At 50.2% G+C, this 72,089-nt stretch overlaps 4 protein-coding genes across 6 annotated transcripts; 1 reads left to right on the top strand and 3 right to left on the bottom strand.

The window, feature by feature from the left end:
• Nucleotides 1-23,301: 23,301 nt before the first annotated feature.
• On the bottom strand, nt 23,302-28,816 carry GNG8 (G protein subunit gamma 8). Of its 2 annotated transcripts, none has more exons than XM_075322390.1 (3): nt 28,538-28,816; nt 24,719-24,803; nt 23,302-23,502 (listed from the first exon to the last, which is right to left on the bottom strand). In XM_075322390.1, the coding sequence occupies exons 2-3, from the start codon at nt 24,800-24,802 to the stop codon at nt 23,374-23,376; spliced, it is 213 nt and encodes a 70-aa protein (XP_075178505.1). In that variant the 5' UTR covers nt 24,803; nt 28,538-28,816; the 3' UTR covers nt 23,302-23,373. The 2 variants fall into 2 exon arrangements, with proteins under 2 accessions (XP_075178505.1, XP_075178506.1); XM_075322391.1 differs by lacking the exon at nt 28,538-28,816 and adding an exon at nt 27,657-27,691.
• A 3,067-nt stretch (nt 28,817-31,883) lies between these two features.
• Nucleotides 31,884-45,211, bottom strand: DACT3 (dishevelled binding antagonist of beta catenin 3). 2 transcript variants are annotated; one of them, XM_075322388.1, is made up of 4 exons: nt 44,992-45,211; nt 38,427-38,502; nt 34,035-34,148; nt 31,884-33,950 (listed from the first exon to the last, which is right to left on the bottom strand). In XM_075322388.1, exons 1-4 carry the CDS (start codon nt 45,127-45,129, stop codon nt 33,085-33,087), a joined length of 1,194 nt encoding a protein of 397 aa, XP_075178503.1. In that variant the 5' UTR covers nt 45,130-45,211; the 3' UTR covers nt 31,884-33,084. The 2 variants fall into 2 exon arrangements, with proteins under 2 accessions (XP_075178503.1, XP_075178504.1); XM_075322389.1 differs by having other exon boundaries at nt 34,035-34,145; nt 44,992-45,210.
• Nucleotides 45,212-45,763: 552 nt separating this feature from the next.
• On the top strand, nt 45,764-49,192 carry FKRP (fukutin related protein). The gene is given in 4 exon segments (XM_075322387.1): nt 45,764-45,947; nt 47,631-48,327; nt 48,329-48,665; nt 48,668-49,192. Coding segments are annotated over 3 exon segments (1,446 nt in total). The 5' UTR covers nt 45,764-45,947; nt 47,631-47,661; the 3' UTR covers nt 49,111-49,192.
• Nucleotides 49,193-60,728: 11,536 nt separating this feature from the next.
• On the bottom strand, nt 60,729-68,509 carry SLC1A5 (solute carrier family 1 member 5). Its single transcript, XM_075323099.1, has 8 exons — nt 67,787-68,509; nt 63,971-64,013; nt 63,776-63,865; nt 63,531-63,697; nt 63,225-63,458; nt 62,502-62,696; nt 62,285-62,419; nt 60,729-61,527 (listed from the first exon to the last, which is right to left on the bottom strand). The coding sequence occupies exons 1-8, from the start codon at nt 68,440-68,442 to the stop codon at nt 61,311-61,313; spliced, it is 1,737 nt and encodes a 578-aa protein (XP_075179214.1). The 5' UTR covers nt 68,443-68,509; the 3' UTR covers nt 60,729-61,310.
• Between the last annotated feature and the right edge of the window lie 3,580 nt (nt 68,510-72,089).

The following is a 72,089-nucleotide window of genomic DNA, read 5'->3' as shown; positions in this document are numbered from 1 at the left end:
TTGTGAAAGTATTCGGCTCCCTTGAATTTTTCAACCTTTTCCCACATTTCAGGCTTCAAACATAAAGATAAAAATTTTAATGTTCTGGTGAAGAATCAACAACAAGTGACACAATTGTGAAGTGGAACGACATTTATTGCTTATGTTAAATTTTTGTAAAAAATAAATAACTGAAAATTGGGGCGTGCAATATTATTCATCCCCTTTACTTTCAGTGCAGCAAACTCACTCCAGAAGTTGATTGAGGATCTCTGAATGATGCAATGTTGTCCTAAATGACTGATGATGATAAATATAATCCCCTGTGTGTAATCAAGTCTCCGTATAAGGCCCCCTTCACACGTCCGTCACACATGTGCGAGTTTGGTCCGTCCAGTATATACCGGAGACACAGACAAACGTGCACCAATGTTATTTAATGTTTGAGGACACATGTGCGTTTTTCATTAAGGTCCGTGTGTCCGTGTGCGTGCTACGTTTGTGTCTCCGTTTTGCACGGAAGCATGTCCGTTTTCAGCACGCAACACGCACGCACGGACCCAATGAAAGTCAATGGGTCTCTGCGCACGCCCGAGTGACACGGACGCATCTGTGTTTGCTCCGTGTACGTTTTGTGCTTTTTTCATGTGATGTCAATCTTTTTTCTTTTCTGTTTCGTTCTCTCCCTCAGTCCGTCGGTCAGTCGGTCTCTATGTCTGTCGGTCGGTCTCTCTGTCTTATCTGTCCCTATCACAGTCTGTCGGTCAGTTCCCCCCCTCCCTCTCTCATACTTATCATTCCCCGATCTCCGGCGCGGCGCTGCACGGCTGTTCTCTAAACTCCGGCGGCTTTTCCTCTTTTGAAAAAGCCGGCCGCTCATTAATCAATCTCGTATTCCCTGCTTTCCACGCCCACCGGCAAATATGATTGGTTGCAGTGAGACACACCCACACGCTGAGTGACAGCTGTCTAACTGCATCCAATCACAGCCGCCGGTGGGCGTGTCACTATGGAGCAGAGAAATAAATAAATAATTAAAAAAAAACGGCGTGCGGTCCCCCCAATTTTAATACCAGCCAGATAAAGCCATACGGCTGAAGACTGGTATTCTCAGGATGGGGAGCCCCACGTTATGGGGAGCCCCCCAGCCTAACAATATCAGCCAGCAGACGCCCAGAATTGCCGCATACATTAGATGCGACAGTTCTGGGACTGTACCCGGCTCTTCCCGATTTGCCCTGGTGCGTTGGCAAATCGGGGTAATAAGGAGTTAATGGCAGCCCATACCTGCCACTAAATCCTAGATTAATCATGTCAGGCGTCTCCCCGAGAAACCTTCCATGATTAATCTGTAAGTTACAGTAAATAAATACACACACACCTGAAGCAATCCTTTATTTGCAATAAAAAACACTAACACATACCCTCATTCACCACTTTATTCAGCCCGATAAATCCCTCCATGTCCGGCGTAATCCACGGAGGTCCAGCGTCGCTTCCAGCTCTGCTACATGGAGGTGACAGGAGCGGCAGAATACACCGCCGCTCCTGTCAGCTCCACGCAGCAAATGAGGTGAGTAGCGTGATCAGCTGAGCTGTCACTGAGGTTACCCGCGGCCACCGCTGGATCCAGCGGTGGCCGTGAGTTACCTGACTGACAGCTCGGCAAACCGGGAAGAGCCGGGTAGAGTCCCAGAACTGTCGCATCTAATGTATGTGGCAATTCTGGGCGGCTGCTGGCTGATATTGTTAGGCTGGGGGGCTCCCCATAACGTGGAGCTCCCCATCCTGAGAATACCAGCCTGCAGCCGTATGGCTTTATCTGGCTGGTATTAAAATTGGGGGGACCGCACGCCAGTTTTTTTTAATTATTTATTTATTTCTCTGCTCCATAGTGACACGCCCACCGGCAGCTGTGATTGGTTGCAGTTACACAGCTGTCACTCAGCGTGTGGGCGTGTCTCACTGCAACCAATCATATTTGCCGGTGGGCTTGGAAAGCAGGGAATACGAGATTGATTAATGAGCAGCCGGCTTTTTCAAAAGAGGAAAAGCCGCCGGAGTTTAGAGAACAGCCGTGCAGCGCCGCGCCGGAGATCGAGGAACGGCAAGTATGAGAGAGGGGTACTCCATTCAGTCACTCTGGTGATTAGCGGTCACCGGTGAGTCCTTCACGGGTGACTGCTAATCAGGACGCGACACAGACAGAGCCGCGGTATGACAATGAAGTCGGGTGAAGTTCACCCCAGTTCATTCTCTACGCGCGACTCTGTCTGCTGTCAGCGGGTATGTATCTATGACATTGTACATCACAAACACGCATAAATTCACACGGACAACACATACACATGTCCGTTATTTCTCTCACGCATAAACGGACAATCAACATGCACACACAGCTAGCATACGGCATTCACACAGTTGGCACACGGACTCAAAAAAAGGACACAAAAACAGAAAACAGACCCGAAAAACGGACATAACATACGTGCGTGTTTTTTCCCGGACATGTGAAGGGGGCCTAAAGCACAGAGAGCATCATGAACACCAAGGAACACAACAGGCAGGTCCGTGATACTGTTGTGGAGAAGTTTAAAGCTGGATTTGGTTACAAAAAGATTTCCACAACTTTAAACATCGCAAGAAGCTCTGTGCAAGCGATCATATTGAAATGTAAGGAGAATCATACCCCTGCAAATCTACCAAGACCCGGCCTCCATCCAAACTATCATCTCACACAAGGAGAAGACTGATCAGAGATGCAGCCAAGAGGCCCATGATCACTCTGGATGATCTGCAGAGATCTACAGCTGAGGTGGGAGAGTCTGTCCATAGGACAACAATCAGTCGTACACTGCACAAATCTGGCCTTTATAGAAGAGTGGCAAGAAGAAAGCCATTTCTCAAAGATATCCATAAAAAGTGTTGTTTAAAGTTTGCCACAAGCCACCTGGAGACCCCAAACATGTGGACGAAGGGGCTCTGCTCAGAGGAAACCAAAATCAAACTATTTGTCCACAATGACAAACGATAAGTTTGGCATAAAAGCAACACAGCTCATCACCCTGAACACACCATCCCCACTGTCAAACATGGTGGTGGCAGCATCATGGTTTGGACCTGCTTTTCTTCAGCAGGGACAGGGAAGATGGTTAAAATTGATGGGAAGATGGATGGAGCCAAATACAGGACCATTCTTGAAGAAAACCTGTTGGAGTCTGCAAAAGACCTGAGACTGGGACGGAAATATGTCTTCCAACAAGACAATGATCCCAAACATAAAGCAAAATCTATAATGGAATGGTTCACAAATAAATGTATCCAGGTGTTAGAATGGCCAAGTCACAGTCCAGACCTGAACCCAATCGAGAATCTGTGGAAAAAGCTGAAAACTGCTGTTCACAAACACCTCCATCCAACCTCACTCAGCTCCAGCTGTTTACAAAGGAAGAATGGGCGAGAATTTCAGTCTCTCCATGTGCAAAACTGATAGACACATCCCCCAAGAGACTGCAGCTGTAATCGCAGCAAAAGGGGGCGCTACAAAGTATTCACTTAACGGAGATGAATAATATTGCACGCCCCAATTTTCAGTTATTTATTTTTTGCAAAAATGTAAAATAAACAATACATTTTGTTCAACTTCACAATTGTGTCACTTGTTGATTCTTCACCAAAACAATTTAAATTTTTATCTTTATGTTTGAGGCCTGAAATGTGGGACAAGGTTGAAAAATTCAAAGGGGCCGAATACTTTCGCAAGGCACTGTATATGTACAGCCGGTATAACCTGGGCATCTCCTGTATATAATTATATATATGTACAGCTGGTATAACCCGGGCATCTCCTGTATATAATTATATATGTACAGCTGGTATAACATAAGCATTTTGCTGTAGCTCTAGTGCTCCTTTCTGTATGAATCTGTAAGTCCCCACAAGTTGTTTACTTGCAGACTGAGCGTCCGGTTGGATACAGCGACAATACAGTTTCCTTTATAATTATTCACGGGGGGATGAATATTTTCCACACATAATAAGATCTCTTCCTCTTATTAGTGGCAGGGCTGATTTGTGCCTCTTCCCTTGAGCGACATCTGCAGTGATGACAAGATGGAAAAATCAATGGCCGTAGACTGATGATAAGACTCCGAGTGCTGCCCCCCAGACATGGCACCGGCGGCTGCAGAAGTAAGTGCCGCCTAATACGTGTCAACAGCCGCGGCGGGGACAGCGGGAGCCGGGATTACGGGAAGTGTCGGCTCCATTCCAAGTCCAAAAACAAAGAAACACATTTGGAAAAGTCCAATCTATGAAATGTTAAAAGTCATAAAAAGAAAAAAAAAAAAAAAGGAAACGCCAGAATTGCCATTTTTGTTGGTTATAGCACGTTGCCTTAAAACGTAACTGCACTGACCTGAACAATCACCCGGGGATCTTTACTGCACAATGAATGATGTGAAAACAAGACGGTATTTATTAGAGAAAGTATCTACAATTGTTTTCATACTGAAACAAACGTAAAAAAAAATAGTTGTCCCACGAAGAAAGGACATTTTAATTAATAGATCATAAGAGTCACATAGTCCTCCATACAGAATAATGGGCCCCACATAGTCCTCCATACAGAATAATGGGCCCCACATAGTCCTCCATACAGAATAATGGGCCCCACATAGCCCTCCATACAGAATAATGAGCCCCACATAGTCCTCCATACAGAATAATGGGCCCCACATATCCCTCCATACAGAATAATGGGCCCCACATAGCCCTCCATACAAAATAATGGGCCCCACATAACCCTCCATACAGAATAACGGGCCCCACATAACCCTCCATACAGAATAACGGGCCCCACATAACCCTCCATACAGAATAATGTGCCCCACATAGCCCTCCATACAGAATAATGTGCCCCACATAACCCTCCATACAGAATAACGGGCCCCACATAACCCTCCATACAGAATAATGTGCCCTATATAGCCCTCCATACAGAATAATGGACTCCACATAGCCCTCCATACAGGATAATGTGCTCCACATGATCCTCCATACAGAATAATGTGCTCCACATAGCTCTCCATACAGAATAATGTGCCCCACATAGCCCTCCATACAGAATAATGGGCCCCCATAGCCCTCCATACAAAATAATGGGCCCCACATAGTCCTCCATACAGAATAATGGGCCCCACATAGCCCTCCATACAGAATAATGGGCCCCACATAGCCCTCCATACAGAATAATGGGCCCCACATAGCCCTCCATACAGAATAATGGGCCCCACATAGCCCTCCATACAGAATAATGGGCCCCCATAGCCCTCCATACAGAATAATGGGCCCCACATAGTCATCCATACAGAATAATGTGCCCCACATAGCCCTCCATACAGAATAATGTGCCCCACATAGCCCTCCATACAGAATAATGTGCCCCACATAGTCCTCCATACAGAATAATGGGCCCCACATATCCCTCCATACAGAATAATGTGCCCCACATAGCCCTCCATACAGAATAATGTGCCCCACATAGTCCTCCATACAGAATAATGGGCCCCACATAGCCCTCCATACAGAATAATGGGACCCACATAGCCCTCCATACAGAATAATGGGCCCCACATAGCCCTCTATACAGAATAATGGCCCCACATAGCCCTCCATACAGAATAATGGGCCCCACATAGCCCTCCATACAGAATAATGGCCCCACATAGCCCTCCATAGAGAATAATGGCCCCACATAGCCCTCCATACAGAATAATGGGCCCCACATAGCCCTCCATACAGAATAATGGGCCCCCATAGCCCTCTATACAGAATAATGGCCCCACATAGCCCTCCATACAGAATAATGGGCCCCACATAGCCCTCCATACAGAATAATGGCCCCACATAGCCCTCCATACAGAATAATGGCCCCACATAGCCCTCCATACAGAATAATGGGCCCCACATAGCCCTCTATACAGAATAATGGCCCCACATAGCCCTCCATACAGAATAATGGCCCCACATAGCCCTCCATACAGAATAATGGGCCCCACATAGCCCTCCATACAGAATAATGGGCCCCCATAGCCCTCCATACAGAATAATGGGCCCCACATAGTCATCCATACAGAATAATGTGCCCCACATAGCCCTCCATACAGAATAATGTGCCCCACATAGCCCTCCATACAGAATAATGTGCCCCACATAGTCCTCCATTCAGAATAATGGGCCCCACATATCCCTCCATACAGAATAATGTGCCCCACATAGCCCTCCATACAGAATAATGTGCCCCACATAGTCCTCCATACAGAATAATGGGCCCCACATAGCCCTCCATACAGAATAATGGGACCCACATAGCCCTCCATACAGAATAATGGGCCCCACATAGCCCTCTATACAGAATAATGGCCCCACATAGCCCTCCATACAGAATAATGGGCCCCACATAGCCCTCCATACAGAATACTGTGCCCCACATAGCCCTCCATACAGAATAATGTGCCCCACATAGCCCTCCATACAGAATACTGTGCCCCACATAGCCCTCCATACAGAATAATGGGCCACACATAGTCCTCCATACAGAATAATGGGCCCCACATATCCCTCCATACAGAATAATGGGCCCCACATAGCCCTCCATACAGAATAATGGGCCACACATAGCTCTCCATACAGAATAATGGACCCCACATAGCCCTCCATACAGAATAATGGGCCACACATAGCCCTCCATACAGAATAATGGACCCCACATAGCCCTCCATACAGAATAATGGGCCCCACATAGCCCTCCATACAGAATAATGGGCCACACATAGCCCTCCATACAGAATAATGGGCCCCACATAGCCCTCCATACAGAATAATGGACCCCACATAGCCCTCCATACAGAATAATGGACCCCACATAGTCCTCCATACAGAATAATGGGCCACACATAGCCCTCCATACAGAATAATGGACCCCACATAGCCCTCCATACAGAATAATGGGCCCCCATAGCCCTCCATACAGAATAATGACCCACATAGCCCTCCATACAGAATAATGAGCTCCACATAGTCCTCCATACAGAATAATGTACCCCACATAGTCCTCCGTACAGAATAATGGGCCCCACATACTCCTCCGTACAGAATAATGGGCCCCACATAGCCCTCCATACAGAATAATGGACCCCACATAGCCCTCCATACAGAATAATGGGCCCCACATAACCCTCCATACAGAATAATGTGCTCCACATAGCCCTCCATACAGAATAATGTGCCCCACATAACCCTCCATACAGAATAATGTGCCCACATAGCCCTCCATACAGAATAATGGGACCCACATAGCCCTCCATACACAATAATGGGCCCCACATAGCCCTTCATACAGAATAATGGCCCCACATAGTCCTCCATACAGAATAATGGGCCCCACATAGTTCTCCATACAGAATAATGGACCCCACATAGCCCTTCATACACAATAATGGGCCCCACATAGCCCCTCTATACAGTATAATGGGCCCCACATAGCCCTCTATACAAATAATGGGCCCCACATAGCCCTCCATACAGAATAATGGGCCCCACATAGCCCCTCTATACAGTATAAAGGGCCCCACATAGCCCTCTATACAAATAATGGGCCCCACATAGCCCTCCATACAGAATAATGAGCCCCACATAGCCCTCCATACAGAATAATGGGCTCCACATAACCCTCCATACAGAATAATGTGCCCCACATAGCCCTCCATACAGAATAATGTGCCCCACATAGCCCTCCATACAGAATAATGGGCCCCACATAGCCCTCCATACAGAATAATGGGCCCCACATAGCCCCTCTATACAGTATAATGGGCCCCACATAGCCCTCTATAAAAATAATGGGCCCCACATAGCCCTCCATACAGAATAATGAGCCCCACATAGCCCTCCATACAGAATAATGGGCCCCACATAGCCCTATATACAGAATAATGGGCCCCACATAGCCCTCCATACAGAATAATGGGCCCCACATAGCCCTCCATACAGAATAATGGGCCCCACATAACCCTCCATACAGAATAATGGGCCCCACATAGCCCTCCATACAGAATAATGTGCCCCACATAGCCCTCCATAAAGAATAATGGGCCCCACATAACCCTCCATACAGAATAATGGGCCCCACATAGTCCTCCATACAGAATAATGGGCCCCACATAGCCCTCCATACAGAATAATGGGCCCCACATAGCCCTCCATACAGAATAATGGGCCCCACATAGCCCTCCATACAGAATAATGGGCCCCACATAGCCCTCCATACAGAATAATGTGCTCCACATAGCCCTCCATACAGAATAATGGGCCGCACATAGCCCTCCATACAGAATAATGGGCCCCACATAACCCTCCATACAGAATAATGGGCCGCACATAGCCCTCCATACAGGATAATGGGCCCCACATAGCCCTCCATACAGAATAATGGGTCCCACATAGCCCTCCATACAGAATAATGGGCCCCACCTAGCCCTCCATACAGAATAATGGGCCCCACCTAGCCCTCCATACAGAATAATGGGCCCCACATAGCCCTCCATACAGAATAATGGGCCCCACATAGCCCTCCATACAGAATAATGGGCACCACATAGCCCTCTATACAAATAATGGCCCCACATAGCCCTCCATACAGAATAATGGGCACCACATAGCCCTCCATACAGAATAATGGGCTCCACATAGCCCTCCATACAGAATAATGGGCCCCACATAGCCCTCCATACAGAATAATGGGCTCCACATAGCCCTCCATACAGAATAATGGGCCCCACATAGCCCTCCATACAGAATAATGTGCCCCACATAGCCCTCCATACAGAATAATGGGCCCCACATAGCCCTCCATACAGAATAATGGGCCCCACATAGCCCCTCTATACAGTATAATGGGCCCCACATAGCCCTCTATACAAATAATGGGCCCCACATAGCCCTCCATACAGAATAATGAGCCCCACATAGCCCTCCATACAGAATAATGGGCCCCACATAGCCCTATATACAGAATAATGGGCCCCACATAGCCCTCCATACAGAATAATGGGCCCCACATAGCCCTCCATACAGAATAATGGGCCCCACATAACCCTCCATACAGAATAATGGGCCCCACATAGCCCTCCATACAGAATAATGTGCCCCACATAGCCCTCCATAAAGAATAATGGGCCCCACATAACCCTCCATACAGAATAATGGGCCCCACATAGTCCTCCATACAGAATAATGGGCCCCACATAGCCCTCCATACAGAATAATGGGCCCCACATAGCCCTCCATACAGAATAATGGGCCCCACATAGCCCTCCATACAGAATAATGGGCCCCACATAGCCCTCCATACAGAATAATGGGCCCCACATAGCCCTCCATACAGAATAATGTGCTCCACATAGCCCTCCATACAGAATAATGGGCCGCACATAGCCCTCCATACAGAATAATGGGCCCCACATAACCCTCCATACAGAATAATGGGCCGCACATAGCCCTCCATACAGGATAATGGGCCCCACATAGCCCTCCATACAGAATAATGGGTCCCACATAGCCCTCCATACAGAATAATGGGCCCCACCTAGCCCTCCATACAGAATAATGGGCCCCACCTAGCCCTCCATACAGAATAATGGGCCCCACATAGCCCTCCATACAGAATAATGGGCCCCACATAGCCCTCCATACAGAATAATGGGCACCACATAGCCCTCTATACAAATAATGGCCCCACATAGCCCTCCATACAGAATAATGGGCACCACATAGCCCTCCATACAGAATAATGGGCTCCACATAGCCCTCCATACAGAATAATGGGCCCCACATAGCCCTCCATACAGAATAATGGGCTCCACATAGCCCTCCATACAGAATAATGGGCCACACATAGTCCTCCATACAGAATAATGGACCCCACATAGCCCCCCATACAGAATAATGGGCACCACATAGCCCTCTATACAAATAATGGCCCCACATAGCCCTCCATACAGAATAATGGGCACCACATAGCCCTCCATACAAATAATGGGCCCCACATAGCCCTCCATACAGAATAATGGGCACCACATAGCCCTCCATACAGAATAATGTGCTCCACATAGCCCTCCATACAGAATAATGGGCACCACATAGCCCTACATACAGAATAATGTGCTCCACATAGCCCTCCATACAGAATAATGGGCCCCACATAGTCCTCCATACAGAATAATGGGCCCCACATAGCCCTCCATACAGAATAATGGGCCCCACATAGTCCTCCATACAGAATAATGGACCCCACATAGTCCTCCATACAGAATAATGGACCCCACATAGTCCTCCATACAGAATAATGTGCACCACATAGCCCTCCATACAGAATAATGGACCCCACATAGTCCTCCATACAGAATAATGGGCCCCACATAGTCCTCCATACAGAATAATGGGCCCCACATAGCCCTCCATACAGAATAATGTGCCCCACATAGTCCTCCATACAGAATAATGGACTCCACATAGTCCTCCATACAGAATAATGGACCCCACATAGTCCTCCATACAGAATAATGTGCACCACATAGCCCTCCATACAGAATAATGGACCCCACATAGTCCTCCATACAGAATAATGGGCCCCACATAGCCCTCCATACAGAATAATGGGCCCCACATAGCCCTCCATACAGAATAATGGGCCCCACATAGTCCTCCATACAGAATAATGTGCCGCACATAGCCCTCCATACAGAATAATGGGCCCCACATAGTCCTCCATACAGAATAATGGCCCCACATAGCCCTCCATACAGAATAATGGGCCCCACATAGCCCTCCATACAGAATAATGTGCCCCACATAGTCCTCCATACAGAATAATGGGCCCCACATAGTCCTCCATACAGAATAATGTGCCCCACATAGTCCTCCATACAGAATAATGTGCCCCACATAGCCCTCCATACAGAATAATGGGCCCCACATAGTCCTCCATACAGAATAATGGGCCCCACATAGCCCTCCATACAGAATAATGGGCCCCACATAGTCCTCCATACAGAATAATGGGCCCCACATAGCCCTCCATACAGAATAATGGCCCCACATAGCCCTCCATACAGAATAATGGACCCCACATAGCCCTCCATACAGAATAATGGGCCCCACATAGCCCTCCATACAGAATAATGGACCCCACATAGCCCTCCATACAGAATAATGGGCCCCACATAGCCCTCCATACAGAATAATGTGCCCCACATAGCCCTCCATACAGAATAATGGGCCCCACATAGTCCTCCATACAGAATAATGGACCCCACATAGCCCTCCATACAGAATAATGGGCCCCACATAGCCCTCCATACAAATAATGGGCCCCACATAGCCCTCCATACAGAATAATGGGCACCACATAGCCCTCCATACAGAATAATGTGCTCCACATAGCCCTCCATACAGAATAATGGGACCCACATAGCCCTCCATACAGAATAATGGGCTCCACATAGCCCTCCATACAGAATAATGGGCCACACATAGTCCTCCATACATAATAATGGACCCCACATAGCCCTCCATACAGAATAATGGGCCCCACATAGCCCTCCATACAGAATAATGGGCACCACATAGCCCTCCATACAAATAATGGGCCCCACATAGCCCTCCATACAGAATAATGGGCACCACATAGCCCTCCACACAGAATAATGTGCTCCACATAGCCCTCCATACAGAATAATGGGCACCACATAGCCCTCCATACAGAATAATGTGCTCCACATAGCCCTCCATACAGAATAATGGGCCCCACATAGTCCTCCATACAGAATGTGCCCCACATAGCCCTCCATACAGAATAATGGGCCCCACATAGCCCTCCATACAGAATAATGGGCTCCACATAGCCCTCCATACAGAATACTGGGCCCCACATAGCCCTCCATACAGAATAATGTGCCCCACATAGTCCTCCATACAGAATAATGGACCCCACATAGTCCTCCATACAGAATAATGGACCCCACATAGTCCTCCATACAGAATAATGTGCCCCACATAGTCCTCCATACAGAATAATGGACCCCACATAGTCCTCCATACAGAATAATGGACCCCACATAGTCCTCCATACAGAATAATGTGCACCACATAGCCCTCCATACAGAATAATGGACCCCACATAGTCCTCCATACAGAATAATTGACCCCACATAGTCCTCCATACAGAATAATGGGCCCCACATAGCCCTCCATACAGAATAATGTGCCCCACATAGTCCTCCATACAGAATAATGGACCCCACATAGTCCTCCATACAGAATAATGGACCCCACATAGTCCTCCATACAGAATAATGTGCACCACATAGCCCTCCATACAGAATAATGGACCCCACATAGTCCTCCATACAGAATAATGGACCCCACATAGTCCTCCATACAGAATAATGTGCACCACATAGCCCTCCATACAAAATAATGGACCCCACATAGCCCTCCATACAGAATAATGGGCCCCACATAGCCCTCCATACAGAATAATGTGCACCACATAGCCCTCCATACAGAATAATGGACCCCACATAGTCCTCCATACAGAATAATGGGCCCCACATAGCCCTCCATACAGAATAATGTGCCCCACATAGTCCTCCATACAGAATAATGGACCCCACATAGTCCTCCATACAGAATAATGGACCCCACATAGCCCTCCATACAGAATAATGTGCACCACATAGCCCTCAATACAGAATAATGGACCCCACATAGTCCTCCATACAGAATAATGGGCCCCACATAGCCCTCCATACAGAATAATGGGCTCCACATAGCCCTCCATACAGAATAATGGGCCCCACATAGTCCTCCATACAGAATAATGTGCCCCACATAGCCCTCCATACAGAATAATGGGCCCCACATAGTCCTCCATACAGAATAATGGCCCCACATTGCCCTCCATACAGAATAATGGGCCCCACATAGCCCTCCATACAGAATAATGTGCCCCACATAGTCCTCCATACAGAATAATGGGCCCCACATAGTCCTCCATACAGAATAATGTGCCCCACATAGTCCTCCATACAGAATAATGTGCCCCATATATCCCTCCATACAGAATAATGGGCACCACATAGCCCTCTATACAGAATAATGGGCCCCACATAGTCCTCCATACAGAATAATGGGCCCCACATAGCCCTCCATACAGAATAATGGGCCCCACATAGTCCTCCATACAGAATAATGGGCCCCACATAGCCCTCCATACAGAATAATGGCCCCACATAGCCCTCCATACAGAATAATGGACCCCACATAGCCCTCCATACAGAATAATGGGCCCCACATAGCCCTCCATACAGAATAATGGACCCCACATAGCCCTCCATACAGAATAATGGGCCCCACATAGCCCTCCATACAGAATAATGGGCCCCACATAGTCCTATATACAGAATAATGGGCCCCACATAGTCCTCCATACAGAATAATGTGCCCCACATAGCCCTCCATACAGAATAATGGGCCCCACATAGTCCTCCATACAGAATAATGGGCCCCACATAGTCCTCCATACAGAATAATGGACCCCACATAGCCCTCCATACAGAATAATGGGCCCCACATAGCCCTCCATACAGAATAATGGACCCCACATAGCCCTCCATACAGAATAATGGACCCCACATAGCCTTCCATACAGAATAATGGGCCCCACATAGCCCTCCATACAGAATAATGAGCCCCACATAGCCCTCCATACAGAATAATGGCCCCACATAGCCCTCCATACAGAATAATGGGCCCCACATAGCCCTCCATACAAAATAATGGGCCCCACATAGCCCTCCATACAGAATAATGGGCCCCACATAGCCCTCCATACAGAATAATGAGCCCCACATAGCCCTCCATACAGAATAATGGACCCCACATAGCCCTCCATACAGAATAATGGGCCCCACATAGCCCTCCATACAGAATAATGGACCCCACATAGCCCTCCATACAGAATAATGGGCCCCACATAGCCCTCCATACAGAATAATGAGCCCCACATAGCCCTCCATACAGAATAATGGCCCCACATAGCCCTCCATACAGAATAATGGGCCCCACATAGCCCTCCATACAGAATAATGGGCCCCACATAGCCCTCCATACAGAATAATGGGCCCCACATAGCCCTCCATACAGAATAATGGGCCCCACATAGCCCTCCATACAGAATAATGGGCCCCACATAGTCCTCCATACAGAATAATGGGCCCCACATAGCCCTCCATACAGAATAATGGGCCCCACATAGCCCTCCATACAGAATAATGGGCCCCACATAGTCCTCCATACAGAATAATGGACCCCACATAGCCCTCCATACAGAATAATGGCCCCACATAGCCCTCCATACAGAATAATGGGCCCCACATAGCCCTCCATACAGAATAATGAGCCCCACATAGTCCTCCATACAGAATAATGGCCCCACATAGTCCTCCATACAGAATAATGGCCCCACATAGCCCTCCATACAGAATAATGGCCCCACATAGCCCTCCATACAGAATAATGAGCCCCACATAGTCCTTCATACAGAATAATGAGCCCCACATAGTCCTCCATACAGAATAATGGGCCCCCATAGCCCTCCATACAGAATAATGAGCCCCACATAGCCCTCCATACAGAATAATGGGCCCACATAGTCCTCCATACAGAATAATGGGCCCCACATAGCCCTCCATACAGAATAATGTGCCCCACATAGCCCTCCATACAGAATAATGGGCCCCACATAGTCCTCCATACAGAATAATGGGCCCCACATAGCCCTCCATACAGAATAATGGCCCCACATAGTCCTCCATACAGAATAATGGCCCCACATAGCCCTCCATACAGAATAATGGCCCCACATAGCCCTCCATACAGAATAATGAGCCCCACATAGTCCTCCATACAGAATAATGAGCCCCACATAACCCTCCATACAGAATAATGGGCTCCACATAGCCCTCCATACAGAATAATGAGCCCCACATAGTCCTCCATACAGAATAATGGGCACCACATAGCCCTCCATACAGAATAATGGGCCCCACATAGCCCTCCATATAGAATAATGGCCCCACATAGCCCTCCATACAGAATAATGGACCCCACATAGTCCTCCATATAGAATAATGGCCCCACATAGCCCTCCATACAGAATAATGGACCCCACATAGTCCTCCATATAGAATAATGAGCCCCACATAGTCCTCCATACAGAATAATGGGCACCACATAGCCCTCCATACAGAATAATGGGCCCCACATAGCCCTCCATATAGAATAATGGCCCCACATAGCCCTCCATACAGAATAATGGCCCCACATAGCCCTCCATACAGAATAATGGGCACCACATAGCCCTCCATACAGAATAATGGGCCCCACATAGCCCTCCATACAGAATAATGGGCCCCACATAGCCCTCCATACAGAATAATGGGCACCATATAGCCCTCCATACAGAATAATGGGCACCATATAGACCTCCATACAGAATGATGACCCCCCACATTAATAAAAAAACAAAAAAAAACCTGTCCTCATTCCTCTGCTGCTCCGTTCTCTGCAGCGAGTGCTCTGAATCTCTTCACTGCTCAGCGCAGCGGGTGCAAAATAGTATCATAGTTTTTAAGGTTGAAGGGAGACTCTAAGTCCATCTAGTTCAACCCGTAGCCTAACATGTTGATCCAGAGGAAGGCAAAAAAAAACCCAATGTGGCAAACAAGTTCCAATGGGGAAAAAATTTCCTTCCTTCGTCCACATCCGGCAATCAGACTAGTTCCCTGGATCAATACCCTGTCATAAAATCTAATATACATAACTGGTAATATTAAATTTTTCAAGAAAGGCGTCCAGGCTCTGCTTAAATGTTAGTAGTGAATCACTCATTACAACATCATGCGGCAGAGAGTTCCATAGTCTCACTGCTCGTACAGTAAAGAATCCTCGTCTGTGATTATGATTAAACCTTCTTTCCTCAAGACGTAGCGGATGCCCCCGTGTTCCAGTCGCAGGCCTAGGTGTAAAGAGATCTTTGGAAAGGTCTCTGTACTGTCCCCTCATATATTTATACATTGTGATTAGATCCCCCCTAAGCCTTCGTTTTTCCTGTCTTGGTATTGCAGCCCCCCCATTCCTCTAATAATCTTGGTGGTCTTCTCTGCACCCTCTCCAGTTCAGCTATGTCCTTCTTATATATCGGTGACCAGAATTGTACACAGTATATAAGTGCGGTCGCACTAGTGACTTGAACAGAGGTAGAACTATATTTTTTTCATGAACACTTATACCTCTTGTAATACATCCCATTATTTTATTAGCCCTGGCAGCAGTTGCCTGACACTGGCCACTAAAGTGAAGTTTACCATCCCCCCATACACCCAAGTCTTTTTCTGTGTCTGTTTTACCCAGTGTTCTACAATTAAGTACATAATCATAAATGTTATTTCCTCTACCCAAGTGCATGACCTTACATTTATCTACATTAAACTTTAATTGCCACTTCTCAGCCCAATCCTCCAATTTACATAAATCTCCCTGTAATATAAACTTATCCTCCTCTGTATTGATTACCCTGCAGAGTTTAGTATCATCTGCAAATATTGAAATTCTACTCCGCATGCCCCCAACAAGGTCATTTATAAATATGTTGAAAAGAAGCGGGCCCAATACTGACCCCTGTGGTACCCCACTATGAACTGAGACCCAGTCCGAGTACGTACCGTTAATAACCACCCTTTGTTTCCTATCACTGAGCCAGTTTTTAACCCAGTTACACATATTATCCCCTATCCCCATTATTCTCATTTTATGTACCAACCTTTTGTGTGGCACCGGATCAAAAGCTTTTGAAAAGTCCATATACACAACATCCACTGCATTTCCCTGGTCCAGGCTTGAACTTACCTCTTCATAGAAGCTGATCAAATTAGTTTGACAGGATCGATCCCTCATAAACCCATGTTGATCTCTGTCATAAGGTTATTTTTCTTGAGATACTCCAGTATAGCATCTCTCAAGAAACCCTCAAGGATTTTACCAACCGTAGAGGTTAAACTTACCGGCCTATAATTTCCCGGCTCAGTTTTTGTCCCCTTTTTGAATATTGGCATCACATTTGCATGCGCCAGTCCTGCGGTACCGACCCGGTTATTAAGGAATCTGAGAAGATTAAAAATAATGGTCTATCTATCACAGAACTCAATTCCTGTAGTACTCTGGGGTGTAGCCATCCGGGCCCGGAGATTTGTCAACCTTAGTGATTTCGAGGCGGCGGCGTACTTCCTGCTGGGTTAAGCAGGTAATATTCAAGGGTGAATTTATGGTACCACTGGTCATGTCATCTGCCATGGCATTTTCTTGTATAAAAACCGTAGAAAAAAAGTCATTCAGCAGGTTGGCTTTAGCCTCATCCCCTTCCACCATTTCACCAAGACTATTTTTAAGGGGGCCAACACTATCGCTTTTCAGTTTTTTACTGTTTATGTAGTTAAAGAATATTTTAGGATTATTTTTACTTTCTCTCGCAATGAGTCTCTCTGTCTCAAACTTAGCTAACTTAATTTGCTTTTTACATATTTTATTTAATTTTCTATAATTATATAATGCCTCATCACTACCTACCCTCTTTAATTCTTTTAAGGCTTTCTGTTTTTCTTTTATTGCTTCCCTTACAGCTCTATTTAGCCAAAGGGGTTTCCTCCTATTTTTAGCATGTTTGTTCCCATAGGGTATATTTTCTGCACAAGCCCTATTCAGGATGCTCATAAAAGTCTCCCATTTGCTTTGTGTACTTTTATTACTTAGTACATCATCCCAGTTTATTGCACTAAGATCATCTCTCAACCGTTTAAAATTTGCTTTCCTGAAGTTTAGTGTCCTTGTAGCCCCTCTACTATACATCTTACTAAAAAATACATGAAAACTTATTATTTTGTGATCACTATTCCCCAAGTAACCCCCAACTTGTATATTTGATATGCGGTCTGGCCTATTGGTTAGTTAGTGTCATCATCGCACCCGCTGCGCTGAGACCTTAGACGCAAAATGATGGGGAGGGAGCGAATAACTTTCATCATTGCTTACAAGTGTAAAAGTGCAATGCTGGGGGAAGGCAGATGTGCTGGTGTCACAGGCACATATAATCACCGTGTGGGCCAGAGTTTGAGATCATATGGTAAACTCCCATGTAGTAGTACACTATAGTTACCACACGGTGGAGCTATTGTGCTATGGAAGCATAAAATCCATAATATCCATCTACAGGCACAATGTAATCATTGAAGAGAATCGCCGACACATGGGGACACTAAGTGCCACATGTATTATATGGCAAAATGGCAAGGACCTGTTACATATAGCGAGGAAAGGGTTTATTATAAATAGCGAGGACATATTATATACAGGTAGGACTTATATACAGTGAAGACTTATTACATACAGCGAGGACTTATTATATATTGCGAGGACTTATATACAGCGAAGACTTATTATATACAGCGAGGACTTAAAGGAAAAAAAAGGATGGTATTGGGCCCATAAAAAAATTATAACAGGATAATTGTAGAAGACAAAGAAAAGACTGAGCTACTAAACAGGCACTTTTCATTCATGTTCACCAAGGAACTGACTATTCCAGGGATTATTCAACAAGGCAAAAATCCAAGTCCCCCTGATATAACGGTAATTTACACAAGAAGTATGCCTGCGTTTGAGTAAATTAAACATTGATAAATCCCACGGGCCAGATGGTATTTATCTATGGTTTATGAGGGAATTGAGTTCAGTAATTGACAGACCGCTGTATCTCATCTTCTTAGACTCACTTGTAACAGGGTTGGTGCCTCAGGATTGGAGAATGGCTGACATGGTACCGATATTTAAGAAAGATAAGAGGGTGGCTCCAGTCTGATAAGTCTGACATCAGTGGTGTGCAAGGTTTTTAAGCGCATTTTAAGAGATGACATGTAATATGTTAGAGAGAATAATATAATAATTGACAGTATGGATTTATGAAAGTGTCTTAAGTGTTGGGTTCTATGAGGAGGTAAGTGCAGATCTGGATATTGGGAATGCAGCTGATGGGATTTATCTGGACTTTGCCAAGGCATTTGATACTGTACCACATAACAGTCTTGGAATGAAACTCCAGAAGCCGCGACCAGGCGAAACTATAAGCAAAGGGGTAAGGAATGGCTAAAATATAGGAAACACAGACTAGGCATAAATGGGACTTTCTCTAATTGGGCTATAGTCAGCAGTGGTGACTGCAGGGATCTGTACTGGGAGCAGTGTGGACCGCAGGGGTCCGTACTGGGAGCAGTGTGGACCGCAGGGGTCTGTACTGGGAGCAGTGGGGACCGCAGGGGTCTGTACTGGGAGCAGTGGGGACCGCAGGGGTCTGTACTGGGAGCAGTGTGGACCGCAGGGGTCTGTACTGGGAGCAGTGTGGACCGCAGGGGTCCGTACTGGGAGCAGTGTGGACCGCAGGGGTCTGTACTGGGAGCAGTGTGGACCGCAGGGGTCTGTACTGGGAGCAGTGGGGACCGCAGGGGTCTGTACTGGGAGCAGTGTGGACCGCAGGGGTCTGTACTGGGAGCAGTGGGGACCGCAGGAGTCTGTACTGGGAGCAGTGGGGACCGCAGGGATCTGTACAGGGAGCAGTGGGGACCGCAGGGATCTGTACAGGGGACCGCAGGGATCTGTACAGGGAGCAGTGGGGACCGCAGGGATCTGTACTGGGAGCAGTGGGGACCGTAGAGATCTGTACTGGGAGCAGTGGGGACCGCAGGGATCTGTACTGGGAGCAGTGGGGACCGCAGGGATCTGTACTGGGAGCAGTGGGGACCGCAGGGATCTGTACAGGGAGCAGTGGGGACCGCAGGGATCTGTACTGGGAGCAGTGGGGACCGCAGGGATCTGTACTGGGAGCAGTGGGGACCGCAGGGATCTGTACTGGGAGCAGTGGGGACCACAGGGATCTGTACTGGGAGCAGTGGGGACCACAGGGATCTGTACTGGGAGCAGTGGTGACTGCAGGCATCTATACTTGGAGCAGTGGGGACCGCAGGGATCTGTACAGGGAGCAGTGGGGACCGCAGGGATCTGTACTGGGAGCAGTGGGGACCGCAGGGATCTGTACTTGGAGCAGTGTGGACCGCAGGGATCTGTACTGGGAGCAGTGGGGACCGCAGGGATCTGTACTTGGAGCAGTGTGGACCGCAGGGATCTGTGCTAGGACCGATTCTTTTTAATTTCTTTATTAAAGACCTTGTGGATGGGATTGAGAGTAAAGTGTCAATCTTTGCTGACAATACCAAACTATGTAGGATATTATAAATAGATCTTGATAGTACAATATTACAAACTGATCTGCATAAATTTTGATAAATGTAAGTAATCTACCTAAGACGGAGTAATCCTATTGCTGCATAAATGGAAGTAAACTCGGGACTACAGAACAGGAGAAGGACTTGGGTATTCTCATTACAAATAAGCTGAGCAGCAGCACTCAATGTCAGGCAGCAGCTGCTAAAGCAAACAAGATTCTAGGGTGTATAAAAAGAGAGATTAGATCCCGTGATCCCAACGTATTGTTACCCCTCTATAAATCACTTGTAAGGCCACATCTGGAATATGGGATCTAGTTTTGGGCTCCACATTTTAAAAAAGGACATTTAGAAGTTAGTCAATTCAAAGGCAGTAACTAGATTATTACAAGGAATGGAGGCCGCCCGTATGATGAGGAATGGAGGCCGCCCGTATGATGAAGACTGGAGGCCGCCCGTGTGATGAGTAATGGAGGCCGCCCGTATGATGAAGAATGGAGGCCGCCCGTATGATGAGAGGAGGAAAAAAGACGTCTCAGAGGAGATCTCATTCACATGTATAAATACATGTGTGGTCAATATAAAGGACGGGCACATGACTTATTCCTTCCAAAGACAATACTAAGGACCAGGGGGCACTCACTGCGAGGGGAAGAAAAGCGATTCCGGCAGCTAAATAGGAAAGGGTTCTTTACAGTTAGAGCAGTCAGACTGTGGAATGCCGAGCACAAGAGGTAGTAATGGCAGATACTATAACAGCTTTATATCAGAGCGGATGATTTCCTCACTACACAACATTGTTGGTTATAAATGACTTAGTGACCAAATGTAGAACTGGCGTGGGAAGGGGAACGAGATGGAGCGGGGGCTTTTTTCAACCTAAGTAACTATGTAACTATTACATACGGTGAAGAGAGGACTTATTATATACAGCAAGGACTAATTATATACAGTGAGGAGAGGAATTATATACAGTACAGCGAGGACTTTATATACAGTGAGGAGAGGGCTTATTATATACAGTACAGTGAGGACTTTATATACAGTGAGGAGAGGATTTATTATATACAGCGAGGGCGTACTATATCCAGCAGACCTCCCTGATGCTATTTCACCATTTACAGGTGCCAGCACACTGGATATGGGAGTCCTGACCACAAATCGCCACAAATCGCCTTTCTATCATGACATCATGCTATCCTGCTGACGCCTGAGGCTAAGTTCACATTTCCGATAAAATGTGTCAGTTGAAATCCGCTGCTATGGTAAACAACGGAATCCGTTTAGCGGATTCCGTTGTGTCCCATAGACTTGCATTAGTGGCGGATTGCGACTGATGACCCTGCGTTGCATCCACTGCGTCGCGGTCCGTCGTTTTTTGACTGACCACCGGGCGGGGAGCAACGCAGAATGTAACGTTTTTTGGGCCGTCGAAAACAACGCACCGCGCAGGAATCCGTCGCCATCCATCAGACTTGCAATGTATGTCTATGGTGCTGGATTCCGTCGTAATCCGTCTTACGACGGAATCCAGCGCTGGATTCCGTCATGCTCTACTGAGCATGCCCAGCATGTTTGGCACACCCACTGGGCTGGCCCAAACACAAACGGATCATGACTGATCCGTCAAAAAACGGATGCACAGCGGATGTAATGGACGCAACTGATCCGTTTTTTCACAGGATTCCTGTCCTGTGAAAGGAATCCTGTGAAAAACACATCAGTTGCATTAGTTGACATCTAAAAAAACAACTGATCCGTTGCTGATGGACCTGACGGATTGAAAACAACGGAAGTGTGAACTTAGCCTAACACATTATCTCTCAAGCCTCCTGATGATCCGTTGATGGAGAAACGCGTCGAGGGAATTTAGAGGCATCGCTGAGACGCTCATGTGACCTCCGCACGATAAGTGTTTTTTAACTACCTCATTTTTTCTCAATTGGCTGCTCAGAACTCCACTGCACAATATATATTAGCACTTTATTTGGTAGCATATGCACTTTAATGTACAAATGCACTTTATCTGTATGAAATGTGAATTGGGATTTTGCACATTATATTGCAGTAGCACTTTGCTTTGTGAGTCATATGCACTTTGCACTTTATCCAACAAGTGTAACTTTCTAATTACTGCGGCAGTTCTTTTGTCTATACCTCTCAATTTAGAGGACAGAGGTTAGCAACCAGAGGTTAGTCATCATTGGGGTATCAGAGCTTCTATCCATAAGATCTGACCCCTTGTTGGATTGGAGGAAAGTATGAGGTCCTGTTTAATTAAGTACTGTTGAGGACCCCTTCACACATATCCATTATTCAATATCTGTATGAATAGAGGGATACATGTGTGTCTCTTTTTATCCTGTCCACTACATAAAGCATACCCTGCCTATATGTCCTTAATTTTCATGACTTTTGTAAGGGCCTATTAGGGCTTCCACAGGGACCGCCGCCGTCGAGTGGGGGCACCACATTCGTATCAAGTATAGGGTGCCGACCTCCGCGGTAGGTAGAGGACAGGAGGGAGGTGCATCTTTTTAGGGTGAGAACTTTACCCTCCTCCCTTTCGTTTTTCTATTTTGTGATTTACACTGGGTTTTTGGATTTTTAGCGTAAATTAAATAAAATTTGACTTTTAAAGGGTTATATTATTTGATATGTAACACTTTCCCTTTGTCATTATTATTTTGAGTCCTGACCACAAATCCCAGCAGCCGCCCTCATAGACGGTCACACCCTATAGTGACTGCACCGTGCCCCGTCCACACTATACATGCTCTGCTGGGCACTGTAGTCCCTCTGTGGGAATGATGAGTGATTGACCCCTGGATCTGTAAATGATAGCAGACACTGACACAGCGGCGGGGGCTACAGCTTTATTGAGTTCAGGATTGTACACAAGATTATATATGTAGTATTGGGAATTCCTCCTGATCCTGACAACTCACAGCACAACGCAGGCAAGTCTCTTGTCACGGAAAGGATTCTCAGCAGACGGCAGCGGAGAGACCAGCGGATCCGACACAAAGTGAGACTGACAGAACGACAGCATGTCCGACACCACCACTGACACCTACAAGACAACAGCAGGTAGTAACACACCACAGTTATATTATACCAGTGATGTCATCATCACCAGGGGGCGGGGCTATATATAAGGGGTGTGGTCTCATGTCTGATCATGTTATTATATCAGTGATGACATCACCAGGGGGCGGGGCTGTATATAAGGGATGTGGTCTCATGTCTGATCACTTCATTATATCAGTGATGTCATCACCAGGGGGTGGGGCTGTATATGGGGTGTAATTTCATGTCTGATCACGTCATTATATCAGTGATATCACCAGGGGGTGGGGCTGTATATAAGGGGTGTGGTCTCATGTCTGATCACGTCATTATATCAGTGATATCACCAGGGGGCGGGGCTGTATATGGGGTATAATTTCATGTCTGATCACGTCATTATATCAGTGATATCACCAGGGGGCGGGGCTATATATGGGGTGTGATTTCATGTCTGATCACATGTTATTATATCATGTGAGCAAGGATGGTTGACCTTAGGGAGATCAACATCCACCACTGCGGAGACACCATCACGTGTTTCTCAACGCAGTGATTCTAGAGCAATGCCCCCTGGGTAATATTCAAAGCAAGAAGGCCTGCGGAGACACCATCACATGTCTCAACGCTGGCAGGAAACTAGCCAGGTCTTTCACCGGGAAGGAACAACCACGGGAAGAGCAGTCTCCAGTCAAGGAGACCACCTATGCCAAACATGGTATCCATCCACAGACAGCCGTTTCGGGGTTTCCTGCCAGCGTTGAGACATGTGATGGTGTCTCCGCAGGCCTTCTTGCTTTGAATATTACCCAGGGGGCATTGCTCTAGAATCACTGCGTTGAGAAACACGTGATGGTGTCTCCGCAGTGGTGGATGTTGATCTCCCTAAGGTCAACCATCCTTGCTCACATAGTCTTTTACTAGGCAATGCTCCCACTAGCCAGATTCCTACTCCACACTGATGAGGGGCAAATACCCCGAAACGGCTGTCTGTGGATGGATACCATGTTTGGCATAGGTGGTCTCCTTGACTGGAGACTGCTCTTCCCGTGGTTGTTCCTTCCCGGTGAAAGACCTGGCTAGTTTCCTGCCAGCGTTGAGACATGTGATGGTGTCTCCGCAGGCCTTCTTGCTTTGAATGTTATTATATCAGTGATGACATCACCAGGAGGCGGGACTCTGTTTTATGACAAATCTACAGGGTTAACACAAACACGCCTCACCTTCAGCCGGTCTATGTTCACCTCCATCTTTAGCTGCTCCACGTCTTTTCGGGCCTCAACAATTTTGGCTAAATTGTTCGACATTCTGTAATAAAGCAACAGCAGAATATGATTATAATATATAGAAATTGGAACCATTCCTTCAACAGCCTAAAATATGTGAACCTCAAAACTCTGGCTGTTTAATTGTGTTGATCTTGTATTGGTGTGTAGCCATGAAAACCCCAATCCACGAAAGTCTGGGTGGATAATATTGGTCCTAATATGCTGGAGGAGGGCTCTTGGGGCCAACACCATAGAGGATTGGTCTTAGGGCAGACACCCTGGAGAAGGGGTCCTAGGGCCAGTGCTCTGATGTATGGGTCCTTGGGCAGACGCCCTAGAGGAAGGGTACTGTGGCCGACACCCTGGAGGACGGTTCCTGGATCCAACAGTCTGGAGGAGTAATCTTGGGACCGACGCCTTGGAGGAACGGTCTTGGGGCCGACACCTTGGAGGAACGGTCTTGGGGCCGACACCTTGGAGGAACGGTCTTGGGGCCGACACCTTGGAGGAACGGTCTTGGGGCCGACACCTTGGAGGAACGGTCTTGGGGCCGATGCCTTGGAGGAATGGTCTTGGGACCAGATGATGGGAGCAGGTTATGTGTTGGGAGTGCAGTTAGGTCTGTGCAGTAAGTATGGGATATGGTAACAGCAGGTGTGTGTCGTGTACCTGCAGGCAGCGGAACACCCCAGGGAGCAGACAGGTAATCGCTGCAGCAATTACACAGGAGGGTAGAAGCCCAATCCCAAGGAAAACAGGGCATGCAAGCAAAGCAGAGATAGCAGACTAGTGAGTGCATCATGAGACAATATACAGTATATCACAAAAGTGAGTACACCCCTCACATTTTTTTTAAATATTTTATATTTTTGTATAGGACTACACTGTCATCAGCTTGTAAAAAAAATAAAAATTTGCTGTTCCCACTAAAAACTCACACAGCCATTAATGTCTCAACTGCTGGCAACAAAAGTGAGTTCACCCCAAAGTGAAAATGGCCAAATTGTGCCCTAGGTGTAAATATTTTGTGTGGTCACCATTATTTTGCAGCACGGCCTTATTACTCTTGGGCCTGGAGGTCACTAGACCAGCCGCTGGTGTCTCCATGACGACGTCACAGAGCTGGTGGATGTTACAGACCTTGCGCTCCTCCACCTTCCGTTTGAGGAGGCCCCACAGATGCTCCATAGGGTCTAGATCTAGATCTTGAGATGCTTGGCCGATCCAGTACCTTTACCCTCAGTTTCTGTAGCGAGGCAGTGGGGGTCTTGGAGGTGTTTGGGGTCGTTACCATGTTGGAATATGAAGGGAGGGGATCCTGCTCTGCTTCTTTATGTCACAGGACATGTTGGCATTCATGGTTCCCTCAATAAACTGTAGCACCCCACAGCCAGCAGCTCTCTTGCAGCCCCAAAGCATGACCTTCCCCCACCATGCCTGACTGTAGGCAGGACACACTTGTCTTTGTAATCCTTACCTGGAGCCGCCACACTCCCTGACACCAACTGAACTAAATAAGATTATCTTGGTCTCATCAGACCCCAGGACGGTTCCAGTAATCCATGTCCTTAGTCTGCTTGTCTTCAGGAAACTGCGGCTTTCTTGTGCATCATTCTTAGAAGAGGCTTCCTTCTGGGAAGACAGCCATGCAATGTGCTGCATTGTGCTGCGTATGGTCTGAGCATTGACAGACAGACCCCCCCACTTCTGTAACCTCTACAGTGTGCAGCATATGGTCTACGCAATGACAGGCAGACCCTCCACCGCTGTAGTGTGTGGGGTATGATCTGAGCACTGACAGGTGGACCCCCCCACCCCTGTAACCTCTGCAGCACTTGTACGTGTATTCTGATAAGACTACCTCTGGATATGATGCTGAGCACGTGCACTCAGCTCCTGTGGTCAGCCATGGGAAGGCCTGTTCTGAGTGGGACCTGTCTGGTTATACCTCTGTATGGTCTTGGCCACCGTGCTGCTGCTCAGTGTCAGGGTGGTGACCATCTTCTTATAGCCTCAGCCAACTTTATGTAGAGCAATAATTCTTTTATTCAGATCCTCAGAGAATTCTTTTCCATGAGGAGCCATGCTGAACTTCCACTGACTAGTATGAGAGATAACACCAAATGTAACACCCCTGCCCGCATTCACACCTGAGACCTCATACACTAATGAGTCACATGACACCGGGGAGGAAAAATTGTTAATTGGGTAAAATGTGGTCATTTTCACTTAGGGGTGTACTCACTTTTGTTGCCAGGCGTTTAGGCTATGTGCCCACGCTACAGGATTTACCGCGGATTTACCGCGGATTTTGCCGCGGATTTACCGCGGATTTGCCGAAAATCTGCAGCAGCAGCACTTCCAAGCCATTTCAATGGCATTTTGGAAATGCTGTGCCCATGCTGCGGATTTTTCCGCGGCGGATTTGCCGCGGATTTTGATCCGGAAAAATCTGCAGCATGTCAATTGTTTGGTGCAGATTTGGTGCGGATTTTTGGCTTTGAATGGGGAAAAAAAAAAAAAAAAAATCCGCATCAAAATCCGCGGCAAATCCGCGGGTGCGGATTTGCCGCGAAAGTCGCGGATTTTCAGGCAAAAAAATCCGCAGGGACATTCTAGCGTGGGCACATAGCCTTAGACATTAATGGCTGTGTGTGTTGAGTTATTTAGTGGACACCAAATTTACACTGTTATACAAGCTGCGCACTGGATCATAGTGTCAGATCTTCAGTGTTGTCCCATGAAAACATATGTTTACAAAAATATGAGGGGTGTACTTACTTTTGTGATATACTGTACATACTAGTGTGGATCTAAGTGTTGAGACCCCCAGTGATGAGAACGTTATCACATAGCTTATGGATATAGTGTAGCTACTAATGTTGATATATACCCTTAGGCTCAGGCTACACTGTGACTATTGCTGTGGGAGCCACGGCGTGACTGAAAATTGCTTGGCACCATTGCTCCGTCGTAACACTACATAAATGACGTCTGAGTTTTTTTGTGATTTGCTAGATGCGGTAACGAAGGTGTAATGTGGCTCGTGGGTGTCGTGGCTCTTATTCACTCCTATATCGCTGTGATGAAGCCTCAGGATAGAGCTATTGTCTTTCACGGGACGCCTCTCGCTGCCAAAATCACCGTGTAACCCCATTAAAGGGCGCAGCATATATTTGTGGTTTGTTTTCTTCTTCCTCCACGTGCCACAAATTACTTTTATTTTTTTCTACCCTGTATGACGTTTGCTGTTTATGGAAAGAGTTGTAGTTTTTAATGACACCATTCATTTTAACATATATTGTACTGAAAATCTGGGGGAAATAATATTTAAAGTGGGGTTAAGTGGCTTAAAAAAAAATCTACACTTTGAAAAAAAAAAAAAAAATTATATATTTTTTACGTCAAGTTTCAGTCTTTTTTTTTTTTTATTCTTTGAGCGGAGCTGGAGATTGTAATTGTACAATGTTGGTGGACATACATCGCTTTGTTCCCTCCTTTGTGAATGTAGGTGCAGCAACCAAAAAAAAGGAAAATCGCAGAGCTTTGAGCTTTATACCCGGGCTGATAACTGAGGACAATAGAGAAGCTGCATCTTTATCACTGCATTTCCATGGGAATATATCAGTACAATATCCAGAATGGTGAAGTTCCTCAACATTAAGGTTGTGGCCCCTAAATATTGATGGTGCAGCGCCCACAGCCTCACAGGTCTGATCTTTATCCCACCCCGGTATCCCCGCAGATGCAGCCCCCCACACCCCATATACCCACCTGTATCCCGTGCAGGGCGGCGGTGCAGGCTCCGGGCGTCTCCTCCAGGTACTGGCAGGTGGCCTGGACGCCTTCTACTCGATGACGGTCCCCGGAGACGGGGTGGAGACGGCAGAACAGATGTCACCTCATTGTTCCTCTGGGAGGAGAGGGGGGGGGGATGTACACCGCTCATTATATTTACAGATCGCCTCATAGGAACCTAAATCTTATAGAATCTCATTATTTTAATGTCAGAGGGACCGTATACGGGGGCAGAATTCATCCATCATCGCACAATGACGCCAATTTCACAATCATCAGTATCTGATATTTATTAGGCCGCAATTCTGGCACCTGTTACCCATAACAACCAATCACAGCGCAGCTTTCATTTGTAAGAATGCTTTTGGAAAATGAAAGCTGCACTCTGGTTGGTTGCTATGGGTAACTAGGACTGTGTTGATAAATGAGGCCTAGTTCTTCCCCTCTGTAGTATGAGGAGTGCGAGGAGATTCTTGTGGCAGTTACATTATGTAGCTCTGCTTTTGTAGTTTTCACAACCAAATTAAGTGATCTTTATCCCTATATGAACAATAGCAGATAAGTGTCCTTCATCCTCACAGGGGGCACTTCTAGATCTGTACAGGGCACAATAGAACTGCAAGAGGAGTGTCACCTGGAGGCATCGGTGGCTGTAGTAGAATCCACCATGGATAGTGTGTGTTACAAGACACTGTACGGATCAGGAGAGGGGGGAGGCGGCTGTGATTTTAGAATTTTATTTCCTTATTTCTGTTCTTCCATGTAGAATTCCCAAATGAAACAAGGATTCCTGGTACTGCTGCCACTCGCACCCCTCACCCTGGCACACCTGACACTTGCACCCCTCACCCTGGCACACCTGACACTTGCACCCCTCACCCTGGCGCTCCCGATACTCACACCCCTAACCCTGGCGCTACTACCACTCGCACCCCTCCCCCTGGCGCTTCTGCCACTCGCACCCCTCCCCCTGGCGCTTCTGCCACTCGCACCCCTCCCCCTGGCGCTCCCGACACTCGATCACTTAACCCTGGCGCGCCTAACACTCGATCACCTAACCCTGGCACTCCCGAAACTCGCTCCACTCACCCTGGTGCTCCCGGCACTCGCACGCCTCTACCTGATACTCTTGCCACTTGCACCCCTCACCCTGGCACTCCCGACACTCGCTCCCCCCACCCTGGCACTCCCGACACTCGCTCCCCTCACCCTGGCACTCCCGACACTCGCTCTCCCCACCCTGGCACTCCCGACACTCGCTCCCCTCACCCTGGCACTCCCGACACTCGCTCCCCTCACCCTGGCACTCCTGCCCAGCAGATTGGGGTCTGAGAGGATGGTGGCCATCATTTAGTTCAGTCCCTCATGGATCTTGCATGTTAATTCATCAATCTCAGCATCGCACCTCAGGTCAAACCCCAAAAAAGCAAAACCCGACAAACACTGCAATATAATCTTCCCCAAAACTGAAGAAAACTAGAAAAGGTGAACCCTCCATTCAACAACCTGATCCGGAACACGAAAGTCAAATCTAAACTCAAAATATGTCAAATTAACCCCTCTACCCTTCCTTCAAGGCAGTGATACCCCTGATGTATAGACGTTTCTTGGAGACTTCTCCCATTTAATCTCAGAGGATGAAGAATTAGTGAACGACCGAAGTATAATTTTAAAAGGATTGTTCAGTTCGCTGGGGTCCTGGGTTCGAATCCCACCAAGGACACCATCTGCAAGGAGTTTGTATGTTCTCCCCGTGTTTGCGTGGGTTTCCTCCGGGTTCTCCGGTTTCCTCCCACACTCCAAAGATAGGGAATTTAGATTGTGAGCCCCAATGGGGACAGTGTTCCTGATGTATGTAAAGTGCTTGGGAATATATCAGCGCTATATAAAAATATTTATTTATTTTAGCCAAATATGCATTTTCCCAAAAACACCGCCACCCTCTTGTGATGGTGCCTGGTATGGCCTCTCCATGAATATGGCCAACCTGCAATCCTACACCATCAGACAGGTGAGGTGCTGTGCATGGGATAATAGCTTTATTTACATGGCGCTGCCTTCTCCTCTCCCCTGTTACCTGCTTCACTCTGTAGATCCACATTCATCACTAATTTTGCACTTTTTTTTGTCCTACAGATAAAACGGTTGTAATAGTGGCTTTTTATTTGCACTTTTCCACGTTACCTTTTCTTGTTTTTATCAGGTACGGTATTTTGCTTTTCTTTGGTTGGGAGATGATTTTTGGATAATTTGTCATTTATGACTTTATAGAATGTTGTAAACCTTCTGCACGGTCGTAGTCCGGTGTCCGTGTGAAGCACAAAATCTCAATTTTTCCTGCAGTTGAGAACTAAACGTGCAACATAAATTGTGCAACTATCGTATTTAAAAATGCACAAACAAAAGGTTTGAGATTTTGCAAAACGCAAACATTGTACAAGGGCGAGAAGCAGAAAAGGACTTAAGGGTGCTTTACACGCTGCGACATCACTAGCAATATAACACGCCAGATCGCACATGTGACCGGCGCTACAAAAAAAAAAAAAAATGACCTATGTGCGATCTCGGCAAATCTGATCTGCGATCTGGCGTGTCACAGCGCTAGCGAGATCGCAGCGTGTAAAGCACCCTTTAGACTCCAGTTTTGGTCACTTTGTACTTTTTGGTCACAGATGATTTTGACGCCATTGTCCAGTGACGTCCCGGACTCTTCAGATCTATGGCTTCATGTATAACGTTGGGTGTATTATATGTCTGCTCCGCGGGGCAGTGACCACACTGTACAGGGGGTACCGGGCGGGTGTAATCCTGGATGTGGCACGGTGTGGGGGTTGCACAGGCAGCCGTCTCCAGCCGGTGGATTGCAGCCCCCACCTCCCCGTGTACAGCGCGGCTCTGCATGAATCACGTTCAGTGTTATATTTGGACTGGAGGTTTTTGTTCAGTTTCCATGACGACTCGGGGATGAGACAGACGGCACTTTGTGTGTGAGCGGCAGATGTGGACGCGGATCCTGCAGTGATGGGGACTGCAATGTGTACAAAACGGAACCGCGTTCGACGACCGCCATGACGGCTGGTCCGAGCAATAGCCGCAGCGGCTGTGGGACACCGACCATTGTCTCCGGTCACAAAATACAAGCGAGACGAAACAATGTAACCAATGGGGCAGCAGAACGCCCTGATGTGGGCGAGGCCGATCATGCTCAGCCTGAGCCTCCTGCTACATGAATATAACACCTGCACACACTGTACAAATGTGCTGTACCCCAGGACGTGCCCCCCTTACAACAACCAAGGAATGAGCGAGAGATGACACAAAGTGACAAGAAACACTTTATTTACAGGGTCCGATAGAAAACAATGGCGGATATTTACAGCTGGTAGCGGCGGCGCCTCCTGTACAGGCTCAGGGTCATATATACAATCAATACTCGATCCACGGCGCCTTCTATACACATCTGTACACGGGGGCCTGGTCATATACACATTACTGTACAGAACACGGGGGCAGGGGCACTCATGGGGGCTGTAGTGCAGTCTGACACAGGGACCTCCAGGAGAGATCCCACAGGCAGAGAGAGGGTTAAATAGTCATGCAACCTCACAGACAAATGCATCATGGGAGATGTCCCCTGCGGATCAGAAGTCACCATAGGAGGAAACCGCAGGATGCATTGTGGGAGTCACAGGCCAGAGAGCGGTCACATGAAAGGAGCGCCGCAGGCGGGGGGCTCATATACACAGCGAGAGCATCCTCTATCACTCCCTGTTATCAGCCATTACTGGGGGAGGGGACAGTAAGAGAGGTGAATACAATTACTCCCTGTTATCAGCCATTACTGGGGAAGGAGACAGTGATTGAAGTGAATACAATCTATTACTCCCTGTTATCAGCCATTACAGAGGAAGGGCAAATACAATTTATTACTCTGTTATCAACCATTACTCAGGAGAGGAGAGTGTAGGACAGCTGAGTACAATCTATTACTCCCTGTTATCAGCCATTACTGGGAGAGGAGACTGTAGGACAGGTGAGTACAATCTATTACTCCCTGTTATCAGCCATTACTCAGGAGAGGAGAGTGTAGGACAGGTGAGTACAATCTATTACTCCCTGTTATCAGCCATTACTGGGGAGGATACTGTAAGTGGTGAATACAATTACTCCATGTTATCAGCCGTTACTGAGGAAGGGGAAGTACAATATATTACTCCGTTATCAACCATTACTGGGGAGGAGACTGTAGGACAGGAGACTACAATCTATTATTCTCTGTTATCAGCCAATACTGAGGAGAAGCAACTGTAGGACTGGTGACTACAATCTATTGCTCCCTGTTATCAGCCGCTGCTGAGTAGTGTTCTTAGGATCAGTGGCAGCATGTGCAGGGAAGGGGCTGCCACCATGATTGTGCTGCACAGAGTCCACAATGTGGGTTGGGGTCCGGTCACACAGTGGTCATGACCTTGAGTGACCCTGTGTGGAACCGCATGATCTTTTTCTAAGAGCCTGAGAAGCTTTTACCTTAAACATTTGGGGCGCCCTTCAGCGTCCCGGGGAGGAAGCTGCATTGGCCACACCAAGCCCCCTTCTTCCTCTTCCTCCTCCTCCTCCCCTTCTGAGTCTACCCTGGCCTCCCCCTCTGGGACCCCAGCACTAATCTCTGCCGTGGACCTCCACTTTCTGCAAGGGGGTCCGAGCCTCACTGTTGGGGCCCTTCCCTCTCTTCCCAGGGTGTAACAACGGCCCCCTTCTTGCATGTGTGTTCGAGGGTCCCCCCATTCCTGCACGAAGCCCTGTGGATCAGCCCAGCCCTCGGTGTGAGCCCTATTATTAGCCCAACTCTCCTTATAGTTGCGGGGGTTGACCCAGCCATCTAAGTGCCCCCTGGATCCCTGCCACACTTCTGGGCGGACCCTGGGGTCCACGTTCTCCTCCGGCCGTGGAGCCGGGTCCCTCAGGCTAGTTTCTGATAGTGACCTTGGCGTCCTTCGCCCCCCTCTTTTCCGAGGTGGCTCCTCTGCAGAAAGGCACTTCCTTGGAGGTTTTGGTGGAGACCCCTCCACACTGTGGCCCTTTAAGAGAGGCGGGTGCTTCCTGCGGGGGCCGCGGTGAGTCGGGGTGTAGGAGGTGCTGGCCATTCTGCACACTGGGACTGGGGCAGGGACAGGAGGACGCTCAGAAGAAACGGAACGAAGGTACGGGGCGCGGAGCTGACGGCGAAGGAGGGAAAGAATATAACCTTCAGCGCGGCGAGCAGGAGGCGGCGGCGGAGGAGGCGGGGGAGGAGGAGATGAAGGGGAAGGGTAAGGGGCAGACATGGAACGAGGCACCAGAAGACGAGAAGAAGAGGAACGAGGGTGATGGGATCCCACAACCAGATCACCTGAGGGCAGAAAGAAGAGCGGGGCAGTTACACACAGAAGAGGAGAAGCGACAGGAGCAGCCGAGGACACTCGCCGCACCTCACCTGCGCTCTTCGGGCGCTCACTGGCGTAATGCATCCGAGCCTCTGCTTGTCCTACCCGGGGGGCTCGGTCCAGGAACACGTCACCTGCCTCGGGACCATCGGCTTCATACTCTGCTTCAGGGAGAGAGAAAAAAAAAGAAGAGAAATGACAGGACCCCAAAGATACTGTGTATAATGTATACAACCCCCAGCAACAATGCCCAGCAAAAGTATGCATCCTCCAGCCACTATGCACCCCCCCGCGAGCAACTGCACCAGCCACTATGCACCCCCCCGCGAGCAACTGCACCAGCCACTATGCATCCCCCCCGAGCAACTGCACCAGCCACTATGCATCCCCCCGCGAGCAACTGCACCAGCCACTATGCACCCCCCCCGAGCAACTGCACCAGCCACTATGCACCCCCCCCGAGCAACTGCACCAGCCACTATGCACCCCCCCGAGCAACTGCACCAGCCACTATGCATCCCCCCGAGCAACTGCACCAGCCACTATGCACCCCCCGAACAACTGCACCAGCCACTATGCACCCCCCCGCGAGCAACTGCACCAGCCACTATGCACCCCCCCAGCAACTGCACCAGCCACTATGCACCCCCCCCGAGCAACTGCACCAGCCACTATGCACCCCCCCGAGCAACTACACCAGCCAGTATGCACCTCCCCGCGAGCAACTGCACCAGCCAGTATGCACCCCCCCGCGAGCAACTGCACCAGCCACTATGCACCCCCCGCGAGCAACTGCACCAGCCACTATGCACCCCCCCGCGAGCAACTGCACCAGCCACTATGCACCCCCCTGCGAGCAACTGCACCAGCCACTATGCACCCCCCCGAGCAACTGCACCAGCCACTATGCACCCCCCCGCGAGCAACTGCACCAGCCACTATGCACCCCCCCGCGAGCAACTGCACCACCCCGCGAGCAACTGCACCAGCCAGTATGCACCCCACCGAGCAATTGCGCCATCCAGTATGCACCCCCCTGAGCAATTGTGCCATCCGGTATGCACCCCCAAGAAATTGCGCCATCCGGTATGCACCCCCCAAGCAATTGCGCCATCCAGTATGCACCCCCCAAGCAATTGCACCACCCAGCAACAATGCTCAGTAGGTATGTGCACCCTCTGTGCAAAAGCACCACCCGCAACTGCACCACCACGCATGCCCTGCCGGAGCAATTGAACCACCCAGTATACACCCTCTGCACACCTGCACCAGCCAGTATACAACCTTGTGCAATCGCACCACCCAGTATACACCCCCCTTGGCCCCATTAGCCTAGTACATACTGCTCCTCCCATGTGTAAGGGGCTCGGCAGTGAGTGGGTGTGAGCAGCTGTGTAAACTCGGTGGGCACGAGGCGCAGGGGCTTTATAAACAAAGCTCTGTCCTAAAAATAAATCTCGCTATCTCCTGCAGACATCAAACAGTCCGAGAAAAAGCGGCGTCCCCAAAAATGATGGGAATCCTGCACCTAATGGTGTGAAGTGAAGAGGGGGTGAGCGCCGAGTGGGTTTTGTGGGCGCTCAGTCGGCTCCCCGGGCGTAGTTAGTTACAGGGGTCTGGTGAGTGGGGGAGGGAGGGGGGAAATCAGAAGGCTCAGGGGAGGTTTTCCTGCTGTTTATCTGGTTTTGCCACATAAAAAAAAAAAAAAAAAAAAAAAAAAAAGGGCTGTGATTTTCAAAGGGTTAAATTTCATTCCTGTTTCCTGATGCCAGGACTGATGGGCGCTGGGCACGGTCCACTGGGCAGGAGAAGGAAAACATCAGATCCACACGTGCATTGGGCAGGAATGAACCCGGCCCGTCTGTCATCTCACAAGACCCCCCCCCACCTACCACATCCAAAACCCAGGAAGGGCGTGTGGGGGGGGGTGTAAAACCTGGCGCAGCGGCGCCCCCTGCAGAACACACCGGTGATGGCACGGGGTCTGTATTTCCTAATCTGACTGTCTGCAGAGCTGAGGTCACCAGCGGTCGGCGCCTCGGAGACAACTTTCCCCTTCTCAACAACCACAGCCGACTAAATCCGGTCACAACGCTGCAGAGATGAGGCAGTAGGACGGCAGCGCAGGAGTCGGGCAGCCCGGGGTAATGGGGGCTCTGGAGCAGAGGGGTAATCGGGGTTCTGGAGCAGAGGGGTAATCGGGGCTCTGGAGCAGAGGGGTAATCGGGGCTCTGGAGCAGAGGGGTAATGGGGGCGCAAGTGGTGAAGAAACTCTGGAATCTCAGGAGAAGTCTCATCAGAGGAGTCCAGAAACGAGAAACATCACTGAGAGGACGAGTGGCCAAAGGATCAGCGGCAGCAAGTGCGACATAATGGTGACAATCTGTTTATGAGCAGCGATAACCACACGAGCCCCCCGCCCAGAGCATATACTGCGTCCCCTTGGCCCACCGTGCCCAGTATTTCCATGCCCAGCAATCGCCCCCAGCCTACGCTCCCCAGCAATTACCCCCAACACCCCCCCCCCCCGGCCTACGCTCCCCAGCAATCCCCCCCCCCCCCGGCCTACGCTCCCCAGCAATCCCCCCCCTCGGCCTACGCTCCCCAGCAATCCCCCCCCCCCCCGGCCTACGCTCCCCAGCAATCCCCCCCCCCCCGGCCTACGCTCCCCAGCAATCCCCCCCCCCCCGGCCTACGCTCCCCAGCAATCCCCCCCCCCCCCGGCCTACGCTCCCCAGCAATCCCCCCCCCCCCCCGGCCTACGCTCCCCAGCAATATCCCCCCCCCAGCCTACGCTCCCCAGCAATATCCCCCCCAGCCTACGCTCCCCAGCAATATCCCCCCCCCAGCAATATCCCCCCCCCCCCCCGGCCTACGCTCCCCAGCAATATCCCCCCCCCGGCCTACGCTCCCCAGCAATATCCCCCCCCCCGGCCTACGCTCCCCAGCAATATCCCCCCCCCCGGCCTACGCTCCCCAGCAATATCCCCCCCCCAGCCTACGCTCCCCAGCAATATCCCCCCCCAGCAAACGCTCCCCAGCAATATCCCCCCCCGGCCTACGCTCCCCAGCAATATCCCCCCCCCCGGCCTACGCTCCCCAGCAATATCCCCCCCCCAGCCTACGCTCCCCAGCAATATCCCCCCCCCCAGCAATATCCCCCCCCCCGGCCTACGCTCCCCAGCAATATCCCCCCCGGCCTACGCTCCCCAGCAATATCCCCCCCCCCCCCGGCCTACGCTCCCCAGCAATATCCCCCCCCCCCCGGCCTACGCTCCCCAGCAATCCCCCCCCCCCGGCCTACGCTCCCCAGCAATCCCCCCCCCAGCCTACGCTCCCCAGCAATCCCCCCCCCCAGCCTACGCTCCCCAGCAATCCCCTCCCCCCGGCCTACGCTCCCCAGCAATCCCCTCCCCCCGGCCTACGCTCCCCAGCAATCCCCCCCCTCGGCCTACGTGTTATGAGTGTCAGTTACACTGTTGCTGCTGTGGGGCTCCCTCTTGTGGCGAGGAATGGTTTGGACAGAGACCAGGTGTGTTGAGCAATGGCGTTTCCATTGCCAATTCTCTGCCTATTTAAACCTTGGTCTGCTGGCAGTCTGAGTCGGTTATCATTGCCTTGTGGCTCACCAGCCTTTGCATCTTGCTTCTGACCACATCTGCCCCAGATAAGTGCTTGGTCCTTTCTTATGTTGTTTTTGTTCACATCTGGGTTCTCAATTATTGTGGTTATTGTCAGTGTATTTGCATGCAGGAATCTTCCCCTCAGTTGCTTAGCTGGGAAGCTCCCTGCAGCTATGTTTGGAGTATTGCTCCTATAAGTCCATGAGTTTGTTTTCTTCTTGAATTTGTAATGGTTCCTGCTTTCTGTTCATTGGTATGACAAGAGCGCCTGGTATAGGACGGAGTTCAGATCATGCGATCTGAGGACTTTTTGTACTATCAGGTTTTTGGATTTTTGTAGGGTTTTTCTCTGGCCACCATCAGCCCCTTTCCTATCCTTTCCTATTTAGTCAGTAGGGCCTCACCTTTGCTGATCCTATCATCTGTGTATTGTGTTTTCCTATATCACCGTAGTCTTTGAATGTGGGGGGCTTGCTATACCTTTACGGTCTAATTCTGAGGCAGAGAGTTATTCATCTTTCCTTCCTTTAGGACAGTTAGTTCTCCGGCTGGGTTCGCGGTGCACGGGATGTTAGTTCACCCCTCGGCTACTTCTAGTGTTGATGGTTAGTAAGGGGATGGCGGCCAGATTAGTTGCCAATGCTCTTGTCACCTTTTTGCCAATGATCTATCGTGATCTTCATAGTTCCGGAACATAACACCTACGCTGCCCAGCAATTATTCTCCCCCCCCAGCCCGCGCTCCCCAGAAATCAACCCCCCCGGCATGCGCTCCCCAGAAACACCCCATGACATTAGAATAGTCACGCTGCCGGCTCACCATTCTCCTGGTCGTTCTCCGCTCTTAACCGTAATTCTAGTTGTCTCTCCAGCTCCCACAGCTGCCGGTCCAGATCCTGGGGGGGAAGGAGGGTAATGGAAGAACATCACACATCATGCAGGGAAGACAGGTGTCATATACATATGGGGAGAACGATGGGGGTTATATACAGCAGGTGAAATAAGTAGTCACCAATTTTCTACGTAAATATAGTTCTTAAAGCTGCTATTGACATGAACTTCTCACCAGATGTCTGGTAGCAACCCATCCAATCCACACAGGCAAATAAATCAAACCATAGATGTCCATACATTATGTGTAATAATGAGAAATGACACAGGGAAAGTGTTGAACACGTTACTGAAATGTATTTAATACTTGGTACATTCTCCTTTGTTGATGATGAAGCTTCCAGAACCCTCCTGTGTGGAGACACTGGTCGCCTGCATTGCTCAGGTGGATTTTAGCCCATTCTTCCACACACACTCTTGTACCTGCTTTTTGTTCATCAGAGCAGTCTTGCATGGGGAGCGTGCATACCGGAGCGTGCATACCGGAGCGTGCATACCGGAGCGTGCATACAGGCCATGGAGAATGAGCGCATTACTGATTGTTTTCTGTGAAACAATTGTCCCTGCTGATTCCAGGTCTTTCAGTCGCTCTCCACAGGTGTCTGACTCTTGGACAACTCTTGTGATAGTTCTTTTCACTCCTCTGAACTCTTGTGGGGAGCACCTGGTTGTGGTGGATTATGGCCCCAAGTCACACTGGAGCCTTCTGTAACTTAGAAATTCTTCAGTAACCAATGCCATCAGAATGTTTTACAAATAAGATTGTGATGGTCTTGAGACAGCTCACTGGTTTTACCCATCATGTGATGTTTCTTGTGTGGCATCTTGGTAATGAGACACCTTTCTATCGGCCGTCAGTTGAACCAGCGGATATTTTTTCAGGAAGGAAGGAAGGATTGCTTTCTAATTACTGATGGAATTCAGCTGCTATCAGGACTTTTTATGGCTTTTTGCACCTCTCTTCATGTGTCCAATACTTTTCCCTTTGTAACGTGGCATTATTACACATAATTTATGGTTATCTATCTTTTGATTTATTTTCCTGTGTTGATTGGATGGGTTGTTACAGACATACAGTGAGAAATTCATGTCAATAGCAGCTTTAAAAATATATTTACTTAGAAAACTGGTGACGTGTTCAATACTTATTTCCCCGCTATATGTAAAAACAAAATAGGGGGATGGGGGGGTGGTGTGTATAGAAGATAGTGGGAATCATATACATACAGAGGGGTAAATGATGGGCTTCCTATAGGGGGGGGGGGATGATGGGGGGTTATATACACACGGGGGGATGATGGGGGGTTATATAACACACGGGGGATGATGGGGGTTATATACACACAGGGGGGGGATGATGGGGGGTTATATACACACAGGGGGGGATGATGGGGGGTTATATACACGGGGGGGATAACACACAGGTGGGATGATGGGGGGTTATATACATACAGGGTGGATGATGGGGGGGTTATATACACAGGGGGGGGATAACACACAGGGGGGATGATGGGGGGGTTATATACACACAGGGGGGATGATGGGGGGTTATATACACACACGGGGGGGAATAAGGGGGTTATATACACACACACGGGGGGTGATGATGGGGGGGATGATGGGGTGTTATATACACACAGGGGGGGGGATGATGGGGGTTATATACACACAGGGGGGATGATGGGGGTTATATACACACAGGGGGGATGATGGGGGGTTATATACACACAGGGGGGGATGATGGGGGGTTATATACACACAGGGGGGGATGATGGGGGGTTATATACACACAGGGGGGATGATGGGGGGGTTATATACACACAGGGGGAGATGATGGGGGTTATATACACACACACAGGGGGGATGATGGGGTGTTATATACACACAGGGGGGGGATGATGGGGGTTATATACACACAGGGGGGGGATGATGGGGGGGTTATATACACACAGGGGGGGGATGATGGGGGGTTATATACACACAGGGGGGGATGATGGGGGGTTATATACACACAGGGGGGGATGATGGGGGGTTATATACACACAGGGGGGGGATGATGGGGGGTTATATACACACAGGGGGGGATGATGGGGGGTTATATACACACAGGGGGGGGATGATGGGGGGTTATATACACACGGGGGGGATAACACACAGGGGGGATGATGGGGGTGGTTATATACATACAGGGTGGATGATGGGGGTTATATACATACAGGGTGGATGATGGGGGGGTTATATACACGGGGGGGGATAACACACAGGGGGGATGATGGGGTGGTTATATACATACAGGGTGGATGATGGGGAGTTATATACATACAGGGGGGGGATGATGGGGGGGTGTTATATACATACAGGGGGGGGATGATGGGGGGGTGTTATATACATACAGGGGGGGGATGATGGGGGGGTGTTATATACATACAGGGGGGGGATGATGGGGGGGTGTTATATACATACAGGGGGGGGATGATGGGGGGGTGTTATATACATACAGGGGGGGGATGATGGGGGGTTATATACACACAGGGGGGGATGATGGGGGTTATATACACACAGGGGGGGATGATGGGGGTTATATACACACACGGGGGGATGATGGGGGGGGATGATGGGGGGTTATATACACACAGGGGGGGGGGATGATGGGGGGTTATATACACACAGGGGGGGATGGGGGGGTTATATACACACAGGGGGGGATGGGGGGTTATATACATGGGGGGGATAACACACAGGTGGGATGATGGGGGGTTATATACATACAGGGTGGATGATGGGGGGGTTATATACACAGGGGGGATAACACAGGGGGGATGATGGGGGGGGTTATATACACACAGGGGGATGATGGGGGGGTTATATACACACAGGGGGGGATGATGGGGGGTTATATACACACAGGGGGGGATGATGGGGGGTTATATACACACAGGGGGGGGATGATGGGGGGTTATATACACACAGGGGGGGGGATGATGGGGGGTTATATACACACAGGGGGGGGGATGATGGGGGGTTATATACACACAGGGGGGGGGATGATGGGGGGTTATATACACACAGGGGGGGGGATGATGGGGGGTTATATACACACAGGGGGGCGGGATGATGGGGGGTTATATACACACACGGGGGGGGGGGATGATGGGGGGGGTTATATACACACACAGGGGGGGGGGGGATGATGGGGGGTTATATACACACACAGGGGGGGGGATGATGGGGGGTTATATACACACACGGGGGGGGGATGATGGGGGGTTATATACACACACGGGGGGGGATGATGGGGGGTTATATACACACACAGGGGGGGGGATGATGGGGGTTATATACACACACAGGGGGGGGGATGATGGGGGGTTATATACACACACAGGGGGGGGGGGGATGATGGGGGGTTATATACACACACAGGGGGGGGGATGATGGGGGGTTATATACACACACAGGGGAGGGATGATGGGGGGTTATATACACACACAGGGGAGGGATGATGGGGGGTTATATACACACACAGGGGGGGATGATGGGGGGTTATATACACACACAGGGGGGGATGATGGGGGGTTATATACACACACAGGGGGGGATGATGGGGGGTTATATACACACACAGGGGGGGATGATGGGGGGTTATATACACACACAGGGGGGGATGATGGGGGGGTTATATACACACACAGGGGGGGATGATGGGGAGTTATATACACACACAGGGGGGGATGATGGGGGGTTATATACACACACAGGGGGGGATGATGGGGGGTTATATACACACACAGGGGGGGATGATGGGGGGTTATATACACACACAGGGGGGGATGATGGGGGGTTATATACACACACAGGGGGGGATGATGGGGGGTTATATACACACACAGGGGGGGATGATGGGGGGTTATATACACACACAGGGGGGGATGATGGGGGTTATATACACACACAGGGGGGGATGATGGGGGTTATATACACACACAGGGGGGGATGATGGGGGGTTATATACACACACAGGGGGGGGATGATGGGGGGTTATATACACACACAGGGGGGGATGATGGGGGGTTATATACACACACAGGGGGGGATGATGGGGGGTTATATACACACACAGGGGGGGATGATGGGGGGTTATATACACACACAGGGGGGGGATGATGGGGGGTTATATACACACACAGGGGGGGATGATGGGGGGTTATATACACACACAGGGGGGGATGATGGGGGGTTATATACACACACAGGGGGGGATGATGGGGGGTTATATACACACACAGGGGGGGATGATGGGGGGTTATATACACACACAGGGGGGGATGATGGGGGGTTATATACACACACAGGGGGGGATGATGGGGGGGTTATATACACACACAGGGGGGGATGATGGGGGGTTATATACACACACAGGGGGGGATGATGGGGGGTTATATACACACACAGGGGGGGATGATGGGGGGTTATATACACACACAGGGGGGGATGATGGGGGTTATATACACACACAGGGGGGGATGATGGGGGGTTATATACACACACAGGGGGGGATGATGGGGGGGTTATATACACACACAGGGGGGGATGATGGGGGGTTATATACACACACAGGGGGGGATGATGGGGGGTTATATACACACACAGGGGGGGATGATGGGGGGTTATATACACACACAGGGGGGGATGATGGGGGGTTATATACACACACAGGGGGGGATGATGGGGGGTTATATACACACACAGGGGGGGATGATGGGGGGTTATATACACACACAGGGGGGGATGATGGGGGGTTATATACACACACAGGGGGGGATGATGGGGGGTTATATACACACACAGGGGGGGATGATGGGGGGTTATATACACACACAGGGGGAGGATGATGGGGGGTTATATACACACACAGGGGGAGGATGATGGGGGGTTATATACACACACAGGGGGAGGATGATGGGGGGTTATATACACACACAGGGGGAGGATGATGGGGGGTTATATACACACACAGGGGGAGGATGATGGGGGTTATATACACACACGGGGGGGGATGATGGGGGTTAAATACACACAGGGGGGATGATGGGGGGTTATATACACACGGGGGGGATGATGGGGGGTTATATACACACGGGGGGGTGATGGGGGGTTATATACACACAGGGGGATGATGGGGGTTATATACATACAGCGGGATGTTGGGGGTTATATACACACAGGGGGGGATGATAGGGGGGGTTATATACACACAGGGGGGGGGGGATGATGGGGGGTTATATACACACAGGGGGATGATGGGGGTTATATACATACAGCGGGATGTTGGGGGTTATATACACACAGGGGGGGATGATAGGGGGTTATATACACACAGGGGGGGGGGATGATGGGGGGTTATATACACACAGGGGGGGATGATAGGGGGTTATATACACACGGGGGGGGGATGATGGGGGGTTATATACACACAGGGGGGGGGATGATGGGGGGTTATATACACACAGGGGGGGATGATGGGGGGGTTATATACACACAAGGGGGGGATGATGGGGGGGTTATATACACACAAGGGGGGGATGATGGGGGGGTTATATACACACAAGGGGGGGATGATGGGGGGGTTATATACACACAGGGGGGGATGATGGGGGGTTATATACACACAGTGGGGGATGATTGGGGGGTTATATACACACAGGGGGAGGGATGATGGGGGGGGTTATATACACACAGGGGGGGATGATGGGGGGGGTTATATACACACAGGGGGGGGATGATGGGGGGGGGTTATATACACACAGGGGGGGATGATGGGGGGGTTATATACACACAGGGGGGGATGATGGGGGGTTATATACACACAGGGGGGGGTGATGGGGGGTTATATACACACAGGGGGATGATGGGGGTTATATACATACAGCGGGATGTTGGGGGTTATATACACACAGGGGGGGATGATGGAGGTTATATACACACAGGGGGGGATGATGGGAGGTATATACACACAGGGGGGGGATGATGGGGGGTTATATACACACGGGGGGGATGATGGGGGGTTATATACACACGGGGGGGATGATGGGGGGTTATATACACACGGGGGGGATGATGGGGGGTTATATACACACAGGGGGGATGATGGGGGGGGTTATATACACACAGGGGGGGATGATGGGGGGGTTATATACACACACAGGGGGGGATGATGGGGGTTATATACACACACAGGGGGGGATGATGGGGGTTATATACACACAGGGGGGGATGATGGGGGTTATATACACACACAGGGGGGGATGATGGGGGGTTATATACACACACAGGGGGGGATGATGGGGGGGTTATATACACACAGGGGGGGATGATGTGAGTTATATACACACAGGGGGATGTTGGGGGTTATGCTCGTGCACACGGTGCGGATGGCGCTGGCTGCAGACATATGGACATGGTGCGGGGGATTATTTTTCTCGCCGCCTTCTTACCTCTCCGCCCCGCAGCGCCCGCCGCACTCGCACCTCCTGCCGCTCCCGCAGTAATTTCAGCTCGCACAGACCGGCCACACTCCCCCGCAACAACTGCCGGAGCCGCCCCCGGTCCACGGAGACTCCGGAGCCCAGCATGTCACCCGGAGCCGGCGGCGATCTGTCTGAGCAGCCGCAGCGAGAGCTCAGCGGCCCGGAGCGCCGCACGGACCAATCACAGGCCGCCGTTCCACTGACGCGCTGCACCTCACCCAATTACAGCCAGGAGATTCTGACAAACCCCGCCTTCCCGCGGACAGGCCGGATCGTATGAAGATTGACCCCGCCCACCTCGGCATCACAACCTTTTTCATCCATAGCTGATCCAATCACAAGACGAATTATCTACATATTCTAATTTGACATTTGCCACGCCCAGAGGTCTGACGACAATTAAACCCCGCCTCCTGGAAAGGAAAAAATAGACCGCATGACTGACACAGAGCTGCGCCAGTAGCATTGCCCCGAGGAACGTAACAGCCAATTACTAATTAGAATCCAGCTTTCTGCGAGCCAATAAACACATAGTTGCCTAGGCTGCAGGTATAAATGCAACTAGCTGTAACCACGCCCTCGATGCGCTGCCACGTCAAAATAGGACAGAAAACGTCGACAATGGGCGGGCCCGAGGGAGGGGCTAGCAGTGCTGTTTGGGAGTGGGCGGAGACAAGCGCTAGAAGGATCAGACGTTATTTATTTATGTCTGTGTCAGGGAGAACAATAAAGTTTAGAATACGTGACGTCACAGGGGGCGGGACAGAATTGATAACACGTGGGTGTGATGTAAACGTAGTGATACAATGTGTCCAGCGGCGGGAAACAGCGGAGATGGCCGCCCCTCCCCCATAGAGCGGGGCCGGGGACACTCCGCACCGGCTCTGCTCGCGGCTCCAGCGGGGATTACGGGATTTCTGACGGTAAGAAAAGAGGCAACTGAAGACGATAGGTCAGTGGGGCCCCAGAGGACGCGGAGGGCCCCTGTAATGTACTCGAGCCGTGCCCATAGTGATAAGTCATGTGACCGGTTACTATGGAGCCTGACAAACCTATAGTGTATCCATAGCAACCAGACTGACAGACAGGGCTGAGCGCCGACAACCCCCATCATCCAGACTGACAGGACTGAGCGCCGACAACCCCCATCATCCAGACTGACAGGGCTGAGCGCCGACAACCCCCATCATCCAGACTGACAGGGCTGAGCGCCGACAACCCCCATCATCCAGACTGACAGGGCTGAGCGCCGACAACCCCATCATCCAGACTGACAGGACTGAGCGCTGACAACCCCCATCATCCGGACTGACAGGGCTGAGCGCCGACAACCCCCATCATCCAGACTGACAGGGCTGAGCGCCGACAACCCCCATCATCCAGACTGACAGGGCTGAGCGCCGACAACCCCATCATCCAGACTGACAGGGCTGAGCGCCGACAACCCCATCATCCGGACTGACAGGGCTGAGCGCCGACAACCCCCATCATCCGGACTGACAGGGGCTGAGCGCCGACAACCCCCATCATCCGGACTGACAGGACTGAGCGCCGACAACCCCATCATCCGGACTGACAGGGCTGAGCGCCGACAACCCCCATCATCCAAACAGACAGGTCTGAGCGCCGACAACCCCATCATCCAGACTGACAGGGCTGAGCGCCGACAACCCCATCATCCAGACTGACAGGGCTGAGCGCCGACAACCCCCATCATCCAGACTGACAGGGCTGAGCGCTGACAACCCCCGTCATCCAGACTGACAGGGCTGAGCGCTGACAACCCCCATCATCCAAACAGACAGGTCTGAGCGCCGACAACCCCCATCATCCGGACTGACAGGTCTGAGCGCTGACAACCCCCATCATCCAAACAGACCGGTCTGAGCGCCGACAACCCCCATCATCCAAACAGACAGGTCTGAGCGCCGACAACCCCCATCATCCAAACAGACAGGTCTGAGCGCCGACAACCCCCATCATCCAGACAGGGCTGAGCACCGACAACCCCCATCATCCGGACTGACAAGGCTGAGCGCCGACAACCCCATCATCCAGACAGGGCTGAGCGCCGACAACCCCCATCATCCAGACAGGGCTGAGCGCCGACAACCCCATCATCCGGACTGACAGGTCTGAGCGCCGACAACCCCATCATCCGGACTGACAGGTCTGAGCGCCGACAACCCCATCATCCGGACTGACAGGGCTGAGCGCCGACAACCCCATCATCCGGACTGACAGGTCTGAGCGCCGACAACCCCATCATCCGGGACTGACAGGTCTGAGCGCCGACAACCCCATCATCCGGACTGACAGGGCTGAGCGCCGACAACCCCCGTCATCCAGACTGACAGGGCTGAGCGCCGACAACCCCAGTCATCCAGACTGACAGGGCTGAGCGCCGACAACCCCAGTCATCCAGACTGACAGGGCTGAGCGCCGACAACCCCCGTCATCCAGACTGACAGGCCTGAGCGCCGACAACCCCCGTCATCCAGACTGACAGGGCTGAGCACCAACAACCCCCATCATCCGGACTGACAGGGCTGAGCATTGATGACCCCATCATCCCTGGTGTAGTAATGTGTTGTCTTCTTCCTCAGGCTGGGGGGCGCCGCGTGTGATGGGCGCAGGATGCGCTGCCCGCTCTGCCACGTCCTGGTGGCGCTGACTCTGGTTTGTAATGTGCTGCTGCTTTACTACACGTGGCACCTCCACGTCCGGCCGGCAGGACGCCCTCCATCCTCTCTGTCCGCCGGTGTCACCGTCATTGTGCGGGAGTTCCGGCCCTTTGAGCACGGTCTGGCGGAGTTACACCGCGCCTTCCTGCGCTCCCGCCCTTCTCTCCAGATCCTCGTGGCTTCAGAGACTGCTCCATACCCCCCGGTCCCAGGAATAACCCTGTTGCGGCTCCATCCGTCCCCGGAGCAGCCTGGCTCTGCCTACCGCCTAGAGTCCCATATTCGCACTCGTCTGGTGGCGCTGGTCCCGGACGGTTGTGCTCTGGATCCTCCTGATTTACTGGAGCGAATGGCTCGAGGACTACGTGATGCTGCTCCTGGAGTGAGGCTGGTGGCGGCCGGAGCTGGCGGTGCCCTGCGCTGCCTGCACCTGAACGTGTCTCAGCGGGAGTGGACGGCGCAGTACAGAGCAGCCGGTGCCGGAGAGTCCTGCGGAGCCGTGTCTGGAGCTGCCGTCCTTCTGATGCGATCCCGTGACTTTTTTGACCTGCCCTTTCCTCTCTCCCGCCCCCTGCAGGCGGCCATATTTATTCAGGCGGCTCTGCGGGGGTGGAAGGTTTAAAGTGATGGACGATGCGGTGTTCCCTCGCACTCCATTTCCAGCCACAGACCACGGTCGCTGGAAGGCAGAGCAGGCAGAGCGAGCGGAGGAGGCAGCGACAATGCAGGCTCTGAACGTGAGACTGCTCCGTGGCCTGGACGGAGGCGATCGCTGGTTTGGATGCAGTAAGGACACGCCGCGCTGCTTTGGGACTGTGGTTGGGGAAACCCCGGATTACCTGTACGAGGGGCGCTGGACACCCCCCTGCTGCCTCCGGGCGCTGAGGGTCACTGCCCTCCATGTCATTAAGGTCCTGGAAGCAAACAACGTGCGGTACTGGCTGGAAGGCGGAAGCTTGCTGGGGCGGCCCGCCACGGAGACATCATACCCTGGGACTATGACGTGGATCTTGGCATCTACCTGGAAGACATCACGCTGTGTCCAGAGCTGCGGGGGGCGCAGGGGGGGTCCCTCATAGATGAGGAGGGCTTTGTGTGGGAGCGGGCCATGGAGGGCGACTTCTTCAGGGTGCAGTACAGTCAGAGCAACCACCTCCATGTAGATCTGTGGCCTTTCTATCCCCGGGATGGGTTAATGACCCGGGACTCGTGGACCGGTCACCCTCAGGACATAGAGTTCCCAGAGCGCTTCCTCCGGCCCCTCCAGACCCTGCGCTTCGCTGGCGCTTTAGTTCAGGCCCCAAATCATCACGTGGAGCTGCTGAAGATGAAGTTTGGGGAGAAAGCAATAGAGGTCCCTCAGTATCCGAACCCGGCCGTCCTGAGAATAGAGGGGCGGTGAGGCCGGAGCCAGGCGATCATCGGGGGCGGGGGTGCAGGACCCCCGCAATGAAATCACTGGGCATCAAGGTGTAACTATGGCAGCTATGGTTCTGCTGAAAGTCCCCATTGCCGTTATCTTTATATTCACCCAAAGTCCAAAATCACGTCCCGGGGGGTGGGGGGGTGGAGGGGGTGGGAAAAAAAAGCCATTACTTGAACCCCTCCCACTTGTCACCAATGTAAAAGCAGAAATCTGTTGTTGCCACTTCTGTAGAAATCAATCTATGAAGATATAAAATCCCGCTATATGGCGACGTCACAAGAAATAATAAAAATACATGGAACGGCAGAGTTGGCGAGGTTATCTGGTCATTTTGGAAACGCCCCGAAAATATATATATTTTTTTTGTGTGTGATCAAAACATCATTAGTTGTTGGAGAGCGATTATTTCATTATTCATCGATCATTGTGACTGTATTATGGCCGTATCCTCTTCAGAAAGAAGGACGAGCTCTGGCGCCACCTACTGGCTCTAGTAATTCTAAAAGTCAACATTGAGCTTTTATTGACCCTTCCCACATGACTTACACTGACAAGCAAAAGGGTAACAATGTTTGTCACTTTTGCCTTTGGTCTCCGTATCTCACCATCCTCTACAGCTCTGAGCGTGAGATGACCTTCATCTTATAGACAATTATTTTCTGTATCCCATATATACATGTAATTTGCAGCTATTTAGCATTTGATTAGTTATGCAGATTCTTCTCATGTTGCTGCATTGTTACTGTTTTGCTTCTAAAAATCTAAACTTTAATTTTTATTATTTTATAAATCCACCTTCTGGCTTTCACCACTGCCTGAATCCTTCTGGGTTCTCGATCAGATTCCAGCATGTCCCCACCGAAATCTGATCCCAGGTCTCTTCTCCACATTCCCAGTGTTGGTGTATACTGGTCAGGTCTCTTGGGGATGTACAGTGCCTTGCGAAAGGATTCGGCCCCTTGATTTTTTTTGACCTTTTCACACATTTCAGGCTTCAAACATAAAGATAAAAATGTTAATGTTCTGGTGAAGAATCAGCAAGTGGACACAATTGTGAAGTTGATGGATATATATTTCTTATTTCAACCTTTTTTTAAAAATAAATAATGAAAATTGGGGGCGTGCAATATTATTCATCCCCTTTTACTTTCAGTGCAGCAAACTCCCTCCAGAAGTTGATTGGGAATCTCTGAATGATCCAATGTTGTCCTAAATGACTGATGATGATAAATATAAGCCCCTGTGTGTAATCAAGTCTCCGTATAAATACTGCTCTGTGATAGCCGCAGGGTTCTGTGTAAAGCGCAGAGAGTATCATGAAGACCAAGGAACACAACAGGCAGGTCCGTGATACTGTTGTGGAGAAGTTTAAAGCAGGATTTGGTTACAAAAAAATTTCCAAGACTTTAAACATCCCAACGAGCACTGTGCAAGCGATCATATTGAAATGGAAGGAGCATCATACCACTGCAAATCTACCAAGACCCGGCCGTCCATCCAAACTGTCATCTCACACAAGGAGAAGACTGATCAGAGACGCAGCCAAGACGCCCATGATCACTCTGGATGATCTGCAGGGATCTACAGCTGAGGTGGGAGAGTCTGTCCATAGGACAACAATCAGCCGTACACTGCACAAATCTGGCCTTTATGGAAGAGTGACAAGGAGAAAGCCATTTCTCAAATATATCCATAAAAAGTGTAGTTTAAAGTCTGCCACAAGCCAGCTGGAGACACCAAACATGTGGAAGAAGGGGCTCTGCTCAGATGAAGCCAAAATCAAACTATTCGGGCACAATGCCAAACGATATGTTTGGCGTAAAAGCAACACAGCTCATCACCCTGAACACACCATCCCCACTGTCAAACATGGTGGTGGCAGCATCATGGTTTGAGCATGCTTTTCTTCAGCAGGGACAGGGAAGATGGTTAAAATTGATGGGAAGATGGATGGAGCCAAATACAGGACCATTCTTGAAGAAAACCTGTTGGAGTCTGCAATGACCTGAGGCTGGGACGGAGCTTTATCTTCCAACAAGACAATGATCCCAAACAAAGCAAAATCTACAATGGAATGGTTCAACAAATACCTGTATCCAGGTGTTAGAATGGCCAAGTCACAGCCCAGACCTGAACCCAATCGAGAATCTGTGGAAAGAGCTGAAAACTGCTGTTCACAAACTCCTCCATCCAACCTCACTCAGCTCCAGCTGTTTACAAAGAATGGGCGAGAATTTCAGTCTCTCCATGTGCAAAATTGATAGACACATACCCCAAGAGACTTGTGATGTAATCGCAGCAAAAGGGGGCGCTACAAAGGATTAACTGACAGGGGATGAATAATATTGCACGCCCCAATTTTCAGTTATTTTTTAAAAATAAGCAAGAAATTTCGTTCAACTTCACAATTGTGTCCCACTTGTTGTTGATTCTTCACCAGAACATTAAAATTTTTATGTTTGAAGTTTGAAATATGGGTAAAGGTTAACAAATTCAAGAGGGCTGAATACTTTCGCAAGGCACTGTATACAGCTTTTTCTTCACCCACAAGTGTTGTATTGGGTTGAGGTCTGGGTACTGTGGGGAACTAAAGTAACTAGTCTTGTAGGATCCTTACATATAGCTCAGCATTGAGACCACTGTTATGATCTGGTAACTGTGGCCGATCACAAAAAAATCCCATTAATCAAGAAAAAACAAAACCACAAGAGTAGTTGGAAACTAAGCTGACTGCAATCCCCTATCAGACAACATTAGAAGTAGCAGTGGGATGTTCCTAACACTCCTAGACACCTCGTCACTGCTGGAGAAACTTGCTACACCTCAAAGATAGAAGTGAGGAATACTAACTTGCCTTGGAGCAGTCCCCAAAGGAATAGCAAGCCCCCAACATGCAACAATGGTGATGTAAGAAAACACAATACACAGATAGAAAATATAGATTAGCAAAGGTGAGGCCCGACTTACTAGATAACTGATTGCGGCCAGCAAAAAATCCTGCAAAATACCAAACTCCTGATAGGAAAAAAATACAAAGACCACTGGGTCTCTCCCCACTATATCAGGTACTCTTGTGACACTTTAAAGTGAACTGCAGATATAATGGTAAGAAACAAAATCATAGAACAAACAATATTCTAAAGTGCAAATACTCCAAACATGAACAGGGAGCAAGTTAACTTTTTTGCTGGAGAATCTGCCCTGCTCACAAAAGCAGAGACAGATCCTCACATACAAGAAATCAAACACAGAACCAAATGGAATAAGCAGAAACAACCTTAAGTGCAATTTCAGTAATCAAGCACAGAAACTAGCAAACTTATCTGGAGTAGATTCAGGCACAGAAGAAATGGGAGAAACTGAAGGGAAAACTCCCAGCCATCTTCAGAAGCAGCAAGAAAACACATACCACCAGCGGCCGCCAGGCAGAAAATGCTCTGCTAAATACACTAGGCTGATCTGCAATAGGACTTCCTGGATTCCTAATTAACTGCAACACCTGTCTGAGTCACAGATTCAGACTCCACTTCATTACCATTCCTGGCCACCAGAGGGAGCTCCTCAATTTGAAATTTTCACTCGGGAATCAATCTAATAACACTGAGCCATTAGGGGATGTGAGAACAGGCTGTAATTTGTAGTATACAGGAAGAAAAAGCAAAACCGTAACAATGCAGTGACCTTACAAGAATCTGCATAACTAATCATATGATAAATAGCTGCGTCACATTTATGTATGAGCTAGAGAAGATGACTGTCTATAAAATGAAGGTCGTCCCATGTTCAGAGCTTTAGAGGATGATGAGATATGGAGCCAGGAAGTCACAAGTGCAAAACATTGTTACCCTTTTGCTCCTCAGAGTAAGAATTTTGTAATATACTCCATTACCTTGGGTGGCTTTTTTTCCCCTCTATCACCTTGCTGGCTTGTCTGTGTACAGTCATGGCCAAAAGTTTTGAGAATGCTACAAATATTAATTTTTACAAAGTCTACTGCTTAAGTGTTTCTAATGGCAATTTGCATATACTCCAGAATGTCATAAAGAGTGATCAGCTTAACAGCAATTACTTGCAAAGTCAATATTGGCTAAGAAAATGAACTTTAACCCCCAAAACACATTTCAACATCATTGCATTCCTGCCTTAAAAGGAGCAGCTAACATTGTTTTAGTGATTGATCGCCAGCCCTGTCCTCATCAACACCCACACCTGTGTTACTGGAACAATCAGTCATGATTAAGTAAGAATGACACCACTGGACACTTTAAAAGGAGGCTGGTGCTTGGTATCATTGTTTCTCTTCAGTTAACCATGGTTATCTCTAAAGAAACACGTGCAGCCATCATTGCTCTGCACAAAAATGGCCTAATAGGGAAGAGTATCACAGCTACAAAGATTGCACCTCAGTCACAATCTATCGCATCATCAAGAACTTCAAGGAGAGAGCTTCCATTGTTGCCAAAAAGGCTCCAGGGCGCCCAAGAAGGACCAGCAAACGCCAGGACCGTATCTTAAAACTGTTTCAGCTGCGGGATGGGACTACCAGCAGTGCCGAGCTAGCGCAGCAATGGCAGCAGGCGGGTGTGAGTGCTTCTGCACGCACTGTGAGGCGGAGACTGCTTCAGCAAGGCCTGGTTTCAAGGAGGGCAGCAAAGAAGCCACTTCTCTCCAGAAAAAACATCAGGGACCGACTGATATTCTGCAGAAGGTGCAGGGAGTGGACTGCTGAGGACTGGGGGAAAGTAATTTCTCAGAGGAATCCCCTTTTCGATTGTTTGGGACATCTGGAAAACAGCTTATTAGGAGAAGAAGAGGTGAGCGCTAGCACCAGTCTTGTCTCATGCCAACTGTTAAGCATCCGGAAACCATTCATGTGTGGGGTTGCTTCATAGCCAAGGGAATCGCACCACTCACAGTCTGGCCTAAAAACACAGCCATGAATAAAGAATGGCACCAGAATGTCCTCCAAGAGCAACTTCTCCCAACTGTCCAAGAGCAGTTTGGCGCCCAACAATGCCTTTTCCAGCATGATGGAGCACCTTGTCATAAAGCAAAGGGGATCACTAAATGGCTCATGGAACAAAACATAGAGATTTTGGGTCCATGGCCTGGAAACTCCCCAGATCTTAATCCCATTGAGAACTTGTGGGCAATCATCAAGAGACGGGTGGACAAACAAAAACCAACAAATTCTGGCAAAATGCAAGCATTGCTTATGCAAGAATGGACCGCGATCAGTCAGGATTTGCTCCAGAAGATGATTGACAGCATGCCCGGGAGAATTGCAGAGGTCCTGAAGAAGAAGGGTCAACACTGAAAATATTGACTTGCTGCATTAACTCATTCTAATGTCAATAGAACCTTCTGGTCTCATAATATGATTGCAATTATATTTCTGTATGTGATGTAAACATCAGACAAACACAAATAAAAACCAGAGGGAACAGATCATGTGAAAATAGCATTGTGGTGTCATTCTCAAAACTTATGGCCATGACTGTAGTTCCCGCTGATCTGCAGGTCTCCCAGTCAGTGCGATGCTCCCCTCCCCCATACGCTGCTCCTGTCTGAGCATGTGGCAGGGAGCAGAGGACGTCACCGGTGTAAGGCCGGCGTCACAATCGGTCCGATGCCTAAGAGTAGGATGAGCTCTGTCTGAGTATTGATCTCTGTGCAATGTAATTGCAATGCGAGTGATTTTTCTCATGATAGTAATCCGTATTTAATCCGTATGTGATCCGTTTTTTTCTCAGCAGCCATTAGTCATTACAGTCCTGTACAGGAGCATTTACAGTGGTCTCTGCTACATGATAGGATTGTATTTAGAAACTCGGATGGCACTAGGATGGTCCGTGGGACATCCGTTTTTTTTGTCGCACCCATAGACTTCCATTGGAGAGACTCGCACAAGAAACTGTAGAAGTTGCAGCATGCTGCGTTTTTTTTTTTCTCAGTCCGATTTGGACTGAGGAAAAAAGCAGATCTGAGCTGCCTCATTGATTAACATTGGTTCGAGTGCAATGCGAGATAATCGCAAGTGTGACACCGGCCTAAGGGTTCGGTTCCACCTGCGCATAGCTTCTGATTCGAGAGTATCAGAAGTGACATGCTAATGGCGGCTCTCTGCTATGAGTGTCAGCTGAGGGTCATGTGACTGTGATTCCATCTCCTCCACTGTCTGCATACATTGCACTGCGGTCGGATGACATGCGAGTGCAGTGCGCGATGTTTCACACTCTCCCATAGACTTTGTATGGGGGTGTGTGAGCCGAGACTCACTGCCAAATGCAGCATGCTGGGATTCATTCCGCTATGGCAGGAGAAATCAATTGCAGATGGACACTGGCCCATAGTTTTGCACTAGAGTGAGAGTAATCCAATATTTTATCAGATTGCACTCGTCCGTGCAAAACACAAGTGGAACCAAAGCCTTAGGCCTCATTCAGACTCCTGTGTCCATTCTAGTCTATGGGATGGTCACAGGTCCCTGGTTTTGTCCACCACACTATCACGGAGGCATTCCTTTGTTATTTATTGGAGTCAAAGATCAAAATCTCCCATGGAAGTCTATGGGTCTATAAAAATCACAGATGGCCTCTGATGGCATCAGTCTGCAGACTGTGATTATTAGTGTCCAGGAGAAGCTGCCACTTGTGTCTCCGCCATCACAGATGAAAGTGATGGAGAAAGCCGAAACCGAGCAAAGTACAGAGACTCACTGATGACACTGGGCACGGGTCTGTATCACGTTACCCGGCTCATCAGCTCGGCACACACCGGTCCGGTGACAGAAGAATAACTGATGGCTCAGATCATTTCAACATTTTCACTTTGTTAATACCCTAAAATGTGAAGAAAAACAAAAACTAAGACACGTGTGGTATCATCGTACATTGTACCCCGAGGAATCGTGGTTGAAACCCCAAAAACATGTAGAAATTGCTGGGGGGGGGGGGGGTGTTCTACCTTCCATAAGATTTGTTTTGCATTATGTTGTGATGAGGATGGAACCATTAAATATCACAACCTGAGCCACAAAAACGGCAACAGAGAAATAGGAAACACCGGGCCCCTGGAAGAGGAGAGTACGGCAGCGATAGAATAAAAAGTCTCCTGGTCAGTAATGGTTAATGCAATGAGGTCAATGGTTCCTTCTCCACCAGATAGCACCGCGATCAGGGCTCTCACATCACACACATGCACCAGCAGTCATTGACTATGGGACGGCTGGAGATATCGGGGGGCGCTGGGTCACAGGGGTCCGCTGGCTTGGAGGACAATCTCTGGGGTATCGGGTGATTCGGATTTGATGCAGAACGGTCGCTTTGATTGATAAATATCCCCCCAATGCTGCGCAGCAGCGATTTTTAGTTTTACTTCTTCCTTCTGGCTCTTTTTGAAAACTTGACTCAAAAACTGCAATGGCACATTTACCAAAAATGTAAAAGCAGTTATAGTTTGGGGTATCCCTGTGTGTACAGCTGGGAGAGAGAGTCTTATATCTGATGACTATGGATCAAATAATACCCAGACTGGGGAGGGGGAGGGGTGTCATATATATATATATAAAAAAAAAAAGCAAAAGTAGCAATATTGGCACAATGTCATAAATTACTCATTCAGCTCCCAGGACATCAGAACAGGGGGTCTCCATCTCCCCCCCTTCTATATGTGAGGAATGGAGGCCGGTAGGTTTGTGATAGTGATGTCTGTACTGTAATAATGTTCTGGACGCCCCCAGGACACAAGGTTCTATGTATGTGACCAGCAGGTGTAATATTCATGGGATCTATTAGATTTGGGTAGGTCAGTCCAGATGAGTAGGGTTTCATCCCTGGTAAGTTGGCGTATTCCGGTGCACTTCTTCTGCCCATGGCCGTTCCCATGAGGCTTGAATATATATTTATTTAATAAGAGAATACATTTTGCTAAGAAACTTATTTTGATTCCATTTACTATGTGTTTTCTTATGAGTACGGAGAACATTAACTCCCCTTTCACACATCAGTCACAATCCGTTTTTTCGACGGATCCGTTGCAGATTGTGTAAAAACTGATGAGATAGATCCCTTTAAAAAAAACTGATCCATCCTACCTGGTTTTGTAGGTGAAATGTTATTTGCTATTGAAAACCTATATCGCCCTATCTTTGACAAGAGACTTTTTGACCAGCAGTGAATTTACACCTCATCTGAGCATGCTCAGTTACAAAAAAAACAGATCCATCTCTAGCTTCCGTTATTTGATGGATTACGACGGATCCAGCGCCCATAGGCTACCATTGTACCAATCGACGGATAGTGACGGAGCCGTTGCTGTCCATTTTTTCAACTTACACAAAAAGTTACTGTGCACGAAGTCTCTGTCCAACGGATAAAACGTGAAGCAATTCATAGCTAATACAAGAAAACGGATCCATCAGTCGCTGAATGTTTTTTTTTCCAAAATTGGACAGATTGTGACTGATGGCATAAAACGGATGTGCGAAAGGGGCCTTAGGCTGTAAGGACAGCTCTGCACATACAGGGATCAACCACTGGGGGGCAGCACGGTATAACACTACTGAATAAGGCAAAGCTGACCTTGAAAAAGCGTCTAAGAAAAGCAGGGACGGGTTTGATCTGGTTCTGTAGACGGAGGCGTTAAGTGTCGCAGCTGCCTCGCGCTGGATATATACAGTCACCACCGCAGAAGACGTATACATGGAAGGCAGCGGTGACTGGGGAAGGAGACGCCTGTAACCCTGATCTCTCCAATACACAACCTGGCAGCGTCTGGTCACTATCGAGCATCGGACGCCTGTCTGCAAGACCACGCAGCCGACACTGAGCGCAGCCGACACTGAGCGCAGCCGACACTGAGCGCAGCCGACACTGAGCGCAGCCGACACTGAGCGCAGCCGACACTGCCCTCCCCGCCCTGTTACCTGCACTGATACATTGTAACACTGCGCAGGAGTTTGTGAGAACTGATTACATTTGTTATAAATCTTCACATTAAGGCTAAGTTCACACACTGCATTTTTTTGACACTGCGTTTTTGGCCGCTAAAAACGCACCCGTGGCAAAAACACATGCGTTTTTACCGCGATTTGGTGCGTTTTTGATCGCTGCGTTTTTCCAATGCATTGCATGGGGGAAAAACGCAGGAAAGAATTGACATGTCCATTTTTTTTTTTTTTTTTTTAAGCTCAAACACGCAGCTTAAAAAAAACAGTTGTGTGCGGACAGCAAAAATAAAAACTCAGACTTTGCTGGGGAAGCAGTCATGCAGTTTTGAGGCCAAAAACGCACCCGAAAAACGCACTGTGCGCACATAGCCTAATAGTTTATTCACCAGACGGTCGGTGCCATTGACAAGTCGAAGGCCACAATTCCCCATTGTTTGGTGCATTTTCGCTCACAGTATGGTTTCGCTGGACGCACATTAGCCCTGTGCACTTGTTAGTTTATAGTGGGTGAGGCTTTATAGAGACAATATAAAGTCAACTCTCATCCAGACTACAATCTCTTGCCCGCACCTGCCGCTTGCACCTCAAGAACATCTCTAGAATCCGCCCCTTTCTCACTATGGAAACGATAAAAACCCTCACCGTGGCCCTGATCCACTCTCGCTTGGACTACTGTAACTCTCTATTAATTGGTCTCCCCCTAACTAGACTCTCTCCTCTACAGTCAATCCTTAATGCAGCAGCCCGGGTCACCTATCTGGCTAACCGCTACTCGGATGCCTCTGCTCTGTGCCAGTCATTGCACTGGCTGCCCATATATCATAGGATCCAATTCAAACTGCTTGTTCTCACCCACAAAGCTCTCCACAGTGCGGCACCCCCCTACATCTCCACCCTCCTCTCTGTCTATCACCCCACCCGTTCTCTATGCTCTGCAAGCGACTTTCGACTAACATCCACACTAATTCGAACCTCCCACTCCTGGATCCAAGACTTCTTCCGAGCTGCACCAACCCTCTGGAACGCTCTTCCCCAAGAAGTTAGGACAAATCACAACTTACTCAGCTTCAGACGCACCCTAAAGACGCATCTTTTTAGGGCGGCCTATCACACTCCCTAATCAGATTCGATTCACATAGTCCCTCTACAACTTCTCACAACATAACTCCACATCAAACTCCATGGCACCCAAAGGCATCTCAAGGCTCGGGCCCACTGGTCCAGGAAACCATTATCCAGCCCCATTTCCGTGAGATGGTTGGATTGTCATTGTAAATAAGCACTTGAACCTTGCCTCTCCCCCCATCTCATTGTAGATTGTAAGCTCTCACCAGCAGGGTTGTATTTTTTTCCCTCTAAATATTGTATTTCTATAACTGTTACTTGTTTGTATATGATCCTCCTGAATTGTAAAGCGCTACGGAATATGTTGGCGCTATAGAAATAAAGATTATTATTATTATCCAGACAGACCTGTGTGCAGCGGAGAGCAGTGTGCAGCGGAGAGCAGTGTGCAGCGGAGAGCAGTGTGCAGCGGAGAGCAGTGTGCAGCGGAGAGCAGTGTGCAGCGGAGAGCAGTGTGCAGCGGAGAACAGTGTGCAGCGGAGAACAGTGTGCAGCGGAGAACAGTGTGCAGCGGAGAACAGTGTGCAGCGGAGAACAGTGTGCAGCGGAGAACAGTGTGCAGCGGAGAACAGTGTGCAGCGGAGAACTGTGTGCAGCGGAGAACTGTGTGCAGCGGAGAACTGTGTGCAGCGGAGAACTGTGTGCAGCGGAGAACTGTGTGCAGCGGAGAACTGTGTGCAGCGGAGAACAGTGTGCAGCGGAGAACAGTGTGCAGCGGAGAGTCGAGCCGGATATCAACATCGCGTGTCATACAAGACCAGCAGAGCTGAAACCTATCCAGCCATGGAAAAGACCAGCAGGGGGACGATGGGACCCCACTATCCAGCCACGGAAAAGACCGGCAGGGGGACGATGAGACCCCACTATCCAGCCACGGAAAAGACCAGCAGGGGGGACGATGAGACCCCACTATTCAGCCATGGAAAAGACCAGCAGGGGGACGATGTGACCCCACTATTCAGTCATGTATAAAACTGGCAGGAGGACCATGCAACCCCACTATTCAGCCATGGAAAAGACTGGCAGGGGGACCATGGTACCCCACAATGCAGCCATGGAAAGGACTGGCAGAGGGAATATGGGACCCCACTATTCAGCCAATACATCCCATCGGCTACTAGTCTTCCTCGCAGTGGTAAAGGGTTCTGCAGTGCCACAAATTTAGAGGCAAAATCTACTCTAAGGTGGGATTCAGTGGTTCCGTGGTGTCTGGAGGGGTGACAACCACAAACACTGTCAGACCATTTTTAGCTGCAATTAATAAACCCCATCTTCCTGCCACAAGGTCAAAATAGAAACTTGATATTTTACTGATGCTTTCGCATCAATTTTTAACAGTTGAACACCATAAAATTAAAGTTTACTGTGGAGCAGAGGGCGGCGTTACACCCCCAGACAAAGCCATCAGTAACGGCAGGCTGGGCAGGGTTAGATTGTAAGCTCCAGGGGCCAGAGCGTATGGAAATGAGCCATTGTATCCAGGTTTCATCATTTCTAAGAAACCACACAATAACGACCATTGTTTGCTTTTGTCTTTACTTCATCGCGCACTACATTCCCCTCGTCCTCTCACACGTACCGTCTGGACCTGGGGAACCTCATAACAGACTCCATATTACTCGTCATGTACAGTGCTTGATCAGCAGCACCACAAGGGGGCAGTAATCACCCACATGGATCCAATTGATCACATCCAGAGAGGAGGCCACGACCTCCGTACCACACTGCAGCCACGGCGAAAATTATTCTACAAAAAAAGTCAATTTGGTCCCAAAATAGGAGGGAAAAAAAACCCAAAACATCACAAACGTTCCCAAAATAAAGTTACAAACACACAAGTCACCGACGAACGTATAAAATAGGGCGGAACCTGGGAAAGGGCTCCGTGCAGCATGGCGGACACAGGAAGGAGACCGGCGGCAGAGAATTACATCACCGTGATTGGAGGTAAAGGAGGCAGCGCTGGGCCCTGATTGGAGGACAATCCACCCGATTGCCCCGAAGATGCAGCATAAGTTAAAATCCAAGTAAAAAAAAATAATATATAAAAAAATAAAGTTGCCCTTGACCTAAACAAGTCCATCCGTGGCCATCCTCGGCCTCACATGGTGGACTCCTTCTCACAAGGACTGTAACCGTCCACCACCACGCACGCCTCCTTCAGCAGGGGGTTGCCTTCCGGCTGATCTTCAGCCACCACTCGTACAGAGGTTAAGGCCACGTCGTCATCGCTCTTTGCCGTCCGGTCGCTATAAACCTGGAGAAGGCCGGCACCAAACGCATCTCCTTCCACATTCAGAATCGTACAAGTACGGTCACTGGGGGGGAGGGGAACAAAAACAAGGTTATTATAATGACAGGCGAGTGGTGGAACAACACAGAGCGCACCCTCTGACCCATCCCTGCATTATGCTGCAGAGCTGAACTCCTCCTGCTGCTGGTTTATGAGTGAAGGAAGTTTGTGAATGTGCTGCAGGGGACAGGTGGTGTCTGATCCACATCTGCGCCTGGGTGTTGTCATCACCAAATCATTAGCTCCTGCCACTGATATGTATAACTGCTGATCTGATGGATTTCACCCCTGGGTTATTAGAGAACTTAGAACAGAACTGGCCATATACTAAAACTTGTGATAGTCAGACCAGTGAGAGAGACTGGGAGCATTACTGAGCAGTGCTGGCTTTACAGATCTCTGCTGTCTGCATTTTGGACATTGAATGGGTCTGGAGTCTTATTTTGACCCCCACATTGTTTGAGCAGGAAGTCAGCGCTGCAGTCACATCCTGCTCAAACATTTGAAGGTGGGGAAACAGACGCTGATTGGTTGCGGGGCTCACATGTCGTAACAATGTCACATGAACCCTGTGATTGCAGCTTTAGACATCGCTGGAATAGCAGCCGCATCAAAGGGGAGTATAGGTGGATTTATTTTTACGGGGGTGAACAAGGGGAATGAGTAGAAGTAGTGGACACCCCCTTTAAGGAATTATTTATGGTGCTGAACAATTTTGCATTTCTGCTTGTGGCCGGAGTCGAATAATCCCAGTAACGTAGATCACAGCAGCCGATACTTACACCAACCAGTCCACCGCCAGGATGAGGGAGATGTCATTAGTGGGAAGCCCCACGGCCTCGAGAATGATAGCGAGTGTCAGGACCCCGCCTGCCGGGATCCCCGCAGCCCCCACACTGGACGCTGTGGCCGTGACCCTAAGGAAAAGGGAAGAGGAGAGGTCAAAGGCTGATCTCTGCGCCCTGCTCAGGAGAGAAGCCGCCCCGGCACCGCACTCACAGGATGGTGATGATCTGGACGAAGTCCAGCGGGTGGTTATTAAGCTGCGCGATAAACACGGCCGCCACACACTGGAACAACGCCGCGCCGTCCATGTTCACCGTGGCACCGATCGGGAGGATAAATCTGCTGATCTGTTTAGATACGCCATTTTTTTCTTCCACACATTTCATCATCAGCGGGAGGGTGGCCGAGCTAAAAGGAAGAACAGCGAGAATAACCGCACAGCTCCGATCAAAGCCAGGGAAACCGGCGACCAAAAGGTCCATCACCCCCTATACATTATTACAGGTGTACAAAACAAATCCAATCACATCCTATGCTACACTCCAGAGCTGCACTCACTATTCTGCTGCTGCAGTCACTGTGTATATACATTACTGATCCTCAGTTATATCCTGCATTATACTGCAGAGCTGCACTCACTATTCTGCTGGTGCAGTCACTGTGTACATACATTACATTACTGATCCTCAGTTATATCCTGTATTATACTCCAGAGCTGCACTCACAATTCTGCTGGTGCAGTCACTGTGTACATACATTACTGATTCTGAGTTACCTCCTGTATTATACTCCAGAGCTGCGCTCACAATTCTGCTGGTGCAGTCACTGTGTACATACATTACTAATCCTTAATTACATCCTACATTCTACTCCAGAGCTGCACTCACTGTTCTGCTGTGTATACACACACACCTCAATCCCCCTTTCCCACCTCACCTAGAAGAAGTTCCAAATGCTGTGGCGAGAGCACTGATGATGCCCCAGAGGAAGCGGTACGGGTTCTTGCGGGTGAATGCGAAGTATATGAGTGGCAGGACGATGAGGCCGTGTATGGCGTGCCCCACGAGGCAGCAGCAGATGTACTTTCCCAGGCTGGTGAAGAGCTGTACCACGTCCTCCATCTCCACAATCTTTCCGGCCACCAGGAACATGATACCGAGCGGTGCGTACCTGGGGAGTGAACAGACCGTTAGCGGGCGGAGGCGGCTCTGCCTGAGCGGTGGCCACGTCTGCGGCACCTACCACATGATCCAGGTCACCAGCACCATCGTGGCCTCGTTAAAGGAGTTGAAGAACTTGATGAGAATCTCTCCCTCTTCACCCAATTTGCGCAGGGCCACCCCGAAGACGATGGCGAAGACCACCAGGCCCAGGATGTTCATGCCCTCCACATCTTTACCATAGGGCACCTAGAGGACACAAGGTGTGAGAAGCGGGCAGCGGGGGAACGCGATGGAGGACTGAGGACTGCGGCCGCGGCCTCTCACCTGTAGCGTGGTGGTCACGTTCTCCACCTCAGACACGTTGACATCGACGCGGGAACTATTGAGGTACTCTAATTTATAGGAGGTGGAGTACTGCAAGAGAAAGGCACAGGTCACCGCGCTGCCCACCGCCGGAGAGGTGCTCCACCCGCCACAATACAGCCCACCCACCGCTCAGGGGTACAAAGCCAAACTCACCGACTGGAAGGCGGCCGACACCAAGTTAGAAGGGAAGATGTTCCTGTGGAAAGAAGACAAACATCAGACACCGAGGCGAGGACAGAAGAAGGCGACGTCAGACACGGAGGCGAGGGCAGAAGAAGGCGACCGTCAGACACGGAAGCGAGGGCAGAAGAAGGCGACCGTCAGACACGGAAGCGAGGGCAGAAGAAGGCGACCGTCAGACACGGAAGCGAGGGCAGAAGAAGGCGACCGTCAGACACGGAAGCGAGGGCAGAAGAAGGCGACCGTCAGACACGGAAGCGAGGGCAGAAGAAGGCGACGTCAGACACGGAGACGAGGGCAGAAGAAGGCGACGTCAGACACGGAGGCGAGGGCAGAAGAAGGCGACGTCAGACACGGAGGCGAGGGCAGAAGAAGGCGACGTCAGACACGGAGGCGAGGGCAGAAGAAGGCGACGACGACCGTCAGACACGAAGGCGAGGGCAGAAGAAGGCGACGACGACCGTCAGACGCGAAGGCGAGGGCAGAAGAAGGCGACGACGACCGCAGACACAGAGGCGAGGACAGACTGCGACCGTCAGACACGGAGGCGAGGACAGAAGAAGGCGACGACGTCAGACACGGAGGCGAGGGCAGAAGAAGGCGACGACGACTGTCAGACATGGAGGCGAGGGCAGAAGAAGGCGACGACGTCAGACACGGAGGCGAGGGCAGAAGACGACGACGACCGTCAGACACGAAGGCGAGGGCAGAAGACGACGACGACCGTCAGACACGGAGGCGAGGGCAGAAGACGACGACGACCGTCAGACACGGAGGCGAGGGCAGAAGAAGGCGACTACGACATCAGACACGAAGGCGAGGGCAGAAGACGACGACGACTACCGTCAGACACGGAGGCGAGGGCAGAAGAAGGCGACTACGACATCAGACACGGAGGCGAGGGCAGAAGACGACGACGACCGTCAGACACGGAGGCGAGGGCAGAAGAAGGCGACGTCAGACACGAAGGCGAGGGCAGAAGACGACGACGACATCAGACACGGAGGCGAGGGCAGAAGAAGGCGACTACGACATCAGACACGGAGGCGAGGGCAGAAGACGACGACCGTCAGACACGGAGGCGAGGGCAGAAGAAGGCGACTACGACATCAGACACGGAGGCGAGGGCAGAAGACGACGACGACCGTCAGACACGGAGGCGAGGGCAGAAGAAGGCGACGTCAGACACGAAGGCGAGGGCAGAAGAAGACGACGACCATCAGACACGGAGGCGAGGGCAGAAGAAGGCGACGTCAGACACGAAGGCGAGGGCAGAAGAAGACGACGACCATCAGACACGGAGGCGAGGGCAGAAGAAGGCGACGTCAGACGCGAAGGCGAGGGCAGAAGAAGGCGACGACGACCGTCAGACACGGAGGTGAGGGCAGAAGAAGGCGACGACGACGTCAGACACGGAGGCGAGGGCAGAAGAAGGCGACGTCAGACACGGAGGCGAGGGCAGACTGCGACCGTCAGACACGGAGGCGAGGACAGAAGAAGGCGACAACGACCGTCAGACACGGAGGCGAGGGTAGAAGGTGACGACCGTCAGACATGGCAGTGAGGGCAGAAGAAGACGACGACCGTCAGACACGGAAGCGAGGGCAGACTGCGACCGTCAGACACGGAGGCTAGGGCACTAAAATCTGACAACCCCAGCCATTTACACACAATAGGTGTCAGGACGAGGAGGCGGCAGTCATTACACTCCACTCGTCTCCGTCCTTCCCAGACAACATGTGTCACATCAGGAGGCAGAGGACGGACTCCGCTCACTGAGGCTCTGACATCAGAGGAGGAACTTCCCGGACTCCCCCAGTGTAAACACTCCAGTGACGCACGAGAGACACAGCTGCTGACGTCACACGGGGGAGGGGCAGTGATGTCACCAGAGCCACGCCCCTCACCACGTGTCATCACACAATCCGGGACAGCATTGCATCAGCTCAATACAGAGGAGGGGAACGCCACACACCCCGCACCTGCCCCTCAGCAACACCTACCCCTCAGAAACTCCTCCTGGAACCACTGCTGGCCTTATAGTCACCCAACACCCCAATAACATCTGCACCCCACAATCCACAACTATGATTCCAGATACAAAGATATTCAGTGACCTCCATCCTCTACATCCACTATGATGGGTATCAGCGGCGCACTGTGGCCCCTGGCTCCTCTCTCCCCATATCCCCCAGCTCCTCTCTCCCCATATCCCCCAGCTGCACTCCCCGCATTCTTCCTGTGGCCCCGGCTCTTCTCTTTCCCCATCCATATGCCCCGACTCCTCTCACACCTCCATACCCCTGGCTTCCCTCCCCTCCCCATACTCCTCTCTCTCCCCCCTCATACCCCCCCGGGTCTCCTCTCTCTCCCCCCTCATACCCCCCGGGTCTCCTCTCTCTCCCCCCTCATACCCCCCGGGTCTCCTCTCTCTCCCCCCTCATACCCCCCGGGTCTCCTCTCTCTCCCCCCTCATACCCCCCGGGTCTCCTCTCTCTCTCCCCTCATACCCCCCGGGTCTCCTCTCTCTCCCCCCTCATACCCCCCGGGTCTCCTCTCTCTCTCCCCTCATACCCCCCGGGTCTCCTCTCTCTCTCCCCTCATACCCCCCGGGTCTCCTCTCTCTCTCCCCTCATACCCCCCGGGTCTCCTCTCTCTCTCCCCTCATACCCCCCGGGTCTCCTCTCTCTCTCCCCTCATACCCCCCGGGTCTCCTCTCTCTCTCCCCTCATACCCCCCGGGTCTCCTCTCTCTCTCCCCCCATACCCCCCGGGTCTCCTCTCTCCCCTCATACTCCCCGGCTTCCTCTCTCTCTCTCCCCCCATACCCCCCGGCTTCCTCTCTCTCCCCCCTCCATACCCCCCGGCTTCCTCGCTCTCTCTCCCCCCATACCCCCCGGCTTCCTCTCTCTCCCCCCATACCCCCCGGCTTCCTCTCTCTCTCCCCCCATACCCCCGGCTTCCTCTCTCTCTCCCCCCATACCCCCCGGCTTCCTCTCTCTCCCCCCCTATACCCCCCGGCTCCTCTCTCTCTTTCCCCCTATACCCCCCGGCTCCTCTCTCTCTCCCCTCATACCCCCCGGGTCTCCTCTCTCTCCCCCCTCATACCCCCCGGGTCTCCTCTCTCTCCCCCCTCATACCCCCCGGGTCTCCTCTCTCTCCCCCTCATACCCCCCGGGTCTCCTCTCTCTCCCCCCTCATACCCCCCGGGTCTCCTCTCTCTCCCCCCTCATACCCCCGGGTCTCCTCTCTCCCCCTCATACCCCCCGGCTTCCTCTCTCTCTCTCCCCATACCCCCCGGCTTCCCCTCTCTCTCTCCCCCCATACCCCCCGGCTTCCTCTCTCTCTCCCCCCATACCCCCGGCTTCCTCTCTCTCTCTCCCCCCATACCCCCCGGCTTCCTCTCTCTCTCCCCCCATACCCCCCGGCTTCCTCTCTCTCTCCCCCCATACCCCCCCGGCTTCCTCTCTCTCTCCCCCCATACCCCCCGGCTTCCTCTCTCTCTCCCCCCATACCCCCCGGCTTCCTCTCTCTCTCCCCCCATACCCCCCGGCTTCCTCTCTCTCTCCCCCCATACCCCCCGGCTTCCTCTCTCTCCCCCCATACCCCCCGGCTTCCCCTCTCGCTCTCCCCCCATACCCCCCGGCTTCCTCTCTGTCTCTCCCCCCATACCCCCCGGCTTCCCCTCTCGCTCTCCCCCCATACCCCCCGGCTCCTCTCTCTCCCCACACCCCCAGTTCCTCTCTCCCCCCTGTATACCCCCCCATCCCCTATCTCCCCTTGCACTCACCGGACGAGGTCCAGGAAGGAGTCCACCACCTCCTTCTTCTCCGGGATGTCGTCCCCGTTCCCGAGCTTGGCCTCGGCGCCGTCCCCGGGCCGGATGAGCAGCGCCAGGCAGACCCCCAGGCCGGAGGCGAGCAGCGTGGTGACCAGGAAGAAGAGCAGCGCCCAGCCGCCGAGCTTGCCCAGGGCGGAGGGCTGCAGCGAGGCGGCTCCGGACACCAGGCTGCAGACCACCAGCGGCAGGATGATCATCTTCAGCAGCCGCAGCAGCAGCTCCCCGGGGAAGGAGAAGCGCGCGACCTGCGCCGCGTCCAGCTCCAGCTGCCGGACCCCCATCCCCAGCGCCGCCCCGACCAGCACCCCGGCCACGGTCAGCAGCACCAGGGCATTGCCGCTGAGGAAGCGGCGGGTGCGGCCGCAGCACGAGGAGTCCTTCTGGGGTCGGTGCAGGCCGGGGGGCACCGGCGGCTCGGTTCCGTTACATTCCTTCATGATGCCGGGACACGTGTCTGTATTTCCGGAGCTCCGCACGTGAGGCGCTCCGCTCGCCGCCGCTCTGCACTGACCGAAAGCGGCAAAAGCGCGGACTACTTTTATACTGGGGGCGGGTCTTACGGTCAGGGCGGGGCCTCGTTCTGGGGGCGGGGCATCTGTCAACATTTCTTTTATAAAGTCTTTATACGCGTCATCATTTCCATAGTTCAGACTTTGCAGACGGAATCGCGCGTGTTTATTGTATTAATGCGTTTATGTTTAATGAGGAAAATATAAACATTATTTTCTTCTTTTACTTCATGAAGCTACAATTGTCTGATCGCGTGTACCATATACTGCAATGCCTATCATTAATGACTGTCAGAGATTGACAACGGCATTTAAAGGGTTAAACGGCAGCAGCGACGGGAGAGGGGGGAGGTAGCAGAACACCGGCCCGACATGGGAAAGCAACAGGGTCAGTAATGTAATGTATATACATAGTGACTGCACCAGCAGAATAGTGAGTGCAGCTCTGGAGTATAATACAGGAGGTAACTCAGGATCAGTACAGGGTCAGTAATGTAATATATGTGCACAGTGACTGCACCAGCAGAATAGCGAGTGCAGCTCTGGAGTATAATACAGGAGGTAACTCAGGATCAGTACAGGGTCAGTAATGTAATATATGTGCACAGTGACTGCACCAGCAGAATAGTGAGTGCAGCTCTGGAGTATAAATACAGGAGGTAACTCAGGATCAGTAATGTATGTACAGTGACTGCACCAGCAGAATAGCGAGTGCAGCTCTGGAGTATAATACAGGAGGTAACTCAGGATCAGTAATGTAATGTATATACACAGTGACTGCATCAGCAGAATAGTGAGTGCAGCTCTGGAGTATAATACAGGAGGTAACTCAGGATCAGTAATGTAATATATGTACACAGTGACTGCACCAGCAGAATAGTGAGTGCAGCTCTGGAGTATAATACTGGCGGTAACTCAGGATCAGTAATGTAATGTATATACACAGTGACTGCACCAGCAGTATAGTGAGTGCAGCTCTGGAGTATAATACAGGATGTAACTCAGGATCAGTAATGTATGTACACAGTGACTGCACCAGCAGAATAGTGAGTGCAGCTCTGGGGTATAATACAGGAGGTAACTCAGGATCAGTAATGTATGTACACAGTGACTGCACCAGCAGAATAGTGAGTGCAGCTCTGGAGTATAATATAGGATGTAACTCAGGGTCAGTAATGTAATGTATATACAGAGTGACTGCACCAACAGAATAGTGAGTGCAGCTCTGGGGTATAATACAGGAGGTAACTCAGGATCAGTAATGTAATGTATGTACACAGTGAGTGCACCAGCAGAATAGTGAGTGCAGCTCTGGAGTATAACATAGGATGTAACTCAGGATCAGTAATGTATGTACACAGTGACTGCACCAGCAGAATAGTGAGTGCAGCTCTGGAGTATAATATAGGATGTAACTCAGGATCAGTAATGTATGTACACAGTGACGGCACCAGCAGAATAGTGAGTGCAGCTCTGGAGTATAATATAGGATGTAACTCAGGGTCAGTAATGTAATGTATATACACAGTGACTGCACCAGCAGAATAGTGAGTGCAGCTCTGGAGTATAATACAGGAGGTAACTCAGGATCAGTAATGTAATATATGTACACAGTGACTGCACCAGCAGAATAGTGAGTGCCGCTCTGGAGTATAATACAGGAGGTAACTCAGGATCAGTAATGTAATATATGTACACAGTGACTGCACCAGCAGAATAGTGAGTGCCGCTCTGGAGTATAATACATCAAACTCATTAATGTATGGAGGTAGCAGAGCACTTATCTGCTCTGATCCTCCTTTCTGACGTGGGAAAGAGGAAGCCTCCAGGACACAATCAGGGGCAGGTATAAGGGGTGTCAGTGGTACATGGACCCTGCAGCCCCCTCTGCTCCCTGAGAAGACCCCAGGATTATACTTGGTATATGGATGAGGTGACAGGATCGGCAGTGGGGGAGGGGCAGGGTATCATATCTCCTCTCAGGACTATCAGAGGAATGATTTGAACTGTCTGATCTGCTGGGACTTGTAGTTCATCAACAACTGAGCGATCACAGATATAATGACAAGCATGCTGGGACTTGTGGTTCCACGCCGCGGTGCTGATGGTAATGACCCCATATCCGGGTATCGCCGCTGATTGGCTGCTGCTCTCGGATCTGTGTGAAATCAGAGGTTATTTTTATCTGGTGAAATTATTTTTAGCGAAGGATCAATCATTAATGAGACGCTGAACTCAGTGCGAAAACCAAAAACGGGCGAAGAGCTGGTCAGTCACAAGTGAGGAGAGGGCTATCACCCCCTGCGGACGTCGCCACTGCAGGGGGTTATGTTACCTCTGCTCCATACTTAATATCAAATGCAGAGATGAAGAGTCCGACTGAACGCCGCGAATCCGGAGCAAAGGGGAAAATAACAAAACCATAAAAGTGACCGGAAAAAATCCTTCACAAAGGGCTGGACACAGGCCAAACTACCATACTGCCTAAAAAAACGCCATACAGAGCTGAAATAATACCGCCATACAGAACTGAAATAATACCGCCATACAGAACGGAAATAATACTGCCATACAGGGCTGACATAATACCGCCATACAGAACTGAAATAATACCGTCATACAGAGCTGAAATAATAACGCCATATTGTACTCAATAACACCGTCATACAGTGAAAAACAATACCTCCACACAGAGCTAAAATACTACTGCCATACAGAGCTGACATAATAATGCGACACAGAACTGAAATAATACTGCCATACAGAATTGAAATAATACCGCCATACAGAATTGAAATAATACCGCCATACAGAATTGAAATAATACCGCCATACAGAACTGAAATAATACCACCATACAATACATACAATAGTCAATTATGCCCCCATAGATTATCCAAGTATTACCAATATGCATTTGATAAATAACACTACCATACGTTGCCCAAAAATACTGCAAATAACCAAATAATTCCGCCATAGAAGGAAATAACAGCACAATACAACGGTGAATACTGCCATACAGTGCTTTAGTAACGTTGATATACCCTGCTGATGTATTACTGCTACGTGATGCCTAAATATACTGCCATACAGAGACCACAGGGCACCTGGCTGCAGCAGGAGCCTCCCCCCACTGTAATCCTGCAAAACAAGTAAAATATAAGCCACTCCCTTTTTTTTATACAGCCTTTTTGCTGCTTTAAAAAAAAAACCAAAAAAAAAAAACCTGCCACTAAGTGCTATTAACCCTTGTGTTGTGCAGACTTACGGTCACTGAGGCCACGTCTGCCGTTTACTGATCTCATTTGGGTACGCAGCTGCCTGCGCTGTGATGTGTTGTCATGGTGACAGCTGCAGTGTATGGCAGCGGCGGGGGCCGGACTGTCTGCCGCCTGCGCTGTGATGTGTTGTCATGGTGACAGCGGCAGTGTATGGCGGGGTGGGGGGGGGGGGGGCACCGGACTGTCTGCCGCCTGCGCTGTGATGTGTTGTCATGGTGACAGCTGCAGTGTATGGCGGGGTGGGGGGGGGGGCACCGGACTGTCTGCCGCCTGCGCTGTGATGTGTTGTCATGGTGACAGCTGCAGTGTATGGCAGCGGCGGGGGGGGGCACCGGACTGTCTGCCGCCAGACACCAGGACGCTCCCTATAAAGCTCCACATTTGTGGCCTCCGGGGAGATTTTCGGAAATCCTGGGATAATAACCCAAGCGGCTCATTATGAGGTGACGCCGCCGCCCG

The sequence above is a fragment of the Anomaloglossus baeobatrachus genome, chromosome 9 (assembly GCF_048569485.1).
Source record: "Anomaloglossus baeobatrachus isolate aAnoBae1 chromosome 9, aAnoBae1.hap1, whole genome shotgun sequence".
NCBI lineage: Eukaryota > Metazoa > Chordata > Amphibia > Anura > Aromobatidae > Anomaloglossus > Anomaloglossus baeobatrachus.
The sequence above is the reverse complement of the archived record's forward strand: the minus strand, read 5'-3'. Positions and strand labels throughout refer to the sequence as shown.

What these genes read in the sequence shown, in the direction of transcription:
- SLC1A5 (XM_075323099.1), bottom strand. Translation starts at nt 68,442, where the DNA reads ATGTTGACAGATGCCCCGCCCCCAGAACGAGGCCCCGCCCTGACCGTA. An exon ending in TGTCGGCCGCCTTCCAGTCG is followed by an intron (nt 63,866 to 63,970) that starts GTGAGTTTGGCT and finishes TTTCTCTTGCAG; the next exon opens with TACTCCACCTCCTATAAATT. An exon ending in CTGGTGACCTGGATCATGTG is followed by an intron (nt 63,459 to 63,530) that starts GTAGGTGCCGCA and finishes TTCACTCCCCAG; the next exon opens with GTACGCACCGCTCGGTATCA.
- GNG8 (XM_075322390.1), bottom strand. Translation starts at nt 24,802, where the DNA reads ATGTCGAACAATTTAGCCAAAATTGTTGAGGCCCGAAAAGACGTGGAG. An exon ending in TGAACATAGACCGGCTGAAG is followed by an intron (nt 23,503 to 24,718) that starts GTGAGGCGTGTT and finishes GTTGTCTTGTAG; the next exon opens with GTGTCAGTGGTGGTGTCGGA.
- DACT3 (XM_075322388.1), bottom strand. Translation starts at nt 45,129, where the DNA reads ATGCTGGGCTCCGGAGTCTCCGTGGACCGGGGGCGGCTCCGGCAGTTG. An exon ending in GGGCGCTGCGGGGCGGAGAG is followed by an intron (nt 38,503 to 44,991) that starts GTAAGAAGGCGG and finishes CTTCCCCCCCAG; the next exon opens with GATCTGGACCGGCAGCTGTG. An exon ending in GGAGAACGACCAGGAGAATG is followed by an intron (nt 34,149 to 38,426) that starts GTGAGCCGGCAG and finishes CTCTCCCTGAAG; the next exon opens with CAGAGTATGAAGCCGATGGT.